Genomic DNA, 55,998 nt, shown 5'->3' with positions numbered 1-55,998 from the left:
ATTCCCTCCCACACAGTTGTTCTTCAATTACAGTAAATTAATCTCCCCTGGAGCTGCAATCTAATAATGTTACACCTGAATGGGATCTTCCTGGGCAGTATAACATGGTTCAATTCAACAAGACATCTTCACAGCTATGGCTGATTTCTCTCTGTTTCCTTGAAACAGAAATGCAGTAGTAGTCTGCATTACCAGATAAAATAGGCAATGCCTATATCTGTGGAGAGAATAAGGATGGTGGCTGGGAAAATAATTGGATCACAGTCTGGAGGTTTTCCTCCAGCCTCATGGAGAGGCCCTGTGAAAAGATATGAATGCCTTGGGCTCTGCTATCTCATGGCAGGGCACGTTCTCCATCCCAAAGCAGGCTCAGGGAGCAGCACTGCCAGTGCAGTGATAGGAGATTCTGTTTGGCTCAGGTCAGGGTGAACTGCATGAGGAAAACAGGAGTATCTTCAAAGACTGAGGAGAACTAGCATTTTGCAGTGTGCTTTTCAAAAACCAAATACATAGCTTCACAAGGCAGTAGGAAGGGAGGAAATTACCCTAAAAACTCTGTACACAAGGACTTATTATGTATTTTCCTTTCCCTTACAGAAAGTCTACTTGATACTGAGCACTTTTCTAGTAGCTGTAGCTAAACTTTTGTCATTCAGCTTGGTCATTCAACAGTTCATGGAAAGTCATTTATTTTATGCAGCTGACATCTCCCTTTTTCTACTCTCCCATCTCAGATTTCTGGGAGAATGCATCACTCTGATATACCATGCTACTCACAGAAAACTTCTGCAAGCAACATTTACATAATCACCAAGTGACCTATTCATCCCTGATAGACCTAAGTTTTTTTTAATCAAATCTGTAGTCCCTCCATCATGTCATCTTGTTAAGTAGGCCAGACTTATCTTGAGATGTCAAGAGCCACTGTGACTAATTAATTATTCTACATTATCAGTCATTTGAAAAGTACTTCAAAAATCACTGAAGATTCCACTTCAAAACTATATTGTCAACGAAGAAAGTTAGCACACAAAATAATTGAAATAATAATAATAATAAATAATCGAAATAATTGAAAAACGTTTTATTCAGTGCAGAAAGTTCACTCAGCCCAAGAAATGGCACTCAGTACCATACCACCAGCCTCACAAACTTTAAAGGGCTTTGCTCACAAATAATCTTGTTTTGTTTTTCGTGATTTGCCATGTCCTACCTTGCCAAGCATAAATGCACACTTACATAAACTTTCTGGACAGAGAATAGCCTTGTCAAGAACAGCTGGCAGAGTTTCTCTCTCTCTGAAAGGAAGCATCCTTTTCTACATATTACAAAATCTTTCTCAGACCCACACAGGTTTTTTTCCACTTTCCTTTTTTCTAGTTTAGAAAACATATCACAATGCCAATGAGCTCTGATCATCAGTACAAAAACCTCTTTAGAATCTCAGTGTTATTAAGAGCAATCAGACTCTGAGTGGGATAAAAATAACCAATGCAACAGGTTTGCTTTTTTTTAAAAAAAAAAAGTGTAATCCACTAACACACGCAAAAAGATGCATTCGTTCAACCATAATAGAGGAAGTCACACTATTCCTTGAACTCTAATAAAATGCCCACTTTTGCCTGTCTCTGTCTCAAAGATTGAGCAAATGCAAAGAAAAAAAAATTAGGGTTTATGCTTATTAATATTTACGAAAGATTTTCAACCAGAGGGTATTTTACAAATTAATGAGTTGAAGAAAACAAACTGTCTCCTAACTGATTTCCACATCAGTCCAGCCAGACCATATCTTGACTTGACATGTATGTTGTACCAAACACTTTCAGAGCCATTCAAGATACTTTTAAAAATGCCTTTAACAGATGTTACAGTATCTGCATTAACTTTCCTATTTCTTAATTGCCCATACAATGGGTTCTTTGTAACAAATATCTTCTGTTGACGGGGAGGAACATTGCTACTGTGGAGAATTAAAAATAACTTATCTTTCCTACAAAATACAGCAAGTGGAACTAAAGGGAGAATGTCAAAAACCTAACTGTTTGCCTGCCATATGTACCCCTCCATCATTCCAACTGATTTGTACTGAGATTATTTTCCTTTGTATACACAATAAATCTTACAGAACATGCATTATCTTCCATACAGAGAGATTATGTATAGCTTTAGTGGAACTTAACTGAAAAAATACTACCTTAAGTATATATTTACAGCTAACTGTAACATCAAATGCCAAACATTCTGTCTGATTTCCTCCTGTCCTCCTCCCATCACTTTTAAAGTGAGAATTGGCCCTCGTTTTTTTTTCCACACCTGCAAAATACAAAAGCCTGTTTCTAGAACCCCATGAGTTTTTCCTGCTGGAAAATCCCACTACGCTGTTAGGATATTTCTGCTGCCTGCTGAAGGAAGCTTCTATATGCAGAATGAAAAAATGCCCCTTTCCCAAGCATGCTGGAAACCGCACAAATCAATACACTGTGTTAATAGGATCAGATTTGTTTCATACCTGCAGTTCACTATTAGCACCTAGAGGAAGATGAACAAATCCAGTGCTCTTAGAAAGAATAGAGTGTTTCTTCAAAATACACTGATTAGTATTTAAATTTGATCTATTAAACTGAAAAGGTATTACCCTGACTAAGTTGGTTAGCTGGATGAAGTTAACAATTTTTTTTTTTTTTTTGGTGCAAACCTCCAGCAACCCAATTTTGTTACAGAAATAGCTTAATTTCTACAATTAAGCATGTTCTCTTTGTCCAGCTGCAAAGGGTGGCTAATAAAGCTCTTACTGCTTAGAAATGAGGTAAGCTACCCTGGCTCTATCCTCCCAAATCCTCTCTGAGAAAAGGGGAACTAACAGAGCTGACTATTTTCTTTTCTGGGGCTTCAATTAAGGATAGAAAATGGTTCCTTTCAGAGCAGAGGAAATGATTGTCCAGTAAAAACACAGTGGAAAACAACATACTGTGACAGAGACTGATAACAATGGACACCGTACATATGCCAACAATAGCAGTATAACAGTGGTCTGGATACACACAGGACTCCCCCTGGACCTCCACAATCTGACCCAGGAGAGGAGCTACTGGGGGACTGAAAAGGAATGATGAATGACATGCACTTATGGAAGAACATGCCTTAGAGAAGTTGTGAGGTAGCCTGCACACTCCTGACAGCCTGGAAATTTATCTTACAGCCTGCAACACTGGATTTACTAGTAGTTTTTCACAATCTGTGTCAGGATAGGAACAGAGACACTCATCCCCTGGAGGAGCCACAACAGGCATGAGTCAGGCCTTAATAGCCTTAGTTCTCCTCCTTTCCTCAGGGGAACATCAATTTGCTACTGGCTATGACTCTCTTCTCAGCTCGGTGCAGATGACCAACAGCTTGCCTGGGAACATAACCCAGATTTCAGCAGTGTAACTGTCATGTAGGCAGATACTGTCCGTGTGCACAAAGACCAAAAGATGGGTCCCAGAGGAAGCACAGCCAGGATTGCTTCAGGCTTTTCAATAAGGGAGTTCAACAGCACTGCTGCTGCAAACATTGAAAGCCTGTTCATGACCAGTGATGTCCCTTAGGGCATCAGCATGCCCCCGAGGAGGATCTCTAGAGGAGCCAGTATGGCTGAGTTAGTGCTGATTAGGAAGTTGAAATCCTTTGAAGAGCTAGCTGAACAATTGGCCTTATCCTCCATTCAGCATCTCACAGAGAGCATCAAGTCAAGCCCTCAGGGTATTTGTAATACGCCTGGAAGAAGGCTTTTTATCACCTCCAGCTGAGCAGGAGTCATCCCTTCTCTCCAGATAAGCAGTGGTCACAATGACCCAGGCATGATCACTTCTGAGCTGGATTACCCTAATTCTCCCTATTAAAGGCTGGATGCAGACTGCACCAAACTGTTCCTCAGGCTGTGACCAGGGAGTAAGTGAAGGCTCTGCTCAGTTCTATCCACTGAATGCTGGTAATCTTCAGAACATACATTATAGCTTTGCTCCTTGTTCTACACACAGGTCAATCTGTCAACAGTCCATATGCCTGAAAAGCAAGTTTTCCGCCCACCATCTACCCAGAGATTTCCCTGGAGCAATGAGCAATGCAACTCCATGCAAGTTCATGACAGCCAAAACCAAGAGCAGCTCAAATGAGAGGATCCAGGTCTAGAATAAGGCAAGCCAAAAACGTAGTTAAATGAAGAGTTCACAATTTTAAGGACATTTTTAGAAATTCAGGAGAAAACTTCTCTGCTGTCATGGTGTTGGAGTTATTCTCTGAAAATAGCATCTTATAGCCAGACACTGTAGAGCCTTTTCCAAAGTTTGTGTGGATTTGTCCACACAATGGGAGACACCTCTGAACTTGGAAAGGGAATTATTCTGCTCAAGGGACATGAGAGGATCCCAGTGGAAATTTTCCCAGGCAGGTAAGTTGCAGCCTGAAGTGGGGCCAGTGCTCTTCTCCCACATAACCCAGTGCCAGCTGATGGGTGCAAGAGGATTCAAGAGCACTCAGCATCTGACAGAGCCAGCCTATCACTAGTCCCGAGCTTTTGGCCATGTAAAAGATTTGCTGGTTTCTTTGGAAGAATCTCCAGGATCTCCACCAGCTGTACAGTTCACAATGAAGTCAGAAGTTTATGCATAAAAATAATCTACCCTGGATAACATGCCTGGAGGACACATTCTTGTTTGCAGGGATTAAACAGTGCATTATGTGCAGCATGATACACACGCTTTTTGAAATAAAGTATCATGAGAGGGTTAAAAATTTACTGAAGTATAGTGCAGGATAAATAAAAGAGGTTATTCTCTCTTTTATTAAAAGACAAGGAAGAACCAAGGGAATCAACAGCCATGACTCAAGAAGTAAGAACCAGACACTAAGTCAAACTATTGAAAAAATTACTGTTGATAAAGCTGAAGAATAACTGATTGAACTTTGTGCTAATCTTAGTCACTAACACAGTAAAATATCCACCCATAGGTTATGTTTGCCCCTTACTCACACAGGCCTCCTCCTTTTACAGCATGTGCCATGCAAAAAGTGTTCACTGTGTCATAGACAGAATGCCAAGGACTACAGATTTAGGTTGTTAAATATATGGAAAACACCAATTTTTCAATTAAAAAGTTATACTGAAGGTGTGCTAGCTTTGTGGATTTACCACCCAGCACCCATCTCTGCATAGACATGAAATTAATAAATCTCTCAACTCTGTGTGTGAATTTGCTTCATACACGCTAAGTATATTTGTGACCACAAACTGAGAACATCATCCTTAAAGGTGTTGAGGATGGTTTCCAAGTAGATAACATACATCACTTCAGGTCCACAAAGCCAGTTTGGTTACAAAACACATCTTCTGCTTCAGATTAAATTAAGATTTGCAAAAGTACCTCTTAAGTCTCATTCTTGCTAAAGGTATAATTTACCTAGATTTAAGGTAACACTTCCAGCAACACAGTGTTTGCTACCCATATATGTTATTTTACATAATTTCTTTTTATTTTTCTTCTCCTCCTTTTTTTTTTTTTTTTTTTTTATTAAGTTACCTGAGTACTTTTCCCTGTTGCCTTCAAAATTTCCATTTATGTAAGTAACCTATGGTCTTTTCTGGCTTTTCCTCTTCTTTCTCTCTGGCTGTTTCAATTGTTTTAGACGTCTGTCCTGTGAATGTTCTTTGAACATTTCAGAAGCAAGATAAAAACCCTGCAGCAGGTCAACAGCAGATACTACCAAATGGAGACACTTGTTCCACACCATGACATGCAGTGAGCAGCAAAGCCCTTCCCTGTACCCAGGCTCCTACTTGTCAGTGTGGAGGATTCCAGGAGCCTGAAGTAAGTGGTGTAATGTCATATGTGAAGACAGAGTTGTACTGATCTGGGGGGTAAGAGATTGGAGCAGGCTGTGGTTATGGGATGTTTTAAATTAAACGGAGAAGACAATAAGACTTAGTAAGAAGACAGTTGTGTTGCTGGGGTTCAACAAGAATCACTGAATGCACTGAATCTACTGTTTCCTCCACCACATGCTTTGGAGTTCAGTATAAATAATTTTAATCCTTCAATTTAATTAAGGAGGAAGTGGACTTTGAGGTATATTTCCTCTTGTGTAGTCATAAATACCCAACAAACAATAGCAATTTGACAAATAGTCTGCCTAACAAATTAATTTAGCTAAACAAGAGGCAACGCAGAGCCTGCTAGATGTAGCTGAGTAGTAGTCCCTCCACAAGGGGATTCAAATCTCAGATATGCTGTTACGCGGTTCCCAAAGGAAATTAAGAACATTTAGAGCTAACCAGTGCTATTGCTTACAGTTAACAAGCAACTCAACGGGCTATGGCTTGAAGAGAATGCACAGCCCAGTTCCCCGAGCACCTGAAGCCCAACTGCGGCTCCCAGGAGAGTGCGAGCCACTGGGTGTGCCTCGCTTTCTTTTCTATGTTACCTTAAACTATCTGCCGAAGATAAACCAGCACAACACTATAACAGGACCTTCATTTAGCTATGGGGTGACACCCTTCACTAGGTGGTAAGCACCACCTCTCTGCCTTCCCACCAGTAAAAACCTAAGTAATAGCAGAGGCTGTTTCTAGACTTCTGTTTATTTTTACACTCTTTTTGTCAATTTCTTTCTGTTACTGAAATCAGAAAGGTTCTTTCCTAAGCAGAATCAAATCCCTCTACACAGGCTACAGTTTTCCCAAAGGAAGCAGTTGTGACTACTGTTGTCACTTCTCGTAAGCAAACAAGCCTCACCAGTCAGCTGTATTTTAAATCCGAAGTGGCTGGAGAGGTCTCAGCAATATTATAAACTAGTGGGCTTAGAATTCTGGCTGCTTAAAAAGCTGGAAAAAACACTTCTGTTTGCAGCAGTGCAGGAAGGAAAAGAAAGTCTGAAGACAGAAGTTCAGTGAGTAACTTCTCCTATCAATATGGGTCTGGAAGCCTGTTTGATTCAGATCCAGAAAAACTGCTGTCTCCAAAATTCCTTGAATCCCTAAGGTCTGTAGCTAGACAATTGAACATGACGTCCCTAAAAGTGCAAGAATCTAGTCATTATTGACAGCATTCTCAGCAGGTTTTTGGACATCCAGGAAAAGCTGTATAGTATGGGCACTGAGCCATGCCCTGATTGATTGGAAGCTTCAGTATATGAGATAAATGTCTTGTGACTTGATCAGCACTAATTTATACCATATGTTTTGGGAATAGCCATACATCCATTTGTTCCAGAGAGGTGCTTAATTAATTGCTGATTTAATTTTTCCTATCAGTTTGAATTACATTACATGCTACCTATGTAAAGTAAACCTTACAAAATGGACACCAGCTAACTACCTTTGGTGCACACTAGCACTAGCCATTGTATGTGACTGCTTCACCAGACTGGCCCATCACAAAATAGGTTGTGTATCACATCAGAAGCACCCCAGATGAAGATTTGAAGATACAAGGTGTTCTTTTGAAGTATTTCAATTAATTTAATTGCTATTTTACTCTCCCCTCAAGTACACTAATCTGTTAATTTGTAGCTCAGCTGTTGGTACACTTAAGCAGAAAAGACTCAAATGCAGCTGTGATTTTCTTGGCATACTCAACACAGGAGAAGCGGGACAAATGCTCTCTTCTCTTACTCCTCCACCTAGTATGGAGCTGGGGTTATCCTTAGCTCTTGGCAAAATTTAGAGAAGCCCTAAGGCTTTTTCACTTTCAGTAGCATCATCTGCCATCTCTGTATCATTCAGGTGCATTCTTGTATCCTGCTATGATAATGCTACATCATGGCCTTTGGCTGCAGGCCCGTTCAGTTTGTGTCTTGGCATTGTCCTTTTCTACCACATGCTTTAAATAACCTTCCTAATAATTCGTAGCTCCTAACACTGAAGGCTTGAAGTTCATCATCTTGGAAGATGAAAATTTTATAGCCAAAAGACAAAGATACTTTTATAATCAGTTCCTAGACAATTCCATACCACAGTGACTAGAACTGAGGAATGTGTGATGGTTTTAGTTAATTAAGTACAGTGCAAGAGACAGACTCTGTAATCTATATTTCAAAGATTTGGTGAAGATTATAATAAAGCCTAAGATCTTTTACACTGGTTTTAGACTCTGTTGTTAGCTATCTGCTTTTCTTTGAGAGCTGTTTGAATAGAGTCTCCTCGTAGCTCATTAGGAGCTGTTAAGCATGAGAGCAATGGTTGCTGTCCTGATTTTGGAGTTTCCTCTCAGGTCAAGGAAGTCCAGGACCTGGTCTGAGAATCTAGGACTGAATAGTTTGGAGTTGCTTGAAGACAGTATAATTTTATAGCTTATCCCACTCAGAAACACACAGACTGTGCCTTATGTCACACTTTTCTACAGTGCTGAAAGTAATGTGTGTCATTAGCACCATTTTCTTACAGATTTACTCTTGGCTTCTGTTCTTCAGAGAGTCTCCAGTGCCTATCTAGATACCCCTTCTACAAAACACAGAGGTAGTCCTTGATTTTTGTTCTGCTACCATTGGCATCCTTGGTAAATGATCCACAAAAAAAAGGACATTTGAAACAGTAATATGAGATAAAGTCTACAGCACATTGCACATGACATCTGTCTCCAAGTCCTCATGAAAATAGCCATAAATAGCCCATCTACATGATGGAGTTTTGTTTGCTATTGATGATGATTATGATGATAGTGGTGGCAGTAGTAATAATAACAACAACAGCTGATGTGAGATTGGCAAGTTTTGAGCCAAGAGAAAGGGATTTGTTGAAAGTTCTGCCTTGGAAAAAGAGATGGAAAATCAACTCCTCTCATCTTTTTTAAGCTGAGACCTGCGGTATTAAATATAGTGTTAGACACATTGTAATGATGAATACCTTGAGACAATTGATTGAATAATATATTTTTAGTCTTGGCTTGTGGTTCACATTGAGACATTTGTGGCTACTAAAGTACATTACCATCACCTGATGAATTTTATAATCTTTCACACAATGATTTCTGGAATTGCACGAAACAATACCCCAGCAATGGATGAATGAAAAGTGAGTTCACTCATGCCTTCTCTTTTGAACAAGAGCTCTTTCACAAGAAACTTGTAAAAAACAAAACCTCAAGAGTACATATATAGTTACATAATTAGTCTAATCTGATGGTCCCAAGATGCTGTGTACTCTACGGGTTGTCAGTAAAAGGGTTTTTAATATCACAGTTAATGTATGTTTGAGCCAAAACATAGCCTGCTTGGTATGTCCAGCTCAGCTCCTGCAGGCACTTCTCAATTCACTCAAAACAGCCCAATGGGAGTGTCCCTGAGTTTAGCACAACCCAAATTTATTTTGAGAGACATCTTGTTTTCTAGCTCTTAATCCTCTCCATATATGAAAGAGAGGAATTTAGTATTTATAAGAGTTAAAAAATAAAAATTATCCCAATATAAATAAATATACTAAGGCACCTAGAAACAGTACTCTGAAGCTTACTGCCACAATTAATTACAGTGAAGGATGCAATCTCTCTTCTTTTTTATTTTACTATCACCACAGAATCTACTCATCTGCAAAACCCAGTACACCAAAATTTTTGAAGTCCAGTGCTGCATGGTACCCAAAACTCTTCACCAGCTCATGCTGACTGACAAAAGGAAATGGTGGAGTCCCTTCATCTCTGGAAAGGGAAACACACAAATCACTGGCAATTCAGTCAATGGAGGTGGTGATGGAAATATAGAAAGAGCAGAGAGCAAAGTATGCCCTAATAACCTTAGGTCATTTTTGTACCTTCTGACTGATTTACTTTTGGCTGGTCCTCCTTTCCCATGCAGAACAAGGATGAAAGAGACTGTAGTATGGCCTCACAGTACTAACAGACACTTCTTTTTTTCCTCACCATCCCACTAGTGGGTTCACAATCACTACAATCAAAGCAATAGGGAATGCTCACTTACGTTGTGTAACATTTATCCCACTAAAAAAAAAAAAGCTTCATTTTCACAACACAGCCAGGGTAGGTGCTAATGCCAGCACAAAAGAGGCAGCAGGAATGTATGGTCTGGTAGTTGAGACCATTGTGAACCTGCACACTGCTTAAGGACAGGGCCATTGTACTATCACTCCAGGAATACTCTGTAAACAGAGAAATGCATGACTGGCTTTTGAGAAGCCATGGTTTATCATTTGCCAAACTGCTTTGCTCTGGTGTAATGCTCCTCCTTGCTCCTCCAAGAACACATCAAAGTGGTGTAAATCATAAGAAATGCAAAATGGATGCATATCTGTGGAAATCACTGCTGGTTACAAAAATCTCTTCACCAGTTTGACACAACCTGGAGGAAATTACAATTTCTGAGCATTTTATGGTTCTTTTATGGCTCTTCTGCTCAGTTCTTTTCAACTGAATGAATAACAAGATATAAGTCTTTGAAGAGGACATGTCAGAAGTTTCCTATAAAAGTATTTCATTTAGTAGATAATCTACACAAATCTGGTTTTAAAGCTCCTGCTGTGTCAATGTCAGAAGTTAGTTCTTAAATGGAGCATATTGTCAGCACAGATACCCACAAAACCACTAAGTTCATGCCACTTAAATGCTATGGCAAAAATCATTAATTTGGCAGACAAAAAAAATGGACTATTTCAGGTTGTATTTAACTTATTTCCACTAAGATATTCCAAAAGTATAAGCAAACTTTGATAAACAAGGCCTAGAATGGAGAAATTTTGAGCCTCACTTCATTGAGCATTCTGGCTGGCCACAGATTTTTGACATGTAAGTCATAAGCAAAGACTGCAATGGAAGCTGATTTATAATTAAACTGATGTTTATATATATGTGTGTGTGTGTGTGTGTGTGTATACACATGTATATACCTATATATACATATAGATATAGAGAAATAAATCCAGTGGTCAAATCTGTGGTGATTACAATGAAGTCATTCTCTTAGGCTAAGACCAGAAACAAGACAGGAAGAATAAGAAGCTGCATTAAGTCCTGTTGCTAAAATATCTTTAATGACCATGGAAACAGCTGATGAAAGTGTTATGTGCCATCTGTTCATACTACATAATAAAGCAGACAGATAAGATAGCACATTTCCCTAATTTTTGTCACCTCTATGTGACAAAATTTCTTTGGATCACCAGAGCTGAAGCAACACCACAGCTAAATAACTCTATTTGAAAAATTGGTCTCCTTGAATCTCAGCATATCAAGGCAGTATGATACACCTGGATATGGAGATGGTGACAGGCTGTGGCAGAGAGCATCTGTTGGGCCATGCTTTAAGGCAGAGCTTTCTATCCTTTTATACTTACAGCCTCAGGAGAAACAGCTACTAGCAACTTCTCCCAGTACTGTGTGAACTTCCAGTGCAAATAAAAACTGGGGGAAAAGAAAATAAACTTTTGAAACTGCATCTTAGACTTAAGTTCTCCTCCATTTTAAAAAAATATATCAATTCAAAAATATTTTAACCAGATCCAGAATTTGTCTGTTTTTAAGCAGTATTTGTCAGGAAATGTCTCACTTACCAAAAATTTGAAAGAGTACCTCTTGATCTGATTTCATAAAAAGTAGCATTGGTAGTACAAATGTGCATGATTATTTTGGAATTTTTTTTCTAAAACAGTGATTTAGAGCTGTCGTGTTGTTTGCTACTAAACTATTGTGGAAGACAGCTTACAAGATCAAGTTCTTGCTGCATAGAAACAAGCCAGCTGTCTCCTTGTCTTTTCTATTGAGGGTTTTTTAAAAATTATTTTTGGCAACAGAAATAATGTTATTGCTGAGAGGAAAATTGGTCTTACAATAAAAACAACTTTTCACCCATTCCACCCATAAAATTTTTCATTCTTGCAATAAATTCTTCTTAGGAAGTTAATTAGAAAGTTCTTTAATTGATGAGCATTCTGACCATTAGGGCATTTTCAATTTCTCACAGCATCCCAGATGACACTGTTACAGAAAGGCATAACTGAAAAGAGACTAATTGGGACAATTAATTGAAACAACATACAGTTAATTTCAATTATAAGAATCATCCTGACTGCTCCCTTGTCCCTTGTTGTGTGGCCTGCTGCAGTGGGGTGATGTTCCTACAGACTCCTCAGCAAAAGCTGTGTGAAAATCCCATCTGCTGCTGATTATTCCTGTATTTACTATTTGTATTATCATAACACACATCAGCTCTGTTGCTGCACATGGTACCCTGTGTAAGGTGTTCCATAAAGCAGAACAGGAAGATTCGTGACTTAGACAGGAGCATGGCTTTGCATGCTTGAATTACACATTCAGTTGGGAATAAAGTTAAGCCACTCGCTTGAATGCTTTGGTTTTTAAATGTTCTCATCACAAATTTCCTCAAAAAATGTCAAAGAACACTTCTAAGCAAGAAGTCTGTTTCCACTAAATATCCAGCTCTGGTACTTAATAAGCTCTGGGAAAATGTTCCAAACTGTGCTTTTTACAGGCAAAGGTTTCATGCTCCAATTTGGAGGCTCACAAACATTGAGCTACAAAGTCCTACCACCTGTTCATCCTAAAGCAGGAGGTTTCTTGCTGTCATTTTTACAGGAAACGACTGTGTACCACTGTCTGTGGCACCCTGCAAAAGGGTGTGTACTCATACCCTGTCGGCTGATCTCAAAGTTATCACTTTCCCTTGCTCACCAGTTTCTGCTAGCCATAGTGATTAATAAAGTTATGATTCTGTCAAATGCATGCCAAGGCTTTTTCTAATTTCTGTGGGGTTAGGATTTCCTGATGCATTGTGTAGCGGATGCAGTAGCTTTCGTGCAAGCATTCACAAACACCATATTCACCTGCAGAAATTCTCCAGGTTGTAGCTTGAAACAGCACATTACTCTTTCATCTTTATAGAGCTGGTTTTGACACTTAAGACTTAAACAGTGATATAGTTTCTTATGGGAAAATCTGTATGATTTTTTATATTAGCATTCATTTCCTATGCCGTGACTCCTAAGTCTGCTACAGGGATCTTATATAAACAGCCTATTCAGCAAGCTGTGCTGAGTTTGGGACATGACTAATTATAATTTTATATGGTTGAGAGAATCAGGAATGTACTGTCAAAGAAAGGGCTGTCTGGAGAGTTACATTTATTCATAACATTCACCAGTATTTTACCTCACTTTCTCAAGTATTGTCCTCCCTGCAACAAACTAGAGAAACCATTCTTACTCACATCAAATTAATTTTACCTTCTGTATGATTCCCCATGCCCTTCTCGTGGACTTTCACAGTTCCCTATAGGAAATACCATCATTTCACAGCTCCCTTTGCAGGAAGTATCATCTGATGCTGTGTTTCACACAGACATAATCTCTTCTGCTGGTAGCAGAGCGAGCAACCATCCTGATTATCAACTGTATTAACAGCTCCTGGCCTCTGAATCACTGTAAAGGCATGATCTGTGGACAGCCTGAACAATGATACTGACTTAAATATATGTCAAATCCTTAATCTTTTACTTTGCAAACCACAGATCACTCTGTTGAAAAAGTAACATTTCTTTGTAAATGCAGGATACACAGATCTGCTTTACTGTGAAAAAAAACGTAGTCATGCAATGACTTTGAGTGAATATAAGTAACCCTGATGTCTGACAACCTACATCAGAAATGTGATCTTGTAAAATGAAGTGTGCCAAACCTGTTTATTGAGATTGGTTATGCTGGTCTCATTTTAAAGTAGTGTCTTAGGTAAGATGATGGTGCACTGACAACAGCTGGCTGCCAGACATCCACCACTGCTCTCTCAGTCCCCCTCCCCAGCAGTAGAGAGGACAAAAAGAAGTTGAAAAAGCATATGAATTGAGATAAACTCAGTTAAGTAAGAAAAAACAAAGCCACATCTGGAAGCAAAGCAAGAAAAGGAATTTACTCGCTACTTCCCATCACCAGGCATATGTCCAGTGCAGGGCCTTGGTACCTGTAATGATTGTGATGACAAACGGAAGTGTCCCTGCATTCTCCTCTTTTCCTTCAGTGTTTTTTGCTAACTATGATGCCATATGGTACAATAGAACATCCCTGTGATCAGTTTGCATCTGCTATCCTGGTTGGTCCCCTCCCAACATCTTGTCCACTCCCAGCCCACTGACCTCAGGAGGTGGAGGGTGGTTTAAAGGGAAGACCTTGACACTGCGAGGCAATACACTCAGATAGTGCTCCTAAATCAACAGAAGTTATATAACTGCATGAGAACATGACCTAGATCCTCTGTGGGCAAAGAGAAAACCTATATTGCAGTGAACTCTGCAAAATGCCACTTGTCAGCAAAATTGAAAATTACAGGGAATTGAAAAATGGGATACAGGAGATATCAGAGTTTATTTAAGCTGATCCATCAAATACCAGGCTATACATGGCCAAGTAGGTAGCACACTGCATCTTCAAACACAAAGGAGAGCTTCCTTTGCCTTGCTTCCATCATTACTTTTCCACATTTTCACCTAGTCTAACACATTTTCATGGTTAGAGAAACAAACTGGAATGTCTGGCACAACTGGCCCATGAATGAGCTTTGCTAAAATATCCACAGCTTCTGAGCCATTAAAAATCACTAGGAAATTGACTGCACTAGGAAACCCTGCACATTGTGAACTGAAAAATCTGAATGAGAGAATATTTCATATGTTTGTCTTCATGAATGCTTTCAAGGGTTGATGACAGGGTCAGTGTCCTGTAATCCTGTTGGCCCCTCTGTTGAATATAGCCTAAAGCTCAGGATCTGAGTGGGAGATTTCACAAATTGCTAAAATTCTGCCAGTGGCGTCCAGGTATGACTGAAATAGACTCCACATATGTCATGTTTCTGTTCATATCTAGACACAACAACACTCAAGATAGGTTGTTTTACATTTATTTTTCTCCTACCAATATATTTCATGCCAGCATGTCCCTGCTATTCAGTAGAGATAAAAGAAAATTGAGAACTTCAAATTGTTCACACAATAAGCAAGATAAGGACAATAAAATCTCATTTACTGGCATAGACAGATTAATCACTCAGAAGGACTTTGCTCTGTGATATAGTCCTGTTGCACAGTTGGTTAGATGCAGACAAGAGCAGCTTGTTTTAAAAGACTACAATGACTATTTCATAACTGATGATGATGACTGGAATCAATAATTCAATATGTAATGCCATGCCATATGGTCTTAAAATTTCAAGACAGGACTTAATGTTGCTCTTGTCTTTATGTCTACAATACTATAACCTAGGAAATATTTCAGAAATACTGATTTTTCTTTTGAGGCCTTTTGGCAATCTGAAATTTTAGGCATATACTACTTTGATTATAAATAGCACTTTTCAACTAAGCTACCACAGCAGTCACATCTGTATGTGATCACCAGTACTGTGTAAATGTTAAAAATTCTATGGAAGCTAGAGTATTTTCAGATTTTATGACAGGCTCTCATGACTTCTAATAGTCTTAATCAAATGGAACATTCATTGATAGTAGAGAATATGTCACTGTTTCTGCCCTTTAATCCATTTTAGTTTGCTTGTGGGCTGTATGTACAAGAAACATAATCCATGCTTCTGGTTGCAACACAAAATATTTATGGATGATGAATTGATACAGATGTAATGATATAAAGTCACCTAAGCGAGCAGCACAACCAGGCTTTTTACAAAACAGGACATCAAGTTTTGCTTTGTAGAAGATGTCTCTGACACAGTGTAACCCATGAAAAATGATGGAAATCTGGTATTGGTGTGTGCCAGCATCTGGCTTTGTTTATTCAGTACCTTAGTTATTGTCATCAACTGCTAATCCCATTCCCCCTCTGCTGATGCAGGTGTAGGCACAAGTCCTTCATCTCTCCTTGGCACTCCTAAACCGCACTGGCAACAAAAAGAACCTCAATAATTCAAAAGTTGTAAACATAATTTGAACTCAAGTGTGTCTCTTGCCACCTCCACTATGCCACAGTGATATAAGGCAACCTTCCTGTCAGTGAGGTTGGTTACTATGCAACTTCTGTGCTTGTGGGTAAGACATAAATAACAAGAGCTGAAAAAAGTCACTCCCAGAGACAAGCCAATATCCAGAACACAAAGCTAATCATACCTTTCTGTTGAAACACATTATAAATACAAACATGAATAGATCAAGAGTCACTGCAGGAACTCAAGACTATGTAGAAGAAGAACAGTGCAAAACCTGACAAAGTATCTGGGGCATGGTGCAGGCACTTCCCTGCATAAAATTTCATTATTTTTTTGAGTTTCTATGCAGACCTATGACCCACTTCAGTTCCCACTGAAATCCATGGCAGTTTTAATAGGTGCTCTATTTTTCCATTTTAATAGGCATTCTATTTATAGAAAAATGTGTAACTTAAACTATGTGAATTCTAGTCTTACTTCACCTCTGTTCCTCAAGGGATACTTCTTACTGAAGAACTAAAGCATAACTGTGACAGTAACCATACACAGTGCCTAAAATGCACTGTGTCATATTATGTTCAGCATATTACCTTACACTGGAGAATAAACTTTATTTCCCAGCTACTAAGATACCACAGTCACAGTTTGTCATTAAGGCTGTGCCTGCTTCTGACAGATCATCCATCAAAATAAAATCAAATTATTTTATACTTCCTCATCTTCAACTTCCACCAATCATAAGACTTTCAGAAAAGGCAGTGACAACACATGAAAGCAGGAAAATGTGGAGCGGCCTCCCATTAGTGAGTCTTCTACTCTCCTTTGCAAAAACATGTCTTAAAAGTTGATTGTCTGATCCACTCCACTTTTTAACATTTTTAAGATGATCTGAAAAACCCCAAGCCTTTCTTGCTACTACATCTGGGCAATACCAAGGATATTTCCCTACAAAAGACTTTGCTCTCAATAGCACATACTCAAAGTTCATTTCCTACGATGGGCCTCATACAGCTTTCAGGACTTCAGGAAAAGTAATATCAGGCAAAAAAAAAAAAAAACCCTAACACATCTGTTTTGTAAAACTAAGTATTTATACAAGAGGAAAAGCAAACCACCACACAAATATTGTTCAGGATAAACTGAAACTTAGATTCCAGTTATTCCCAACCTGGATCCACTGCAGACCAGAGTGGGACTCAGAAGCAGTGCCCACAATGCCTGGGCTCCGTGTGCCTCAGGAGGGCTGTGATTTGATGTTGGGCCATGCAGGCATGCTCCAAGAGCAGCTGGCAGTGTGCAGGGATGGCTGTGCAGGCAGCACAGAGGAAATGCGTGCAGCACAGAGCAAATGGGTGCTGCACTGGAATGAGTGATTCCACCCCTTCTCCCTGCCCACAGCCACTTTCCCTCTGTGCCATCACTCATGTGGCCACGCAGAGGGTCTGGAACTGGGAAACTGCTCAGCTGAATGCCGGCAGAAGGAAACAACTGAGGTTTAGCCCAGTGGTCTGCCAGCCCAGTTCCCCATACGGCTGCACCACAGCCATGCTTGGAGCAGCAGGCCATGGGGAGCAGCAGCCAGGCACAGTGACATCTGCAGGAGCAGCCAGCTGCAGCTGGCCAAGGGGGCAGAGCCTTCCTGCAGGTCAGGTGTGCTTGCAAGCCCTGCACAGGATAAGGCTGGCACAGCAGCACGTGAAGTGTGTGCTAGCTTGCCTTTGAGTAAAAGCCTTTAACCTTCCTTTCCACGGCCTCTCACAGTGTATGAATCACCCAGTCTGCATACAAGCTTGCTTAATAAAAAAAGTTTTGTTCAAAAGAACTCCAGAGCGTTCTATCCATTTTTCTTAACTTCTGCTACTGCTTATCCTGGTAAGCTCTTATGGGATGTGGATAAATGAGCTACAAAAAGTACACAGGAGCTCCCTTTGCCTATACCAATCTAATGGGCCTCTAGCCAGCACCAAACTGAAAACCCTTATGACCTTGCTAGGGTGACGCTGCGCCCAAGCTAACAAGCTATATGCAGAGGCTGAGTGATCTGGGCTGGGCTCCACAAACATGTTTTTGGACTGGAGCTGGCTGGCGTCCAGGAAGCTGAGCATACATGCAGAGGGCATTCGTGCATGAGCTCAACCAACCATAACACATATTCATGGTGTCATCAGACTGCAGGCTACAGCTTCTCTCCACAGGAGAGAAGTGTCTGCAAAGCCTCTATTCCAGATTTCAACATACATGCCACGTGTTTCACCTAACCTTCCCTTCTGAGGAAAAGGGAACCTTCTGCATTACACAAGCTATCCAGTCATCTTCTGGCATTGTTTTCTCCTAATAAATCATAGAATAGACTTGGCTGTTCCTTGCTGCAGGGACCGCCCATTTCCATGTGGTTTGAGGAATATTCCTGTAATTACCATTGTTTTGCAATGCATGCAAAGGCACCATGATGTGTCTTCCAGTTTGTAACTGCTGTCTCACAAACCTAAAATTTGGCCATTTTTTTAATTCAAGGAACCATGCATTATAAAAGTCCTGTTCAGCTAAGCTTTTTTTTAAAGACATCAATAAACCTATGCAAATTATGATAATGTAATACAGCTAACAAGGGTTTTAGTTCCTATTACTTCACTCTTAGTTTAACATAAATAAAGGCCAACATGTTTTCTAACCTGGCCATCATTGATTTTACCCAGTTCTTACTGCACACTTCAGCTGGGATACTGCAATTATTGACCACACCACCACAGACACAAAAGCAATTATTTTTACTATTTGTTTTATTTTATTAATACAACTGGAGATTAACTCAGTTCTTTCACTCCCCCCATTCCTGTTTTTCCCTCCTTTCTAATACCTGTTGAAAAGCTGAATTCCTAAAGCTCCATATATCTAAAAACATGTAAGGTTATGCAAACAGAACACAAAATAAGTGTAGAAAAAGAAACTGAAAAGCAAGACTATTCTCTGTCTATGCATAAGAATAATAGACTGTACAAAGTATAGTGCAGAAAATGGCAGCTATAATTAAGTGTAAGAGAGTACTTCCAGCAGGAACAAGAAATCTGAAAGTCAGAACAGGAATGGGAGGGAGAAATAGGCTTACTATTGTGCAAGTCAGGCAGAAATCAAAATGTGGTATTTCAAGTGGGGAATAGGTACACCATGTATGTTAGGCAGCTATTCAGAAAACTTAGGTGTGTCTGGCAAATATCTGCATGCTAGATGAATGTTGAAATTTCCTATGAGAAGTAAGCCTGTACAATTAACACATGGAATATCTCAAAAAGAAATTCAGATCTTTTTTCTGACTAAGTTATTATACAATTCTGTGCCTTTACTGTGTAACAGCTATCTAATGTTTAAAAAGGCCAGTTAGGACTTACTTAATTTCCCACATACTTGGTCACAAGCAAGTGCTTCATTTTTTTTAGAAATTGTCTGTATTATTTGCCATTATATATCTTGCACCTATCTCAGCATTCATAATACCATTTTTTAATTGGAATTAGGAAGCTTGAGACTGAAAACAAACTTCTATTAAAAAAGGTACTGCTATCTGTATGTTATTAAACAGCTGGAAGAACTCTGGTGGCACCAAAAAGTATGTATTTAAGCATACCAACTAACACAATGAAAGCAGAAACTTTCAAATTATTTAATTGAGCTACTGTACTTAATTGCTGAATAAGTTTGTCTGCACTGAAGGAAACAGCTCAATTACCAAAAACCAATAGTAAAAAATACACAATCAATAGTTTTCCCCTCTGGGAATGGGAGCAAGTACCAGCTGCCACACTGTATACATAAATGAGATCTGGCTCGAGGACCAGTATTCTTATTTGCATTAAGAATGAGCAAGGAGTGTTTTAAAACTGCCTATGTGACCCAGGAACTGAAGTGCTCTTAGTGAGAGTTGAAACAAGCAAGCTAAACTTGATATTTTAAACTCCCCATAGGTAACTTTACCCTGACTCACTTAAATATGCCTCTAGGAGATGTCTTTGACAGGAACACAGGGAAATCTGAGCACAGTGAAGAAGTCCTATATAAATGGAGGGATTTCCATCAACTCCAAGGAGGGCAAGAGCTGGGCTTATATGTGAACAGAAGCTTTCTTGCAAGATTCACAGTTTAGCTGCATTTGATGGTAAAAAATTCCTGCTAATGTAACTTTGTTATACATTACACCATTGCAGCATACTGCATTAGGAAAAAAATAGCCAGTGGCCATGTTTTTAATGTGTGATGCAGCTAACCTAGTCCATATGGGAGCACACACCAGCTCTTCACAGGGCTCTAGCTGCACCACTCAGAGAGAAAGGATCTTAACAGCTGCTACCCAAACTCTGCTCTGTCACAGAGGCCCTGCCACGACACTGGGAAGGTTATTGAATCTCTTGTGCTCTGGGCTCCCTCAGCCTCTAAAGCTAACGTAGCAGAGCATCCCAACTCCCATCCCTGCCCTGATGGGAAATACATTAGAGCCTATGAGATTCTGAGCTTCTGATATAGGCCATGACTGATCACTGCAGCTACAACATTATCCTTAATCTAGGCCATTATGAGAAAATTAAGGCTCCTTTGTGTCCTCAGTGTTTCAAGACACAAATTTGGTTCCAAATAAGGAATTACTCCTTTATTAACAAATCCTGTTTTTGGAATTTTTAAACATGCAAAAAACAAAACAAAAAAGCCAAAACAAAATAAGAAAAACTGAATAAAATACAGCCTATCTTAGGAGATAAATGTTAATTCAACTGAAATATTGTACCAGTCTAAAATGGCAAAGTAAATAACACTGAAACATAAATACCTGAAACACAAATGCTCTGACCTTCTGTCAGAGATGAGTGTTTCTGTGTTATAAAAATGCATTCAGCTATCCTACTGTACTGGATATTAATATGTAGGTCTTTCTTTAAATTAAAACTAGATTACAATGTTAGTAGGTCATAATGGAGGTATTGTTCTCATAGCATGTGCTCTCCTGTGCAATTTTGCTGCTGATAACTATTCAAATCAAGGAATTAAGGTGGAAGTAGAATGTTACATCTTTTATGTCAAGCCACCTAACAAATGTGAGTGTAAAGAAACAATAAATTCTGCGTCAGCAAGTACTCAGGTAAGTTTTTACTTCTGACATTACCAGTGAAGACAACAACCTCAGGCATCTCCCTGGTGAGGCAAACTATAAAAACTTACCTAGTCTGATGTTTCAAATCAGAAGTGTGAGGTTCACCTCTACAAATGAGAACAGGGGAGAAGTGAATTTGGCCATGAATGTTGTTTTACCACATTGGCCCTGCAAACACAGTTTTGAGATGTTCGTGTTTCAATGACAGAAAACTCGATTTTCTGCATGAACATGTGGGAGTTACTGAATGGAAAAGATGGGACTGAGAGGGAAGCAAGATGTTCATATACTGACAGCTCTCTGCCCTGTAGCCTGGCGCAGAGAGGACTTGCAGTACAGAACTCTATCTGCTCCCACATGAATCAATCACTTCAAAATAATTATCTAGAGCTTGCAGAGGCCTCTAGTACAGGGGTAGATGTCACCTGACTTTGCTCCTGCTTTGCAATCTGCAAGTGCAAAAGGACCAAGTCATGGAAAACTTTCCCTTGGAATCAGCAGAGCTCTGGGACAGGAGCCTGAGAGGGCTCTGGCTCGCCCCTTTTCACCAGTCGGAGGCTGAAAGGGGACAAGCTGTGCATGGGAAAGGGAGCAAGCTGCTGGCTGCCATCCTGCTCCCTGCTTCCCGCCCTCTGGCTGGCAGAGGGTGGATTTCATCACCCACCTGCGTCATGACTGCTACGAGTAAGGAGCCCAGTTGGCAGTGTGCACACTGAGCATTTTACTCACTGGACTCAGATCCTTTTGACTTCGGGTGTGAGATTTTGCCAAATCACATTCAGATCAATTCATCTGGTGAATTTGTACATAATCCTAGGACTGCTTCTGGCACACAAAACAGCTGTTAACCGAAGTTTACACCACTGCTAAAGTGCCCTTGAAAATTTCTTCATACATTAGACAGGCATGCTGTAAGCATCTGGGTTGTTTAACCAGGAATAAAACTATGTCCTTTAAATTTGCAAAGATACCCTCACAGCCTCTCAATCTTGTCCAAAACATAACACAAACATTGCATCCTTAGGACAGTTAACTCCCTGTCTATAAGGCTTAGTGCACCTTAAATGTCAGGTGGAAAAATGTAGATAACAGACTAAGGAGCCAATAAGGTCCTGGTGCTGCAGAGAAAGACCTGGAGTCTCCATTGTTGGAAGGTTTAAAAAACATGTTAAGACATGCTTTTTCCCATATCACAACCAACCTAGAATATCAGCCTTCTCTAGAGGCAGGACCTGGGTCAGATGACATGAAGAAGCCTAGTTTTTCTACAGGTCTGGCTTGCACTACTTACCACCAGCTGCACTTAGCCAGATGTTTACAAAGGCAAATACTAACATCAGCTTTCGCTCACCCCCAAGTCTGATAGAAGTCTCACTGGAAGCCTTAAAAAATTCAGTGAAGACATTAAGATTTTATTTATTATGTAACTAGTATTAATTATTAATAATAATTAATAATTATGAAAACAGCTATAAAATAATAGTATGTAAGAGTTAATTCTGTGATAGTAAGGCAATTCTCTGATGATTCACATCACTATACTTTGGGTTTCTATGGAACAACTACACTTTACCTTCACAAATATTTATTTTTTGAAGCTTTTTCTTCACTTCGGATAATCTGTCTCCAGCTTATATACAGAATATTATATACTATCTTCCTGCAGGCTGATATGCAGTTTCTTACAACACATTTGCAACACTAACAGACTATTTCAATTCATGGATATTACAAGTGCTTTTTGTTAAAGTAATTGACTGAACTATTAGCAAACTCTTCAAAAATAAAAGTGAAACTAATTAGTTAAGCAACTGTACAAGCACTTTCCCAGCTGCCAATGGAAAGCTAAATAATACATCTTTAGCCAAAATTGAAGCCTGAGGAAAAAAAAAAGTTTTTTGCTTCATGTATAGCCATATTAAAATCAAAACATAGCAGCTAGCTATACCCAGACAGCTGCCTTTGACATGATGCAGCTCTGAGAATTCTTTTGGCCCACAGTTATATAGCAGTGGAAAGCAGAAAATCAGACACATTGAATGACCTAGAAGCCTGCAGCTCAACTACATAAAAAGTCCTTAACTTTCAGAGTGATGCTTCTATTTAAGGACCAAATTTAGAATTTGTACCCCAATATAAAGCCCACACATGTTGACCTTATTTAAAAATCTGGATTAAAATTGACCTAATGTGGAAAAGCACATCTAAAACTGCATAGAAAACACACATTAACATTTCTTTTAAAAGGCTGAGATGCAGTCTCAGTTAGAAAGTGTCATCCATTTGGCACAGGAGAAATTTAGTACTTCACTACCCAGGGACGGCTGCCCCTGAAGCATAGAGATGCCCCTGCTTGACAAGCCTAAGGGTGTCTGGGAAGATTTAGGTGCTTATGCTTTTTCAAACCAAAAGCTTTCTCCCTCAGATTCACTGCTCCTGGGGATCACTAGTCCAGAACCAACTTCTGAGACAGTAACTGCACTAAGAGGTGAAAACAAATAAAACAGGGCTAAGGACTCCATGGCGCAGTGAGGCAGCAAGAAGTGGATAAACAATCAGGGCAGCTTAACATGGCAACTGCCTTCCTGCTGAACCAGTCCTGTGGCTGTCCCTCAGGCTCATATGCACGAGTTCCTTCACAGAACTGTCGCAAAGCTTAAATTATTGATATCTGTGGAGCACAGCCTGTCAGGAGGCACCAAAGAATGCTCTCCCTGCAAAATAAATATGAAAGAGAGCAGATTCTGCAGCCACTTAAAGACTGCTGACAAAGGGCTGAATCTTGCTCTGATCTTAACCCTGCAGATGGGCCTTCAAGCTCCAGCTGAAAAGCAGCATGTAGCACCAACCCTGGTCACATTCCCATTTTGCAGTTAAACAGCCATGTTCCCAGGCTGTAGTTTCTTGCTGGGGCTGCTTTTTTGGAGACTAACACCATTTCAGAGCTAATTTTCAGGTTAAAAGCAGGAAGTCTCATTGCTTGTGACTTGCTCAGAACACTGCAACAACTATGAACAAGGGCAAACTATCAGGTACCAGCTGTTGAAACTGGTGGACAGCCTGGAGACCAGTGCATGACATTTCTGGCTTTCTCCCATCACTACCTAGCAAAAACCACCAAAGATAAAACAGGGGTAGTTTTTCTTGGCAATTTGCACTCATGAAGACCTAGAATTTCTAATTCCCAACAGGAGAGAAAAAGGGATCAGGAGTTTTCCGAAGATTTTTCTTCAGAATGTTTTCCTGGAATGTGTTAACACCGCAAGGGCTTCTGCTGTAGCCAAGCCAAATGCAAGTAGACCTTGACACTTTTTTTTTTTTTTTTCCTCCAAATAACCCAAGTAAAGTTTAGATAAACTCCCCAGCTGTATTCACCTGATGGAATTAGTCAGAGATAGATAGCGTCACTAGCACAGCAACAAATGGAGTGAGATACATAGAACGAAGAAATAGGTTAGGGTCACACTGGACCTCTCTTGCATGGTTTTGCTGATGCTAACACAATAGATAAGCACAGCAGTGCACTTGAACATGACAATGAAGATGATAATGAGAACTTATTCACTGAGTAAGCAACAGCGAGAGAAAAATGGGATCTGTTGGGAAAACCAGAGTAGAAATCATACTGAGTTTCAGTAGAAAATGAGACAAGATAGACCCTTATCTCACTGGATCCACTGGGATTCACGATGCTGGCTGCAAAGAGGCATTTCTGTAGGATAGCCCATTGGTCCAACATGACTGGCAGCTGTAGAAGGATTTATGAAGATGATGTAGAGAAACAGATTGATTTTTGTAAGCTCTTGAAAGAACTAGCAGCTGGAGAAGCTCATCCACATAACCTAATCTGTCCAGCTCCACTTTGCAGGAACACTCATGGCCTCAGTAACCCATCTGCAGTGCCACTGCACTGCCCCCTAGTTCACTGCACAATTACTCTCATTGTGAGAAACACTCTCTTACGACTTGAGATTTTCCTGTTCCAGCTTCAGGCCATTGCACCTTGTCTTTCTTTCTTCTGAGAACGCAGGTAATTCCCTCCTTTCATTTATACTATTATCTCTGCAATTATTTATAGTCTGTAACTGTAAATCTCCTGAGTCCTCCATTTAACACAGTTCTTTCAGTGTCTTTCTCTGCTGTCTTACATTTCTATCATCATCCATTACTGGCTTTGTATCATCTCTATTTTTAATAGTAGTTGCTATAAGGGGTCTTGGGTGAATTTACCATTCTAACTTTAGGAAAATCACAGCTATATGAACTCATTATTTTAATACTATTACTTGAGAAAAGGTAGTGTTTTATGTGACAATAAGACTTAAAAAGCACAGGCTTTGAAATGGCAAATCACACATTGTAAACTTGGAGTGTAGAAGCAAAGTTCTGAGAATTCTCAGAATGAATGCCCAAAATCTGGCAGTTTCCTTCAACTGCATGGTAAGTAATACAAGAACAAGGAAATTTTTGCTAAATTAATAAATAGTAATGAGAACATCAGTCTGAAAGCAGGATCTCAGAACAGAAATTATTAACAAAACCTTAGGTCACCTCTAGGTGACAAAGATTCCCTTTTACATATATCAACATAAAATTAAAATTTGAGCAGTGGTGTGTATTTACCTGAAAATAGCCAAGAGCTACAATAATAATAATACTAACCATTGGGAAATGCATGGATAGCATTTATTCTACAAGATGGTTTATGCATTTTGAAATATTTCAAAGCTTTTATTTTTGAAAAAAACAAAATATATCTGGCTATGTATTAACTGCTGTTCTGAGGACTGAACCATAACCAGTCACTATTTCTACTGTATTTACTACTAAATTACTTAAACCTTTGCCAAGGACTGATAGATATACCCCCAGGAAGTGCCTTCATTTTCCTGGGCAAAGAGGCATTGAAAAGGTGATCTGCACAAGAACATTTCAAAAAATACTTCTACAAAGACAAGCCATAAACTGAATCTAGATATCCTGGGCTGCTGTTCAGTATCTTCACAGCCATATTCTTAGAAAAAAAAGAGAAGGTAACTGCAGTTGAAAAGCCTAAACAATCACCTGTTATATGCAAATAAGACTGATCTTCTTGTAACAGGAGATGCCGTGCTGTATGGACACTGAAACTAACTGCAGAGATCATGATAAAATGGATCTCCAAGCAGTAACAGAGACATGATAAAATTACAACCATGACAAAAACACAGCTTGGAAAAGATACTTACCTATACTTTAAAGAATTTTGGTAAAATGAAATAATGGTTACAACAGTGCAGTAGTTTCACACTCTAAGGAAGTGACAAACTTCAGGAAAAAAGATAAAAATCAGTCTGGAACAGAAAGATTCTAATGGTGTAGAGTTGGTGTCTGATATGGGCTACCAGACAGGATGGCAGGCACAGCTCTACAGTGTTTCATGGAGGAAAGATATGACAGAAGCTTGTATTTTTCCCTGAACTTTCCACATGCAGGAAAATATACTACTGATTGCTGTCAGGTCTGGCTACTTCAGCACATGAATGACGGGTGTATCTTCACCAGGTAGCCAATAAACCAACACTGCTGTAGTTGAGGGGTTTTCTTTCTGTTAAGTTTTCCACATCAGAATTTGTAAAATATTATTTGAATGATTGCCAGCCAACTCACTTTAAATCAAATTAATTAAGTAGTTAACTGTAAAAGACAAAATTTTAAAAAACTTGAGAGAACTAGAGAGTTCAAGAGCCCGCAATTCCTTCAAATGATCATTATATGTATTAATAAATTTAAAAAAGAAAATCTATTGCATACATACTGAACATAATATTAAGATCAAAGATCCTCTAAGTATAGCTCTTTAAGTAAATTAATACTTGATTCACATTCCTACAGAACAATGACAATGCTGTCAAGAGTAGGACAGTTAAAGAAAAAAAGAAAACAAACCAAAAAAAGTGAAGCAGAGATGAAATTCCAAATATCTTGCAGTGTCAAAGAGTCTCTATCCTAAGATGTGCTTTAGAATAACAAAATGAACATTGTTTACATTTAAGGAAGACAATGGGAGAAGTTTCTCTAACTGTTCAGCCACTCACCTACAGTCTCAACTTCAATAATACACTAAGTTTTAGAACAAATAGAGAATAGAGAGATTCATAAGCTTCTTGTGTGCTTGGAAAATGGGGAAAAGCAATTGGGATTGGCCAGAATTTGATTGTGCCCACCTAACTTCACTTTTTCTTCCAAAAGCCATCTGAATTTTCCAGCTAGTTAGCTAGATCAAGTCCACATGTCACTCAGCAAAGAACCTAAAGAAGGACATGGGAAACTATTATTTAAGCAGAAAATGCTGGCAATTTGTACAGGAGTTGCCTGATGGGGTAACATATATAGCTTGAGGAGTAGATGAGGAGTAATAGTGAAAAGAAAACTTTAGGATAAGGGAGTTTATTAAAAGGTGATCAGCCATGGGACCTGTCAAACAGTATTATCACCAATCTTAAACCTAGAAATTGGAAAGGAGGTTAACAAAACTAAGGACATGAAGCTGGACAGCACACTTCAACAGACATCTGACACATAAACAATATAATAGAAATTGTATCGATGTCTCTGAATGGCCATGCAGAATTATCCATTTCTCCCCTTTCATTATAAGGGTACACTTGTTCCTCAATAAATACATAGGGTGAGTGGATATTTGCACCAGAGACCACAACACCATCTGATGCAACCAGAGAGAGAGCACAGGGTATCAGTCAAGTGCTTCCAGCAAAGAAAATTATCAGTCCCAGCTTAATGTCAGCATAGAAAACTTGAAAAAGTTTTACTGCAGAGCTCTTTGACCCCTGGAGCACCACGTATCTTTCTGTTCAGTCAAGCCCAGGACAGGTGGATTCAAGCTGGGAGAGGGCCTTATGATCCCAGACGAAATGGTAAGAAGGGTTTCTCACAGTGAAGAGCCTAAAAGAGTCTGGCTAGCTTAGCTTGGAAAAGAGAGAGCAAGAGAGGACAGGGAAGAATGTCAGGCACAGTCACCGAACACAAATCTCAGTCTCAGAAGCAACAGGAACAAAACTAAGATAATAAAAAAATTCTCTGTGTAAATTAGAAGGAAACACAGAAACAAGACATCAGGGTACGCTTGATGAGGTTTAGAGTAAACATCTCATTGTGAGCAAAAAGCAATCAAGAAACCCTCCTTTTCCCTTTGAAATTAGATGTAACAAGGAAACAATTGACCTTAAAATGATAGAATATACTTATATCTATCCTATCTGGGTATGTCCTAAGATGGCCCAGGCCTTGGAAGGCTGATTTTCAACCTGCAGAGTTGAAGTCTATGTGCTGCTAAAGGCAGACACATTTTATTATACATATTATACCACTGAAATAGATTCAGAAACTGTATTTCATTGCATCATTTAATTTCACAGAAACAATTCTTCATAAGCAAAATCTAACAATATTTCAATATGCAGAATAATAGTATCTTGTGAAGGCATTAGTACTGATCAATTTCAATTTAAGTTAAAATGTAAGGGAGTGCTGTTATATCGAATTTCCTCAGTTTGTAACTCTGTCTACCACTTCTTGCCAAACACCACCTGCAGCAGAGACAAGCTTGACCATTTGCCTGTCGAATATTACACCTCTTCCCTAGCAAGAGTATCCAAAAAAAGACTGTGAAACTCAAACATATGGGAAAGAGGAAGGGCTAATGAATGAAAATGGCAAGGGTTTACAACACTCTTACTGATGAAAAATGGTACTTGCATTTAAAATGTGAGTAGGCACTGCAGAGTGTAATAACAAATCATCTTTGCAAGAATTATGGGACATGGAAAACACAATCCACTGTTAAGTCCAAATAACTGATGAGCCCAGGGCAGTTCTCTCACTACGTCCTTAGCTTGTTCTTTTTTTGATCAGCAAGCTCCACAGTCTATCTGCACAGAACAGCGAGACTTTCCCCAGCATGGTTCTGCTGCTTTTCCTTACACAGAGGTACACACAGGTTTTCAGCAACATCTGTCACCTTATGTGTAAATCAAGAACATATTCTGGGATTTCTATGTTCAGGATAATACACTGCATTCTGCTTCCACATTATCCTCCAAATCTAAATGCTCCCAAAATAATGCAAGAACATCATGGCCTACTCCAAGCTTCCCAATAATGCCTCGTTCCCCCTTCTATTTTTTTATGCTCTACATACACAACACCACAATTAGAAGTTTAACCCACTTTCTTTATTCTCACACTCCTTATTTTTATAGTGCACCACATCATTTTTCATCCTTACTAAAGAAGAAAACAAATATTAATATCCTTCTCCACTATAGAGTTTTTTGGAGCAAAATGTCAGATTTACCATGTGCATGCATGCATATTGCCACAAAGGTGAACCTACAGACTACTATACAGTGTACATTAAAGAAAAACAAATTTCAAATTCCTCTTTTTCCACTGGAAAACTTTACTAACAGGCACTTCCGGAGGAATTTTTCCCCTAGCAGGTTTTCTCAAAGGAGAATCTGATCAGAATATACTCCAATTTCTGTATAATAAACCTTGCAGTATCAGCAAGATCAAGTTTTATTTGGTTTATTACCAAACATACAAAATTGGTGTTACACAAGGGCATGCTATTCTAAAGAGTTTCTCATTTCTGAAGATAAATATAAAAAGTGCACAGCTGCGAAACTGGTAAGGGTATATTTTGAAGCCACATTCTATGCTGCATCTGACAGTAATGGAGGTTCTTTTCTTCACAACTAAAATTTTGTCATATGTTACTGAAAAAAAAAAAAACCCAAACAAACAAAAAAGCATATTGGAAATTTTGGTTCCAAACTATCAGTTACAATTCTCTATAGTTCTAGGCTTACACACTGCACAGTACCACCAATGAAATGCAAACTTGTGTTTTGAAAGCAAATTAAATGCTTCCAAGGTTCTGTTCCTAACATGACATGGCTATTATGAAGTCTTCTAATATTGTAACACTAAGAAAAATGCATTTGTGTTCATATCACACATGCTCTCAAACAGAGGAGCCCCATTAACTAATGACCATACAAAGAAAACTGACCAGTTTGTAGCACAGAGGAGGAAACCCTGTCCTCACAGAAATCAGCAGCAAATTCCAATTGGTGTTGATGTTGGCAATTGTATCCATTGTTTTAGCCATTGTGAAGAATACAGCCAAAAGAAATATGTATTCTCTATCCTCCTATATGTTTCTTGTACCACTAATGATTTTTTAAAAAATAATTCAAAAGGGGATTTAAATCACCAGTGAAACTTAAGTTCTGCCTCCTTTTTACAACTTAGAGGATGACGGTGGGTAAAGGAAACTTTTCTGCGAGTTCTGATTCACTCCTAGATATCCTAAAAAACGCAAGAATTTTATATTTTTACTGCAAAGTTCTGTATGTGTTTCTTTGTTCCCCTTCTTTTTGTGTAAAGCTACAGACAGAATATGGACACAAGCAGGACTTTTTAACAAGAGTACAAACCTTCACACAGTTTGTAGAGAAGCCTTAAAAAAAAAAATAGGCCAATTTATCCCTCAGACACAGACACACAATCACTTGAATCAGGATTCATGCACATACCTATTTTAAATTATTCCCAAAGGATGTATTCTCTCTCTCTCATCCTCTCCACTCCTCTGAAGTCAGTAATACAGATCCTGGCTCTGCACATCCAAAATATAGCCATGAACACAGTTCCTTCATTTACTGTAAGTTCAGGCATGCAATCTCATAAGCAGTTAATGTCTTTAATGCCAGCACACAATGAAGAAAATATTTCTGCAACTGATCCTAACGCAGAGTGTTATCCCATAACATATAGTTGCTGCTTTTTCTACCCATGAAACTTTCTTTTTCTTTACTAGATTAGGCTGAATACTGTAGACACATCCTCACTTCATGTTCTCCACCAAAGCAGCTGAAGGTAAGAGTTCCCACTGATTTAAGACCTGAGGCTGAATTAGTAATCCCAGTGCTTCAGGAGTTCATTTAGAAATGAAGACTATATGGTCTTTAAGGCAAAAAAGAGAAAGGAACAAAACACACTGAATTCATGTTACGTGTACTCCAGGAGGTCCTTTTTGTTCTTTATTTTTCTCTTGTAAGTTGATTTTACACTCTATAACCAAGAGAGTAAATTAATTATCCCAAAAGATCCAAACCTAAGGATGGGACCACTTATCTGCTTTTTTGTAAGTCCAAATTCATTTACCAGTGAATTGATGTTGGAAAGTCTCAGGGCGCCAATATCTGCCACAATTCCCGAAGGAAAGGTAATATGATACTTTTTCTTGTTGTGTCATATTTTAAGATGAAGGCAATGCCTAAGTGGTTTGCTTAGCTTCTTGGCAGTACTTTCCAGCCTTTTCAAGCAAACATCATATATTCAAGAATATTCACCAGTTACAGCCAGAAAACAGGGTGGAGACTTGGAGATTCTGCTAAAAACAATTAGCAGTAATAAAAAAAATTATGCATAATATTTAATACTTGCTTAACTGAGGTGTCAATGCCAGGTTTCCCTTCACACTTCACTCTCTGTACTGAGGTTGTGCACTTTCCTATCCACCTGCTGTCTGCAGCTTCCTGACTTCCTCAAAGCTGAAGAAGTTTAACTCAAATATGCATCACAAAAAACAGACTGCAGGTCACTAGCAGAAACAAAGCAAATGTTAATGCATTTTCCCTGACTAAATGAATAGAAGAGTTTTAATTACAAGAGCCAGCTCCCATTCCCTAGGATATTCAGTGTCCTTTCTAAACCTTAGGCCATCCTGGGTGCTTTCCTGCTGCTACTCCCCTATGTGTATGTACTTTCAACAGACAGAAACCCACAATCTTATCCTATTCTCCTGTACAGATATACTCTGGATCGTATCCTTGTATGAACAAGTGACTCTCTATTCATTATACAAGCTGCAGACCCCCCAGATACCTTTCCATTCCCACATGAAGGAAGCCTTTGAAAGGCTATAGCTGTTGCAAAGGCATGAAACCTCAGTGCAGCTGGCTCCCATCTTGCAGACCATCTCATAGCATCCAGCAGGATTCCTGCCACTTTCTTGAACAGAGTTCCTGTAAGGATAGTGCTACGGATGGAGAAAATGTTTCTGTCTGAGATCCCTTTATGGAGATTCCACTAAAACCTGTGGATTACAAGATTCATGCACTAACTTACTCAAGCACTTTAATATAATTGAAATTGTAAACATTACTTTATACTAAGTTCTGCTTTGGAGTCCAAAACCTAGAGCTAGGTACATCCCAGATAGAAAGCTGGACACCCATCACAAAGCCAGGTGCAGATGCTCATGGAGCAGCCATAACACAGGGCCCAAAGAATAATTTTTCTCTCTCCATTAAACCTGTATTTTCCACAGACAAACAAGGAAGGCCATCAGCTACCAGGATACACCAAGGTATGTCCAGCACTGTATTTATGCATGACTAGAGTCTTCTTATGTATTGCTGCACTCAGGATGTGTCTTGTAAAGCATTTCTGTAAAGACAGTAGGACATTTATGAACATGCTGTTCAGCTCAAAGCACAGCAGACCATGCAGCAGTGAGCACTGAAGGCAGTATGTTCTATTGAAGATCTGCAAGGAGAATTATGTTTCCAATACACTACTTATGCTACACCACCTTCTTGAAAACCCCAGTCAACCCCTGTGTACACAATAGATTTTTCTTGCTTGAAGCAGCATATGTTTGCAAGAACAAGGCTGTAGCATCTAATGCCACATACCAGGCAGGCTGGGAAAACAGTCTTTGCCCCTGAAGCCATGAGGTAGAGGAGCTGTAGGAAGGCAAATACTAGAACTGCTCTCTTCATATTTACACACGTATGAAAAATATAATCCCCAGATGTATTTCAGTTACATGAAATCAAATCTTGACTTCCTAAACAAGTCTGTGATACATCAGCTATTTGCCCATTTTGATGGTGTGTACAACGAACTGCAGGAGATAATCCACTCCAAAGTTATTCATGCAGTAGTATGGCTTGTCTTTAGTGTAGTCATGATACAACTGGATGTGAATCAAAAAGAGCTTCACTCTGCAAATAATATACAAAGAAACATGTTATGACATTGAGGAAACATGGAAAATCAAAGATGCTCGCTTCACTGGAGAAATCATTCATGTTACTGGAAAAGACTTATAGTATTAGGCTAATAAATCAAGACTTCATTTCCAAGGGAAGAAACAGCAACCAGTTTCTTCATTTTTTGATGGAGCTGCTTGCTGAGGTTTATATTTGTACAACAGTATTAAAAGCACAGCACACAATACCACCATTAACTAGCAAGTATATAAAAATAGGTTTTTTAGAAAAGCAGAGTTTCTAATTCTAAGAGTGCTGTGTACAAACGCAACTTTGCATTTTACCAGCCCTTCTTTTCTATCTGTATTTCACCGAATTTAATGTATAAAACGCTACAAACGTGGTATAAAACTGCCAATTCGCCTCCTCAAATACAAGGTTACGCTTGTAAATACACGACTTTGACATACTGTTTTGTAAAATTACTAATTAACTACAATCGGATTACGCAGAAGTGCTTTTCTTTCTCTAGAGCCGCGCCTTCCTCGTTTTAAAATCAGGTTCCGCTACAGAGGGAGGGAAAACCGCACAAACACGCGAGTATGTGCGCACGGGGCCGCGGGCACCGCGTGGCGGAACCGCGTCTTCGGCGGCAGCCGGAGCGCGGCGCGGGTTTCGGCACGCCCGGACCTGAGCCGCACCCCCTCCCGCGGCCGGCGGCAGCGGCGCTGGGGACACGCAGGGGAAACAAAGCCGCCGCCGCCGGCGCGCGTCCGACCCGCTCCCGCCGGGACTGCCGCGCTCCGCCGCCCCGGTGCGGGGTCTGGCAGCAGGGTCGCGCCGTGCCCGTCCCCGCCCTGCGGAAGGAGGGCCGGGCGGGGGGGCTCTGCCCGCGGCACAGCACAGCACCGCACCGCTCCGCGCCGCCGCAGCGCCACTCACCGCGCCGCCCGTGCCCCGCCGAGCCGCGCCGAGCGGTGTGCGGGCGCGTCGCGGCGGCCGCAGGTGCCGCGGAGGAGGTAGCGGGGGCGGGCGGTGCTGGCGAGCCAACCGGGGCCCGGCGCAGCGCCGTGAGTCACCAGCGGGCACGCCGGGCGGCCGGGCGCTGCTATAAGAGCGCCGCGGGGACGGCCTCCCCCCGTGCATGTCTCCGGCTGCCGCCTCTGCTCCTCGGCTCTCCGCCCGCAGCAGCGCTTGCCTGCCCGTGCACCCTGTCCCCGGCGCGGCGATGCGGCCGGACCGGCAGCACGGAGACCCGAGCGCCGACAGCCGCGGCGTGGGGCGGCGGACGCTCCCGCGCTGCTGGGCTCTGCTGCTGCTGCTCGCCCTCGGCTGCCTGCGCGCCGCCGCCGACGGTGAGTGCGGGGCTGGGGGAGCGGGCTGGGGCGCGCACCGCCGGGGCAGCTCCCGCCGCTGCCCCCCGCGGCGATTTCGTCCCCCATCGCCGGTTCCTTTCACCTCGCTCTCCTTATTTTCTCCCGCTCTTTCGGGCTGCCCGCCCGCTGCCCCGGGGGGAGCGGGGCGGGCCCCGGCTCCGGCCCCCGGCTGAGCAGGGGGCGCTGCCGTCGCGCCGGCCCCGCCGCCCCCCGAGCCGGGTGAGGCGCCGCCTTCCCCCCCGGGGCCCCGGGCGGCGGGAGCCGTGAGGGGGGACTGAGCCCCGGGAGCCACGCGTCTGCTGCGGGAGGGGCCCCGCTTCCTGATCGATGCCGAGAGGGAGGGCTGAGGGGCTGGGGCTGCCGCCAGAGGGTCGGGAGCACTGGGGCTGTGCTTTGGAGGGGGAAAGAGGAGCGCTCGGGAAGCTCGCGGCGCTAAAGGTGCTGTCAAACTGCGGTGCAACTTAGGCTTTGTGTTACCCGGCGGTGTTTGGCACGGCTCTGGTTTAGGGTAACCACCGTGAGGGATCTCCACCTGGTGGCAAGGCTGAGTGCTGCCGGCGCTGGGCGCTCGCCAGTAGCGCTGCTCGTGGCCTGCTCGGACTGCCTCCCGCCGCAGAAGCTGGTGCCGCTATTGGCAGGGGCCCTGCACACCGAGCCAGCTGGGTGGGCGTTTAAAGATATTTTACTCTTAACTGCAAGTAGTAATCATTTGGTTGACTTCTTTCTTCCTTGAGGAGCTGAGCTACAGCCTTCTCTCCCAAGTGGGAGGTGGGCATTTTAGGTCTGCATTGTCGTATGCTCTTAAATCTCCTGACTGTTGGCCTAAAATAGGCCTAAAGTGTCTGGCACTGGCTGTGTTTTGTGTAACAGTGTGCAGTAATTCAGACACTGGATATATCCGGTAGCCCTGCCAGCACGTTGTTGTATCCAGTTCTGGTACAAAGAGAGAGAGGAGAAACGTCTGCCTAGTCACCTCTCCCAGCATTGTAGGGTGCTACCATCCCTGATCTGCAACACACATGGTTAAAGAACTGTAGAATGAAGGACCAAGCTGGCTGGCACTGAAACTGCTACTGCACTGTGCTCAGAAATCATCACAAGAGATACACAGTGGAGTGTAATTAGTAGACTAGCTAACCTCATTATTCTGATTGTTCTTTAAATTTGAGTCGGTGGCCCCATTAGCTCTCTTCTGCTAGTAGTTGCAATTGCTGGGGTCTGGGAAAAGCCTGAGCTAGTTCGTATATGAGTTCTCGAAAGGTTTCCCAATCACGGTTGGAAGCTTTTCTGGGACTTGGTGTCAGATGACAGTACACAAGTGTCACATGTTTGAAGCTGCCCAGACAAGTAATCTGGCAACTTGCTTAAGGGGCTGAGACTAACAGTGATAGCAGAGATATGGAGAAAGGTAGTTTAACTTGGGTAGTCAGTGTAACTGTGCGCCTTCACCCTGCACCCATTGATACTTATGAGACAACTTCTGCTAAGAATTTACCTGGGGAACAGTAAAATGTGTTAGCAATCACAGGGTCTGACTGGTTCTTGACATTTTTAAGCCTAAGCTATATTCTAAGGAAAAGAAAATATGTGAAGGTGCTTCTGGTGTATGAAGAGCACATAAAGAGATGCTTTAAATTAGTGGCTAATTGGTGCTCATCCAAAAATCTTTAGGTGTCTAGTGACTGAAGCTGCAACTGACATCTTACTCCATTGCTTCAAGTAGCAATGGGCTAGACTGGTAGTATCTAACTAAAGGGTTACCTGGCACGAACGGTCCTTGGTGTAAGACGGGATCAGAATTACTGGCTGTAACTAATCATCTTAACTGGAGTTCATTTCAAGTGGCTGTTAGAATCTGACAGACATCTTCAGGAGCAGTAGCAGATGTTGACCTTCCCCTTTGTGCACCTGGGCAGGTGTTAGGCCTTGTCGATTTTTTTTTTTTTTTTTTTTACTAGTTTGTGGGCTAAAAGTAGTTGCTCTGACATTTCACTTGGTATTAACTGCAGAAGCAATGATACCTTCTTGGAATGGCTTGTTGTTAGGATTGTAATTGTAGAGTTATAGCTGTTACTCCAAGCTCAGCTATGGGTTCTGTTAGCCTTGTCCGTAGCTTCCCTGTAGCATTTGGTCAAAATGGTGTTGTGTTTGTAAGTCACAATGTATTAGGCAGCTTTAGCAAGCCTTTTCTGGTTATTCTAGCTTGAAATGGACTAACTAAGGACTGTGGAGTTATTTTGGGATCTCCTTAGTGGGATCTTCTCTGTATGCTATTTTGGGAAAGGTTGGCTGTTCTCACTCCGAATGCCTGAATGAGGAAGTCCCAAAACTAGCAGGAGTTGCATATTTTAAGTAGTAGTACAGTAAAACCTGAAATATGTCATCAGGGTTCACGTCTCTAACCATCTTTTAGAGGTTGCTGGTCAACAAGTATCAAACTTACAACAAGCTTCTGATTGTGGCAGCTAGTCCCAGTCTTAGGTGACTGGGGTGTGCTGTCTAGCACAAGGTGAGCTAATTGACAGCTCATGACCAGATAGCAGTAGTAGCTTTACAAAATCATGCTATTGGAAAGCACATGCTGGTGTAATTCTCAACCAGAAAAGGAAACAGAATGGAACAGTATACACGAGAGCTCATATTCTGATTTTTGGTACTTTCTGAACACAGGTCCCATGAAAAAAAGTTTTTGACTTTTTTTCTAGCAACTGGGTTACTGCTTTGCTCCTCCATTAAGGCTACTAAAACATTAGCCAAACTCAGTAAGATTCTGTTTCACGTCTTTGATCGTGGATTTACATGAGGCATTCAGCAGATAGAAGTGCTCATGTTCTTGCTTTTACTGTCCCGCATTTGTGAGTACTTCATGTGTGATGGTTAGCCTATATAATGTAAAACAGCTGAGTACCTTCCTTCTGCTTGGAAACTGTCTTGCATTTTGCGTGTCATACAGAGAGGATACAAAATAGTGGATGCTAACTAAAATTCGATGCCTTTTGAGCTTTGGAATGCCAGGACAAAGCACCCTCACCAATGATGCAATAAACCAAGAAGGATCAGGAGTCTTGCATTGTGCTGTAGGCCTGTGCAGCCAATACTGATGCACAGTCTTACACACTTGCCTGTGTGCATTAAGTGGAACAGCTCTGGCTTAGATGCTGAGGATGCAGGCTTCTTTTAGCAGCCTGACAATTACAACAGGGCTTCCAAAACAAAGCATGTTCCCTTGGGGGATGGGGTCATACAGTTGTAGAGCTGAAGATACTCTGGAAAATGCACTCTAAGGATCTTAAAGAAAGCTGTACTTTACTCAAGCATACTAACAAATCAAGACTTACCATTTGTGAGACAATGGACTTGATTCCAGAAGAAAGTGATAAATTACTTTGCTCTTTTGGCTTCACACTTCTTTTGGTGTATACCAAGAAATATAGAGACATGGCACCCAAAGGGGTGCCACTGTTTGAGGAGTAACATATAAAGCATGAAAACTCTCAGCCATAAAGCAGTTACCTAAGTTTCCTTTACAGATGTCTAGGATTCTGCTGTAATATGTTAGAAGCAGAGCATTGAAATGCTAATCCAGCTTGACATTAATCATATTTAAACCCAGCTTGCTTAAAGTTTGAAGAGTTTTGACAATGTGATGCTGGGTGCAAGACAGCAGAAGTAATTGTGGACACACGTTTTTGCAGGCTTGATCGTGTCTTGAAGAGGAAAACTGAATAAGAGTAACACTGAGACTGCTGCTGTTGGGCAGGTGGATGGTTATGGTGCTTAAACTCTGTACTTATACTGCAAAGGAAAGCTTTTGGCTCTGCTTTCATGATTGAATAGGGTGATTGCAAAGATTTGGAGCTCAGATCTGGTTTCATGTTCGTATTATGCTCTTTATTGGGCTGGCTAGCTTCTTGATCAGTGGGGAGCACGAGAAGATATTGCTTAAGAGTATCAAGGCTTAGGTTCCTTCTTTCATTGAAGGTGCGAGAACAAAATGTGAAGAATCCCAATTTGCATGTGGTAATGGACGCTGTATTCCTCAAATCTGGAAATGTGATGGGGATGAAGACTGTTCAGATGGCAGTGACGAGAGTGCTTGTGGTAAGTAATCAAAATAATACCTCTGTAGTAGTACTTGCTTGTTGGAAGTGGGGACTTAACAGTGGATAGCTGGAGAGATGCTTATCCTATCCAGCACTTCTGGCAGTTGGAATACAAAGACTAATTCCTTAGAATAACCACTTTTGATTCCTTGTATCCATCTGAAGCAATTGAATTTTTCTGAGTGTTACCTAACTCTCCTGCAACTGGCGACTGAGACTAATCTTGTGACCAAAATTCTTCCCTTGTGAGAGTGATGACTGACAGAACCAGAATATAAGCCTATGATCAGGTGTTTCTTTAATACAAATAGGAAATGTTTGCTATTAGCACTCTGCTGTTGGCTATTCTATGGTTAAAAGCCCTGTTTTATATGTGAAAGTGATTCTGTTGTGTCTCCTGTAAACATTAAGTCTAGCTTTGGCTGCCAACCCTTGCTTTAAGCAGACATAGAAGCCAAGATAGATGACTAGATTTACTTGGAGACCAGGCAAAGCATACTCTATATCCACCACTAGTGTGGTTGAACTGCCAGTCTCCTCAAGCAGACCTAAACTATTACCCTGGGGTTACATAGTACCATGCTTCTGTAATGGCAAATCAAGTGCCTCAACTATAAACTCAGAACTCAAAACCTAAATATTAATATCAACAGACCTTATTTTAACTCATCTGTTCAAAGCAGCAGCAAATATAGACTAACCTGATTAGTCTCCTTAGCAATATTGGTCCTTTAGTGCCTTATTATATGAATATAAATGTTTCTCTATGCACAGAATAACTGTAGGAAGTGCTCAACAGCACTGTTTACTAGGCTGGTGAGGAACAACACCAGGCACCCACAAACCAAGGATAGCAAATAACTTTCTAGGGCAACAAAGCTGATTAGCAATAAATAAGCTAAGCTCTGGTTCCTAAACAACTGCCTTTTTCTCCCTTGCAGTGAAGAAGACATGTGCCGAATCTGATTTTGTGTGCCTCAGTGGTCAGTGTGTGCCTAACAGATGGCAGTGTGATGGGGATCCGGACTGTGAGGATGGCTCTGATGAGAGTTCCGAACTGTGCCGTAAGTGAACCTGGCATGGTGGTGTAGCCAAGCCTGTGGGGAGATGCATTTTGACTTCTTGCCAGTTTGCAGTCTGGCTCTCCTCCTAAAGCAAAGACAAACTTGTCTTGGGGAGCAGCTTCCTAAGTGCTTGGCTTTGTCAGGGTCTTAAGCAGTCTTTCACTGCTTAAAAGATGCAGAACTGAGTGGGCACTCTTGCATTGTACTGGTAAGAGAAGCAAGTACCAGGTTTTATTCACAGTCAGAAGCAGCAAGTAGAATGTGGCAGGCCTGGGTGTCACTGTGGCTTGTCCACCAAGTGGTTGCTGTTCTCCAAGGCAACTACTTTGCAAGTGCAGTCCCAATACTACCAGAGCTAATGTAGGAACTGGGTATATGACTGTGTGTTGGGTGTGGGAAGCAATAGTGCAGAGGCTTGACTGTGAGGTGTTAGGATTAGCAACTCTGGTCTGAAGTATCATAACTCATCAAGGAGTATATGTTCAGGAACTGTCATTTTCCTGTATGAATAGAATCCATGATGGGGAATAATTCAGCCTCAAGTCCTAGTGCACTTTGGCATTACTCCTCCCTACTACTACTTGTTGTAGCTCAAGCTGCTGCAGTGTAATTGGTGTGCAGTCACAATGCTACCACTGCAAAGGTACCCTTAAAATACTAATTTCTTTGGAACTGGAAACATCTTTTTTAACTTAACACTACAAAATAGTATAGCCTTTTTCATCAATGTATACAGATATTGGCACCTAATAACTGCAACTTTGTCCAGACCTGAAGCCTTTCAGTCTCAATTTTCTGCACAAATGATGAAAGCCAAGATCAGGAGCTCTTAGATTGAACTCAAACTTTCTTTCAATAGATACGAGAACATGCCGGGTAAATGAAATCAGCTGTGGTCCTCAGTCAACTCAATGTATCCCAGTATCCTGGAAATGTGATGGTGAAAAAGACTGTGACAGTGAAGAAGATGAACAGAATTGTGGTAAGGAGAAAAATTGTGACTGCATAACTCCGTTTGAAGTTAACTTGTCTGGAAAGGAGCTATCTGGGCAGTACACCTGGGAAGATAAATTTTTTATAGTATCAATATCTTTCCTATATTCATTTTATTTTGGAGCCACTTAAACCAAACTTTTTCTACTAAGTTAAGAGCTACAGTAGTGTATGCTTTTTAATGTATCTTTCTTCTCTGCTAATTTTGGCAGAGGTAGGTTTAGTCACCTGGCAAGCCACCTGTCAGAACTTGTTCTCTAGTGGGTTTCTGAAATTGCTGCTTTCATTAACAAATTAATTGTCTCCTGAAGTGTAGTAGCAACTTTTAGTTGAGGGCATAGCTGATCTACTTTACAGCTAATCCTGAAATATCTGGGAAGCTGGATGTCTGATATTTGGGTAGCAAGGTGGGGGCAGAACTTCAGGCTGGTACACAAGTAGAGCTGCCACTGCAGCATTAGAATGCAGGATTCCTGGATTATTCAAAAGAATTTGCATACATATGAGTTTTCTGATGTGTTCTGAGACATATTTCTGTAACCAAAGCCACAGGGTTGGCTTCCATCAGAACCCCCTTACCTGAATGACCTAATGAGACACAGATCTCCAGACTTTTGCTGGAGTGTGTCATTGGAGTTGGCACCTTACTCAGCAAACTAATCTAAAAGTAAATCAACAGACAGTGTTTCTAATGAAGCTGATAAAACTATGAGCTGTTAGTTACATTGCTATTAAACCGGCCTAATTTGTACTGACATAAATTGCATGGGTTTGCTTAACCACGGGATCAGCTTGGGCAAGATCTTGGTGTATCATCCCCACTGGTCCAGGCAAATGGGACACTGCTGTCCTGGGGACCATCACAAAACACTTTAATTTCAAACTACAGTACACGCTGACCATGAGACTACCTTAATCTTAGTCTGCATTCTTGAGTTAGCAATTCTCTTACCTTATGTCTTTGGTTCACAGAGTTGGACCCTGCTTTCTGAAGTGCAATCTGAAACACAGGACAGACCAGCTATTTCAGAAAGTTATTTTCACTCAGTAGTTCAAATCTGATGCCTATCACTTAAAATGGCCAGTGGCAAGGAGGATTCACACACCTGTGAATCCAGGTGTCCTGTAGGTAGTCATTTAGGCTTTCTTATTGTCGTGAACAGGATGCTGATCTTCTGTCAGCTAACAGCTGCCAAACAAAATACCGTGACACAAAAGTCAGCCTGCTTGTGATAATGTACTATTCTCTTACTTCCATTACCCCAGGCAATGTGACTTGTAGTCCAGCAGACTTCACATGCAGCAGTGGGCAATGTATTTCCAAGAGCTTTGTCTGCAATGGTCAAGATGACTGCAGTGACGGTAGTGATGAGCTGGAGTGTGCACCTCCTACGTGTGGAGTTCATGAGTTCCAGTGCAAGAGCTCGACTTGCATCCCCCTCAGCTGGGTGTGTGATGATGATGCTGACTGTTCTGACCACTCAGATGAGTCTCTAGAGCAATGTGGCCGCCAGCCTGCACCTTCTGTGAAGTGCTCTGCCAATGAGGTGCAGTGTGGCTCAGGTGAATGCATCCACAAAAAGTGGCGCTGTGATGGAGATCCTGACTGTAAGGATGGAAGTGATGAAATCAACTGCCGTAAGTTCTTTTCTAGGAGATACTGCTTGACTCCTCTCTTATTTCCTCTACTTCAATAGACCTCAGGAGTAAAAGTCTGTAATGGTTGTGTCCTCAGCTTCTCGGACCTGCAGACCAGACCAGTTCAGATGTGAAGATGGGAACTGCATCCATGGGAGTAGGCAGTGCAATGGTGTGAGAGATTGTCTGGATGGCACAGATGAAGCAAATTGTAACAATGGTAAGCATGGAACTGAGCAAGAATAAAGACTTTTGCAGAATCTGTTGAAGCTGGTAGCCACCCTCACAATCTTCATTATGTCAGTTATTCAGTGCTCTGGGCCTGGCAAATTCAAGTGCAGAAGTGGAGAATGCATAGATATCAATAAAGTATGTAACCAGCAGAGAGACTGCAAGGACTGGAGTGATGAGCCCCTTAAGGAGTGTGGTAAGTAAATAAACTCTTTGCACATTGTTGACTACTAGATGTACTTGGGTATAGCTTCTGAGTTGTCAGATGTCAGCTGGAATGCCCATTGGTGCTTTTTGATGGCAAACTGAGGCCAGCCTAGTTAATAGGCTAGTTTTATCCTAGCCATACTGGCTGATAGGATGATTTCTCTGTAGCCAGGAAGGTACTTGAATGCATTAGAAACACTGAAATTTCAGGTGCCTCAATCTTTATTGCTGCCTGCTTGTAACACAGAAAAGGTGCTGGTAGCTGACTGAATGTGAATTTGTGGGGATTCTCTTGCATGTGACTTGATGTGCCAGAACAGTTTCTCAGATGTAGCAGGCATTGTTAGAACATGGGTGTGTACCTGGGGAAGTGCTCCATGGTAAAGTCTATAAGACCAAACATGCATGCCTTCTCAGAAGTGGCCAATTCTGTCTTCTAGGCATCAATGAATGTCTGGTGAACAATGGCGGATGCTCTCATATCTGCAGAGATCTCATTATTGGCTATGAATGTGACTGTCCAGCTGGGTTTGAGCTTCTGGACAGGAGAACCTGTGGAGGCAAGTATCTAGTAGTTTAACATGGACTCCACTGGTGATACTGGAGGTGAGCATAAATTAAACTTTTTTTTTTTTACAGATATTGATGAATGTCAGAACCCTGGTATCTGTAGTCAGATCTGTATCAACCTGAAAGGGGGCTACAAATGTGAATGTAGCCGTGGCTATCAGATGGATCTTGCTACTGGGGTGTGCAAGGCAGTTGGTGAGTATTGACGTAAGACTTTCATATCGCCACTTTAAAATGAGTCAGCAAGTGATGCACTGTTCATATTACTGTGGTTTTTACACTAGCTGTTGTTACTGATCAGTACTAACACTTTGAATGATGCCATGATACAGTACTTAAAGCTGCCTGACATAAACTGCTTGTGTCTGCTCCCTGGGCAGGAGGATCCTCCCCATCAAGTTGTGGAGGGAGAAAAGGATGAGGTATGGTACAGCCAAGACCTCTGTCAGAATCTCCTACCAAGTCTGGAATGGAAAAATATTAAATATGATGACTCCTAACACTTTTTGTAAAAGACAAGCATGTGATTGAGTATCTAGAAGTACAGATAACACTTTGAACTCTTTTCACAGGGAAAGAACCAAGTCTAATTTTCACCAACCGTCGGGACATCAGGAAGATTGGCCTTGAGAGAAAAGAATACATTCAGCTTGTAGAGCAGCTAAGAAACTCTATAGCTCTAGATGCTGATATTGCTGAACAAAAGCTTTACTGGGCAGACTTCAGCCAAAAAGCAATCTTCAGGTAAATAGGCTTAGCTTCTGAACCTAGTGTACTTCCCTAAACCATCCCATGTGCTACCCAAGCTATTTCTCTAGCCTCTGGTAGTGAAGACTAGATTCCTGGTGTCCTAAAGAGAAAGTACAGCTGATGCAAATTCCCACAGCTAGCAATGTGTATGTGCATTGCTTATTGCACTTCCTAGTAACTGCTGCTACATTTGTACAAAAGGCGCTTCATGGAAAGTTCCACATGCATCTTCTACCTGAAATCTTGTGCAGTTTTTGCTGAGGTGTGCCAATGGAAGAAGTGGCTGAAAGCAAGTAATTCTTGTTTTCCAGTGCCTCTGTTGATACCCGTGATAAAGTTGGAACACATATCAGAATCCTGAACAACGTACACAGCCCTGCAGGAATTGCTGTTGACTGGGTTTATAAGAACATCTACTGGTCTGACTCAACTGCAAAGACCATTTCAGTGGCTAGCCTGGATGGCACAAAAAGAAAGGTTTTGTTTCTCTCTGAGCTGAGAGAGCCAGCCTCTATTGCTGTAGATCCCATCTCTGGGTGAGTGTTTGTCCAGGTTCTTTTGGAAGAGCAGACCTACCAACCACATGTTGTGATAACTGACTTAGGTAGCCTTAGTTATTGGTCATAATAAAAAATTGATCTATTATAAAGAGTAATACTACACAGTACTATAGTACATCATACAACATAAATTCTGCTTCACAGCTTTATGTACTGGTCAGACTGGGGTGAGCCAGCAAAAATTGAGAAAGCAGGAATGAATGGATTTGACAGACAGCAGCTTGTGACAACAGAAATCCAATGGCCTAATGGAATTGCTCTAGGTATGTTGAACTTGTCTCTGTGCCAGAGGTATTCTGGAGCTTTAGCAATTTTTTGCTACAAAAGTCAAGGTTATTCTTCAGAAATCTATTTCCAGCTTCTGAGAAAGGGAAGCTTCTGTATGCCTGAAGACACTGCAACAGGCAACAGCACTTCTCAGATACTGAAATAGTAACTTTTCCTGAACTGCTCTATATTATAGTTGAGGCACAGGCCGCATAGGCATCACTGCAGCAGCCCTCTGTGTCCTGGTAAGAAACTAGGGCATCACCGCCACCATTCTCAAACCTGTGTGCATTTCAATTCTTGCAGCAAGCTTTGGAGGTTTCCTCCATGTGAACACTAAATATGTGGTGATTTCCCCCTCCTAGATCTTGTAAAAAGCCGTCTGTACTGGCTTGATTCTAAACTACACATGCTGTCAAGTGTGGACTTGAATGGCCAGGATCGTAGAATTGTGCTGAAGTCGCATATGTTCCTTCCTCATCCTCTTGCTCTAACCATTTTTGAGGTAAGAATGACTTCCTTGTCATTGTCAGAGATCCTCTTCTTGCTGGTATGTGGCAGGAATGATGGAGCTGATGGCATCATGGAGGTAATGGGGATGCAATGGCATTGTCTTCTAGGACCGTGTGTACTGGATTGATGGAGAGAATGAGGCAGTCTATGGTGCCAACAAATTTACTGGAACCGACTTGGTTACCCTAGTTAACAACCTCAATGATGCACAGGACATCATTGTGTATCATGAACTTGTTCAGCCTTCAGGTAATTTCGGTACAGGTTATAGTTAAGTCAGTGTATACTTGTAAGAAGCCTGCCCTGCCTGGATGGTGGCAAATGGTATCCCTTCTCTGTACAGCTGTCCATTTCTACTTCTGCTTGGAGCTTCTAACATAGGCAACCCCTTGGGAATTGAGAGTTCTAGTTGCAATTGCTCTCTTGAGCAGATATAAGTCTATAACCAGCTGAGACAAGTGATTAATCTAAAACAATTATTGTGCAAATACTTCTGCTACACATCTGGAGCATGAAGGCTCACTCTTGTTCACTCCTTAATTGCTGTACCAACAGGTAGGAACTGGTGTGAAGAGAACATGGCAAATGGAGGCTGTAGCTACCTGTGCCTTCCTGCTCCTCAGATTAATGAACATTCTCCAAAGTACACCTGTGCATGTCCTGCTGGGTACTTCTTGCAGGAGGATGGTCTGAGATGTACAGGTACTGTAACACAACTGTGGTCTTTTCCAGGATGAATGGGGAGGGAGTAGAAGAGTATTGAACCTGTTTGTGGGAAGGAAATAGTGGTATAGGCTGACAGCTTTGCTAAAATTAATCTGATATAATTAATCTTGGAAGGGAGGGTCTTATGCATTAATACGACCCTCAGAGTCTACAGCTGCTGTTCAAAGTCCATGCTTTGCTTCTTTGTCCTCATCATCATTTGCCACAAGACCTTGTACATCCATGGCTTTCTGCAGACAGCAAGCACAAGGATGAAACATACTCAGCCTCTTGTAAAACAGGGGTATAAACTGACATGGCTGTACATAAAAATACACAGTGTGTAAAAGGTGATGAGCTAATGTTACTGTCCGACAGAGTTTGTATGTCCTTGTCAGTCCAGATAAACATGCTGCTGTAATACTGTTGTCAGCACTGACTATGCAGCAAGCTTGCTTTATCCAGTGAAGTGGAACTGGAAACTCCGAGGTGCCACTGACTATTGCATTTTGATTCTGACTGCCACAGAGTGCTAAATGCAAAGATGCTGGCCTCTCTTGGCTGCTCTGTAAGATTGTTGTAGGTATCAAAGTCTGTATCTAACAAGTAAAATGGTAAAAAGAAGACCTTATGTGAGGGGTGGGATGGCTTATAACTGTTGTGACTTTACATGCCTGCAGTTCTTTCCTGATTAACCATCTGGCCTTGTTCTTTTCATAAAGAACTCTGCTGAGAGTGTGCTAGTGAAATAGTTAATGTCAGTGTTCCCAGTGAAGCTAACAAACTGCATGATCATTTTTGCCATCTGCTAAACCTTCACTACCATGGCTCTCATAGCAAAGCCATTGCAGAACTTCAGGATTAACTGATCTATAATTAGTTCTTGATCTATAATTAGTTTCAGGTACTGGAACAACTGTGGCTTACACTGAGGCTAAAGATACCAGCACAACAGAAAAATCTCCAACTGTTGGACTAGTTCCTGGAGGTACTGGTCCCAATAACTCACACTGCTAAACATTAGACAAATTAAATGCAAACTGACCAACTAGCTTACTTGGGAAGTTTTCTCCTTTGCATGCAAATAGAGAACACAGGCCAGATCATTTGTGTAGTGTAACAGCTGGAGCATGTGTTAAACAGATTTAGTTCTCATAGGACAGTGTGGAACCTGTAGGTTCCATGAAATCCCAGGAGCGCTCAGAGAAAGTGAGCAATAAAGAAAGCTTTCAACTAATACACGATGAAGCATGTTAGGCTCTTCTAGCAGTGTGCTGCTGAGAAGCTAATCAAATAGGAGCTTCTGGATTTGGGAAATGCTTTCACATGACAATCTGCCAGCCTGTCAGTATGCAAGCTCACTGCATCAAATTCTCATGCAGGATTCAACACTAGTGGTGCAGCCTCTGAAGTAACTGCAGCTGGAAGAACATCAGCAGCTTGGATCATTCTCCCAGCTGGTGAGTATAGCATTTACTAGCCTTTTGGACCACATGTGGTGGGACAAGGCACTCTTAGGAGCTTGACCTGACTGTACTCCATGTTTGCAATCTCTATCTCCCTGCAGTATTGCTGATGATGGCTGCAGCAGCTGGCTACTTCATGTGGCGTAACTGGCAGCACAAGAACATGAAAAGCATGAATTTTGATAATCCAGTCTACCTAAAAACTACGGAAGAGGACCTCACAATTGATATTGGAAGACACAGTGGTTCAGTAGGACACACCTACCCTGCAGTAAGTAAGCCTATTAACCTATTATATCTGAGACTCCAGGTTAATAGTTAGAGTAGAAAGACTGCCAAATTATGCCTGAGTTGAATTTAGGAAAGGTCTCTGCTTTTGAAAGCTGCAGACAAACTACTTGGGCTGAATCAACTGACAACTTTACCCTATAATCAAGGTTAAAGTTGTGCTAGGCAACTAGTGTCTTTACCTGGGATGGAGTAATCTGCTGAATGTGGTCACTAGCCTGCAGAATTAGCAATGATGTGTGTTGCTCTGTCTTTTATTACTGCAACTGTAGCTAACTTGTACTTACTCTTTCACAGATATCTGTAGTCAGCACAGATGATGATATGGCGTGAGCACTGGATCAGCAATCACTTTCAGTTTACTTGTGTCTTACACTCTTTGGGGATAGTAACCAGGTTTGTGGCTGAAGGACTTCCTCCATTCTTGGAAGAAAGAAGATACTTTCTGTATTTATGGAACACTTGTGTAAATAGTTATTTTCTACAGTTTAACAACTCTGTAAATACCTGTCCACAACAATTCAGCTGTTTGTGGTTACAGTTTTATCAGTAACCCTTGGGTTGGTTAGTCAGTAACATCACTGACCAAATATAAAGCACTTTCCATAGAAAGCCATATTCCAGCCACAACTTGTGTAACACCTGTACATATGTCTATAGGCCACTTGTAAATAATTATTGGAAAATCACTACCAAGCACTTTGAAATACTTCAGATGTAAATTATTGTACACACTCTTTTTCAGTGATTGGGGCAATGGCAATAGGAAAAAACGGGTTACTATGATTGCCAAAAATTTGTAAACATAAGTAATTTTATATGTATAATTGTTTCAATCTTGTCTGTTACCTCTTAGAGGTCTACAAGAATGAGAAACCACTGAGAAACCACTGTAAAACTCAAATGCAGCCGAGGGGATAAAAATAAAACGAGTCAAGCAGTTGAAGTATTGTTCTCAATTATTGTTAGCACCAAAGTAAAATTATGTATCTCCTAAGTTGAAAGCTTTAGTATGCTACACTACCACTGCCAGCCAGATCATGAATATTTCTTCAGTTACTTCAGCAGCATTCTAGGCAGCTAAGACACTTGCCAGGTGACATGTTTGTTATTGAGACTAATAATCTGCACAGAGTAATGGACAGAGCGGCTCTCCTATCACAGCAGCCCAGCTGATCTCCTAAGTTAGGACTGACACTGGTTAAAATTACTCAACTACTACTGCAAGGTGTTGAGAGGCAGCACTGGCAGATGTGTGAGGTGGAGATGGTTCAGAGCATGACAGGTGAGTGTGAGGTCCGTGCAGTGTCAGGCTGTTGGCAGATACTCCCCATAACCTTTGTAGTATGAGGTACTGCTTGACTCTTGCTAATCCTTCCCCCTTTAAGGTAAGAAAAAAAATGCTTGTGGGGGAGGGGTGCAGTTTCAAGGCTAAGACATAGTTTGGAAGAAGCAATAATCTCTTGGTTATGCTTTAGTGATGACATGTTAAATCATTCTCAATCAATCTTGTCTCTAAAATAGTAACCATGAAAATAAAGTCAGAACTTGGATCAGTTCCTAGGCTTGCCTCCAATTCCTGTTCTCATTGCAGTTACAGCTGGGGTCTGTTCTCCTAATGATCTTCTTGTATTGTGGACTCCTTTATTAACAGATGAGGACAGCTGCCAACTTGTGCAGGTTTGAAATATGTTGTTTCTAGCAAGTTCACAGCTCTTTGGGGAGTTGAAGCTTCTAACCAGCTGTCTCTGGCAACTCTTAACTATAGACATTTAAGATCTCTGGAACTCACGTGTACTAAATTGCCTTGTAAAGATTAGGATGTAAGGGGGCCTCCAAAGTTTCTGACTGGCAATATTGTATCTTATTTTACCAACTATCTGTTGGGATAAAGTGCCTTTCATAGATGCCTAATACATGGCATTCATTAGTTATGGGGTGGAATTCAGCTTTTCCAGTTAGACTTCTGACTCTGGATACTTTGAAGTATTTGTGTTCAGATGTGACAAAACAAAATTCTCAGATGGATGATTATATATTCACATGGCAGCTAATTACAGACAAAATGCTCTGCCTTCCCAGTCTTTGTACAGAACAGCTCTACTTTTTTTGCTGAAGTTCATTGCTCTTACCAGTATCCTACCAAATGGTATAAGGAAAGACCAGTAAGACCAATAAAGACACTTCTTCCTGAGATTAATATTTATTCAAAGTAGCAACTTAAGTCTATTATGGGAACCTGAAATAATTTTTACAGACACTGTCGACTCTAGGAATTTGTTTTCTGACTTTACTCCAGTGTGCTGAACAAAGAATAGTGCCTTGACAAACTTTTTTTTTTCCTGTAGTCTAGAGGGGCCTTAACACTTCACCAGATAAAACATCTATGGATTCATTTAGCAGAAGAGAGGAGGGAGGGATATAAGGCAGCAGCCAGAGATGGTACAAGATGGCTTATACTTATTTGCAAATGTTGTTTGGTTTTTAGTCTCACTAGGTTTATTCTTTCCTGCCCCTCTTCATTTTTGTGTTATGAAATCATTGTTTACTTCCACAGCAGGCTTGGAGAATGGTCAGGGATTACTTCTGTAAAAGTAGATCCAACTTGCATTGACAAATACTTACTCTCTTTGAACAGTTTTTTCCCCTCTGTCATCTGGAAGTGTTTGACTCTGGTTTACTCCTTGTCATATGAGTCCTTTGGCATCTAGTGAAGGTGGTATAACTGTTCTGAGCACTCCCACAGCAGCACCCGGTGGCTCTGCTGGTTCCTCTAAAGGAATTCTCAGCCATCATCCCTGCCTCAGCTCCTTTGCTGCAGTCTTGTTGTATCCCAAAGCAATGGGACATTAACAACTTCTTTGGTCAGATTTCACTGTTAAGGTGACTATATTCCTCCTGAAGAGTTTTCTGCTTATAAATACAAAAATATGACTGTTTGGTTATTGAGGTAGTATTCAAAGTAATGGTATAGTTTTTGCTTCCCAGAAGAATATGTAAGCCCTCTGGTTCTGTTTCTGTTAAGTGTCTGCTTGCCAGTGTGAGTGCAAAACTAAAATTGAGTCTGACTTTTTCTTTCCCTTATAAACATGCAAATGTCTCTTAATACACTCCTTCTGCTCCTGCATTATTTTCTGCCTCCTGATTGATCTGCCTTTATTTTTATAGCACTGCAAGTATTTTACATTATTGCTCAGAGGGAGATTAACATAAAGGGAAGTGATGCTGCTCATCTGATTTTCTTCCCCTGCTGCAGCTTGTTCCTCTACAGCTTGCTACAATATGCCTTTTCCAACCCTATATTTTTAATGAACACACCTTTTTTCCAATCAGATCTTTCCTGAAACAGCAAAGGTGCATTTATCTACTTTTTGTAAGTGCTGGATCTTGCTAGATAAGAGGAAAAAGTACAGAAACAGAGACTTAGACTTGAAGAAATAGTGTGAGAGTCCTCAGATAAAGGAAAAAAAGCATACAGCTACAGAAGTCTCTTTACAACTTAGATGTAAGAAGAGGTCTGCCAGTACTTTCTGTAGATATGGCACAGCATTTCTATGAAGTAATGTGCTCCTGTTCCTTCTCTGGGCTAGCTCACAACAGTGGTCCGTGTTATCACTTACTGGAAGAAGGTGTTTGGAGAGGTCTGTTTGCTCTGTTGAAGTGCAAGAGCCAACTTAATACGTTCCTGGTTGCCAGTTTTTGCTTTTCCTTTCCTGAGAGAGCTTTGAAATTTGCCCATATTAAATGAAAAATTCTTCAGAGCAAGGAGGGTCAGACAGGCTCTGCAATCAGTTAGGCTGCTGAACATCCAAGCTGTTAAACATCTAAAATAAAGACTTCCTGTGGAAAGAATGATTGATGGTCTTAGTTCTCCTTGCCCAGCACTGATAGGGACGCTTCCTCACTGCTGTCAAGAAGTGGAAAATGTTTCATATCATACATGAAATTTCCCCTCCACCACAACAGCCCAAATGGGTAACCGAAGCCTAACTTCACTAACATACTCTATGTAATAAATTACTTGAAGGTAGGAAACGCTAAGCATTCAATCAAGACAAATGATTGGGAAAACTTCATTTCTTAGAAGTGGATTTTTGCTGTGGAGGTTGTCCTCTGTAGAAAAACTAGACAGTTTTTAGGTAATTTCCCCCTCCTTCTTAGACATCCTTTCCTAGAGACAAAGTTCAAAATACATGGAAATGTTTTATCGTAATGTCAGTGCATTGACAAAATTGATAGTTGGATAGCAACATAAAAAGATTAACTTAGCTTTCAGAACACATGTTTCTTTCCAGTGGAAAGTATTTTTGAAAGGCCTCTTGGAAAGGCTGATTATTGAATACAGTCAATGCCAAAAATATCTAGAAACAGTGCTATGTGTTCTCATATCCTTTTTGTGGATGTGTGCACACTGAGAAATGTAAGAAAGCTTTTTCCTTTTTTGGACTCTTAACTATATGAGAGCTCATAGGTGCATTTAAATTAAAACTTGCTTGAAAGTTAGATTGTGGTTTAGTAATTCCATAGTGTGTTGTGGCTGCTGCAGTCTAAGTGACAAATACTGTGAGTTTAACATTTTGACTGATGCCTCTAGTGGTAAAAAAAGTTCATCCCATTAACTTTCTACAAATAATTATCCTTAATGTAGCCTCAGTATAAAATTCAAGTTACGTGTGCTATATTCATACTTTGTCATTCTGGTTTTACTAGAAAAAACACTGATTAGTCTTTAATTAGCATTCAACCCACTGCCCCTCTCCCCCAACTTTTTTTGATAGAAGAATAAGTCAGTGTCATTTAGGGGCAGAGGGAGTGGGAGGATGGTGTTCATAGAATTTATGTATAAGCTGTTGGTTTGTGATCACATTATCAAATACCTGGTGCCCAGTAAAACCTGGTGATTTTTTTTTAATTGGAGTATACCTATATCTTGTCTCAGGGAGTTTGAGAAATTGCTTGGACAGAAGTGGGTAGCTGGAGGATTGTAGCATATAAAAAGAGATTTCTTCATAGCCCTTTGTCTTTTTGTCAGCCTCCACTGCCAGTTTAATTTATGTAAGCGAATACAGAGAAAGAAAAGTTGTAAAACTGCTTGCTTACAGAGAGCATCATTCAAATGGTGTCATGAGAACTGCATTTCAGTATTTGATATAGTGCATCCATCTGAGAGAAAAACCACTCAGAAAAGCCATTTTTCACCATCTTAGGTTTCAGATGCAAATACCCACTGACTGCTGAAGACCAACATTTTGTTAGCTGTCTTTGTAATTCAAATGTCACAGGCAAGTAGTGGACGTTCCCAGTTATCTGATATTGTCTAAGGGTCCCTTGTTGACCATCAAAAGCCTCTATCAGAAAGCTGTTTGGTGCTCCCTGTATAAGACCTGACTCACCAGGAAGTGTCCCAACAGTTGCTTTTTAGTGTTCAGCAGTTAAAAGGATCCACTCCAGAGTATGGCCTCTTCAAGTGGCTATGACAAATAGCATTAATAATTAGACCTTACATTCATTTTGTTCTTCTCATCTGACACTTCAGTAGCAGTTAGTGTTAAATTAACTAACTGGCAGTTTTTTACATGGTTCTGTGGGGGCAGCTGAGAAAGTGATGCTGCCTTTAAATTACCTCAGAAGAGAAGGAAGCCAAGCAGCCAGGCTGGTCATTAGGAGCCTAACACTCACATTAATGAATCAGTAAAGACTGAAATAATCACAACTTGTGTAAATCAATTATCTCCAGAGCCTGTTGTCCTGTAGAGAAGAAGTGAAGCTTCACACTGCCTCAAGAAACAGGGCTGAGCCAGGGGTCTGCTGTAAGGAGCTCAATCCTCATCAGAGAATATTCCAGTACTTCTGGTATGCTTAGATAAGTGGCAGCTTCCCCTTTGCTTCCACTTCCTTTTTAGTTTTTTTTAAGAAGACTCTTGATGCTGTAAAATGAGATCTTTAGTGTTAGCCATAGTTCACCGGAAGGAACCTGGCCCAAATTTGTAACATTCAGAAGCAATTGCATGGGTAGAGCTGAGAACAAAAGCAAGATGTGCAGAACCCCCACTGCTACTCACGTTGTAAAAGGTAGGGCAGCCAAAATAGCACACAAAGTCTGGGAAGCCTCCATTAGGCCTGCAGCAAAATTCCTAGGTGCTCCTTGCAGGAGTTGTCTCTGCCAACAAGTCTGGGTCTTATGGGAATGCTCCAGTCCTCTTCTGAGAGCAGTGTCCAATGTATGCCTCATCCATCTGTTGAAACAGAGGATCAAGGACTGATACTCAGGGAGAAGGACAACCTCTGTTATTTAAGACTTTCAGAAATTAATATTAAAAGTGGAGCAATACATTGTAGATGAGAGCATAAAATCAGCTGAAGTCAAAGGTGAAGCTGCCATATTCTTTTTGCAGGGAATACTTCTAATTTGTGTTAATTTATGAACTGCATTAAATACCATTCTAGTTTAACTATAAATGAAAATCCAGAAGACCAGCTAGGCACAGCTCAGCTCTTAAAGCAAGGGCCATTACCAGGCAGTAGTAGAGTAGATACAATATACATTACCAATTATTTAATTTTGGTTCTTTGTATTCCTTACAAATAAGAAGGATATAAAATCAATGTTTTTTCATCTTGGCAAATTTGTAGCTTGGCTTTTTAGGAACTTACAGTTTGCTTTTAGAAGCAATACACAGAGAAGTGTACTGACAAAGAGCCCAGTTTTTTTGAGAGAGGAAACAAAGCTCAGAAGAAAATGCCTGGCTCAGCATTTTATCTGAAGCACACAAGCTGATACAGTTAGCTGTGAAGAGGAGTTGTCACAAGATCCCTTGGCACTCCAGAGTTTCTGTACACCAGTCCATCATGTTTGTTGTTTAAGCTTCATGGACCTTAGAAGTATGACTAGACAATACAGTCCTGTGCTTTGTAAGGAGTCGCAGCTGCCTTCAGATTAGGTATGTATGCAAGGCTATTAAACAGCTCGTGGTAAGTGGAAAGTGTGTTGCACTCATTCTGCTGTTTGTTTCCTGTTTCATTTAAGGAAATCTCTTTTGTGCCTCAGCTTTCCCACTTGTACCAAGTCATGGGGCTATTGCAAATATAAACCAGAGCTTGCAGAGCTCTAGGGGAATGCTGGATGAACGTGCATAGCTGTACTCTTATGCAGAAGAACATGTGTATAAGCAGATTTCACATGAAGATGCCCAGTGCCATCATTTAACCAAATTTTAGCAAAGACCTGAGATGAATTGTTCAGAGGTGTTCTGCCTCTGTGGTTTTTCTGTTAGGCAGTGTAGGTGACTGTCCTGGTTTTGGCCAAGGACAGGGTTAATCTTTGGCAATAGCTGAGAGGGGCAGTGGCCAGACACTAATGTTACACCAGATCACCTCAGATCACTGCCAAGGGCTGGCAAAGGGACTCTTGCAAGAAGAGTGAGATTTCTGGCTGGGAGAAATCTGGGATTTCTTGGGGTTTTCCAAATAATGATTTTTTTTTTGTCTTATACATTTTGTTATTAATACTGTTGTTGTTACTGTTCATTTTCTTAACTCATTCCTGTTCCAAGTAAATTGTTCTTACCTCAACCTGATTTTAACCTTTTGTGCTTCTGATTCTCTTCTCCATCCTGCTAGAGTAGGAAGAAGGAGGGGTAGGGGGAAATGGGGAGTGAATGGCAATGTGGTTTGAGAGAGTGTCAGTGGGGGCATGCAGCTGGGGAGTTCCATTCCTAAACCACTGATGTGCACCTTAAGGACATTTACTTCTCTGTTAGTTGTTAAGATTTTGCATTAAACATGCTGTTCTAAAGGAGACAGTAAACAGAAATTACATATATATGAAGTTTAATCCAACAACATAAATTGTGTATGTGTTCATTCTGCTAGATTTACTGTGCTAGTAAATTGGAAAGAAAGAAATAGAGTAAGCACAAAATATTGTCATTAACTGGATTTCAAATAGTCATGGAAAAATCCTTGAAGGTAATTTTGTACAGCCTACAGCCCAGGGCTTCTTTCAAAATTAAATCACATTGCTTGGCCAGGCAAGTTTTGAGTTTACAGCTTAGAGCATAATTTATTACTCAGTTTTGATTAACATATCTTTATGATGCTAGTTTCCTTTAGCAATGAGCTGACGAGACTTTTTGGTAC

The 55,998-nt window shown here is 40.9% G+C and overlaps 1 protein-coding gene and 1 long non-coding RNA gene across 3 annotated transcripts; one reads left to right on the top strand and one right to left on the bottom strand.

The window, feature by feature from the left end:
• Window positions 1-31,142: 31,142 nt before the first annotated feature.
• Window positions 31,143-34,211, bottom strand: LOC306814212. Its single transcript, XR_013777114.1, has 2 exons — window positions 34,071-34,211; window positions 31,143-33,140 (listed from the first exon to the last, which is right to left on the bottom strand). It is a non-coding gene; the product is annotated as an uncharacterized lncRNA (long non-coding RNA).
• On the top strand, window positions 34,181-48,803 carry VLDLR (very low density lipoprotein receptor). Of its 2 annotated transcripts, XM_079330014.1 has the most exons (19): window positions 34,181-34,483; window positions 38,486-38,605; window positions 39,549-39,671; window positions 40,531-40,653; window positions 41,931-42,302; window positions 42,400-42,522; window positions 42,607-42,729; window positions 43,181-43,300; window positions 43,380-43,505; window positions 43,883-44,054; window positions 44,372-44,596; window positions 44,765-44,883; window positions 45,253-45,392; window positions 45,508-45,649; window positions 45,956-46,102; window positions 47,004-47,093; window positions 47,488-47,565; window positions 47,673-47,842; window positions 48,157-48,803. In XM_079330014.1, the coding sequence occupies exons 1-19, from the start codon at window positions 34,273-34,275 to the stop codon at window positions 48,190-48,192; spliced, it is 2,760 nt and encodes a 919-aa protein (XP_079186140.1). In that variant the 5' UTR covers window positions 34,181-34,272; the 3' UTR covers window positions 48,193-48,803. The 2 variants fall into 2 exon arrangements, with proteins under 2 accessions (XP_079186140.1, XP_079186141.1); XM_079330015.1 differs by lacking the exon at window positions 47,004-47,093 and having other exon boundaries at window positions 34,182-34,483.
• Window positions 48,804-55,998: the final 7,195 nt, after the last annotated feature.

This window comes from Erithacus rubecula (assembly GCF_903797595.1).
Source record: "Erithacus rubecula genome assembly, chromosome: Z".
Taxonomy (NCBI): domain Eukaryota; kingdom Metazoa; phylum Chordata; class Aves; order Passeriformes; family Muscicapidae; genus Erithacus; species Erithacus rubecula.
Note: the sequence above shows the minus strand (reverse complement) of the source record. Positions and strands in the feature narration are given on the sequence as shown.

Bases quoted from the DNA above. Each gene is read 5' to 3' on its own strand.
- VLDLR (XM_079330014.1), top strand. From the start codon at position 34,273: ATGTCTCCGGCTGCCGCCTCTGCTCCTCGGCTCTCCGCCCGCAGCAGC. The intron at 40,654-41,930 runs GTAAGGAGAAAA...CCATTACCCCAG, and splicing joins AGAAGATGAACAGAATTGTG to GCAATGTGACTTGTAGTCCA. The intron at 44,597-44,764 runs GTGAGTGTTTGT...TCTGCTTCACAG, and splicing joins GCTGTAGATCCCATCTCTGG to CTTTATGTACTGGTCAGACT.